The sequence below is a fragment of the Contarinia nasturtii genome, unplaced genomic scaffold (assembly GCF_009176525.2).
Source record: "Contarinia nasturtii isolate CC-2019 unplaced genomic scaffold, AAFC_CNas_1.1 Cnas_scaffold_1371, whole genome shotgun sequence".
NCBI lineage: Eukaryota > Metazoa > Arthropoda > Insecta > Diptera > Cecidomyiidae > Contarinia > Contarinia nasturtii.
In genome coordinates, this window is record NW_022198708.1 from 1835771 (window position 1) to 1907695 (window position 71925).

Consider the following 71925-nt stretch of genomic DNA (forward strand, 5'->3'; position numbering starts at 1 on the left):
TTTAGAACACGATCCGCATACGATAGATCGAAAAAAGCGACGGACAACAAACCTGCCAAAGAATCGAATCGTTCATCAGACGATAGTCGAAAGATACAAATGGATCGTTTATCAAATCAATTGTCAAACGATGAAGTGCATACAGCAAACGATGACTTGAGCATTGGATCATTTTTAAGCATGGCATCAATTCGAAGTTTTCCCAAATGCAATGTACCTGAACCATTAAGTCGTGTCCTTGAACCGGCTAAAGATACACAATTAGATCAATACGATGAAATCGAAGCTACGGCAGCAGCCACAATAGCATCCAAACTACCACGAATCGTTGACGCCAAAGCAAAAAATCCACCACCGAAATTGCAACAGAAACAGCAACAACAACAGCACGAACCAACAACAACAATGCCAATGGATAAGAAAAATGATGAAATTGTATATTTGACACGAACTCGTAGCGATGGTGCTGATCCAGGAGTGATTGGGCCCATAGCATGGCAATATCATAAAAAGCGGCTTGAGGAGCAAGGTAAGTGCTTGCTTTTCATTTAAATTTCATTGTATTTGACAGCGATGTCATTCGCAAAAGTTTTTGATTGCGTTTTACTTTGAATGACTTGAATATTGTTTTTTTTCTTTAAATAGAGAGAGCAAAGCTTCACCGCGATCCATTGTATACACAACATCGATATGAGGATTTATTGGAGGGAGCCATCAGTTTGTATTCGATTGAAACCACCGAATATCATACCATTGAAACCATAACGAAAGAAGAATTTCCCGAAATTTTAATTGGAAAAGATGTGAGAGGCAAGTCAGCAGACATGTATAATCCCAAGTAATGCGTTCAATTCGATAAAAAATTTGAGGGAAAATATGACTTAGACCTTGTTTCTTTTAGCTCAACATCGGTAACGAAATCGTCACCAAAACCATATCGTCCTTTTACAGCAATGATGGCCCCAAAAACGGCTCCTGAAGAACCTCTTATCACTTCAAAAGGTGCCTGGACCGGATCAACAGTGGTATTTTTTAAAAAAATATTTCAATCAAAATAATTGTGATATTCAAAAACATTTTTTTTTTAAATAAATTTCAGATTCGTCCAACGAGTGGTGATAAGTCAGTCGAAAATCCTTCTCCCAATCAATTAAATCCACCACAAAATAAACCGGAATAGAAGAGATAACATAGATGACCTATCCACTCAAATCGAACAACTATCACGTATCTTATGAATGTATGAAGTCACTTTTGAATGAATTTTCGTTAAATTTAAATCCTATTTTTCATCCAATATCAAATGTATCGAAATTTAAGAAAAGTTTTGTAGGGCTTGTTTGTAAAAAAAAATAAACTAAAATAAACGTTGACATAAAAGTGGAAACTGTGGTGCTTTTTGTGAATTTTTCACGATAAAATTGGAAGCTTTACATGCATCCCCATGTGTAAGTGGAGCGCTCGATGTGAATATAAATGGGTTGAATGTTCTCCACTTAAAGGAATATATTGCTTTTCGTCAAAAAAAAAACATGATGCAAATTTTATATCATATTTTATCGAATATAGACAATTTTATTTATTTTGTTTTAGTGTGTTTAAAAGATACATCATTAATACACATCACAAATAACAATGTTTGTTCAAGATTATTTCATTACCAATATTCGTTAAAAACAACAAATTTTTATTTGAATTTATTGGCAATTAAATACCATTGGTCATTAATTTATATTTCTTCACCAATAAATTCAAAACCAGCCAAAAATTTGTAAATAATCAAACATTTTTTCATTGGCATAAATCAATGCATATGCAATGGGTTGCTTAATTTTCACAATGTTGTAACATTGGTTTGAAACAATCTTATTTTCGTCTTCTTTTTTTTTTAATTTATCTTATTTATTTGTAATTTGCATTGACATTTTGTATTAATAAATTTTTATTTGTGTAATATTTTTTTTTTGTGTTTGCAAACATTATAATGCACATCGCAAAAGAGGACCGAAATTGTGTTTCATTCACATTTATATGGAATAATCAATTTTCAATGGATTAATCTAGATGCATTTGATAGACATGTGAATGTTATGTAAATTCTTCTGTGTATGGTCATTATGTTTAACGAAAATTACGAAATGCCAATAATATTATGGGAATGTTGAAATTTTGGCATTTGGTGAATATATAAATGGATCTAATGTGACGCGTGTTGGAATGTGAATTTAAATATGTTCTTTGGTTGGACTTCGTTTTTGCATACGACCTAAGCGAGGGCCAAACCACATACCGGCAGCGCCCCCGGGTCCACCTCGTTTAATAGTTTCCTGTGAGCCTTCGCCTAGTTTCGAATAGAATCTTCCGCCCGATCGTGAAATCCGTGGAAATCCAAAATATGGCCGAACATATTCATTACCAGCGTACTCAGTACCTGCATTGCATTTTCAACAATAAAAAGAGAAATAATACACAAAAACTTGAATAAAATATTAAAATAGTTGAAAACAAATTGAAAAACCGCACACCTATGTAGAAAAAGCGGCCATCAATATTAAAAATAGATTTCAATCAATCGATAAATAAAGAGTTTTCCCATTTTCATTGCGATTGATGTGAATATTTTATGAACCACTTCCATTGCAGCCAATATATTGGCTAATGGAGTTAGTCTTCTTTATGACGCAAAAATGGGAAATAATCAATACATGTTTTTTTTTTCAATTACCTTCATAATCATCATCTAACATGGCGTTCACCTCGCTATCCCATTTCAAAAATTCTGGATCACTTCGTCGTCGTGGTGTTGGCGTAAGTGTGTGAATAGCAGGTCCACGTTTCGCATCAATTTCTATTTAGAAAAAAAAAAAAACAATTCAAACAGACAGTTTTACATTTATTGTCCTTTTTTCGTATAACTTTGAAAATTTCTTTGAATAACTGTTTAATACACATTTCTTTCGAAGTTGATGTTTCGTCGTAATTTTCTAGAAACAAACATCAAACATAATTTTATCTAGAGTGAACCAATTTTTGCTACATAAAGTTTCTCTCGTGCTATATTTGAATGAACTTAATTTTGACATTTTCACTTGCAAAAATTCACTTTTTTTTTTCAATAATTGAAACATTTGCAATTACCTTCCGCTTTGGTTGCTTGGATCGTAACTAATACTATGAACAAAGTTGAGATTACAAAAATATTTTCTAAACAGGTCATTTTGTTGATTATTTTTAGTTTATTTTCTTTACTGTGTTGAACAACGTTTAGATCATGAGTTGTGAACGATAAGCAATGATATAAACACGATTTTTATATAAGTAAAATGTATTATTCAAAATTTGATTCCAATGGTATTGGATGCTTTCAATTCGATTTCACTTTATTCACTGACTTCAAATCAACCAATTTCGCATCCTTTTATAGTTTGATGACATTCGGAAAACCCCTTGAGGGAACTTTTCACAGAGAATGGAAAAGATAAGAGAAAAAAAAATGAAAATAAATTTGCTACCACACACAGTCATGACAATCATTAATCAGGTATCAAGATAAGTACATGTTGAGCCAAGTACCAACCGCCAACTTTATGTGTGCGTTTTTTTTTTGTTTCTCTTCAATTTTATTCAATCCACACCAGTGGTGTTCATATTTAAAATCACACTGTTAAATTGATGTGTTTTTTACGTTTGCTTCCAGCTAAATCAGGATAAAGAACATGATGCCATCGAAAACATATCAGATTGGCAATGATGCCATTCACAGCATCAATCTTGCTTCTCCGACATTCCTTTTTTTCGACTTCGATATAAATACTTTTTTTCCCAAAAAGAGCGAACGGAGCAGGATTTTGCATCTTGTTCGTCATATATTGGCGTACCGAGTGTGGTGGCATTGACGTCAATTGTCCTTGTTTGACTTACTATTTTTGTTGTTGTACTTATTCCGATATCTCATAGGCAAGGCCAATTATATGCAAAATCCTGCTCACTTAGGAAATAAACAGTCTCCTTCGCGTGCATTTGGAATGTGTGCGTAGAATTTGGAATGTGTGTCTCCTTGGCAGTAGGTGGTTCACCCACATTGTACCATTTTCAAATGATTCCTTTTTTAATCGTAAGTTTTTTTTTATTTAATGAAAAATAATATTCACAGTGTTAACTGGTCTCAGTTCAATTTTATTTTAATATCAATTGCTAAATTTGAACGCTAAAGAAAATATCCGGCCGGGGTGTAGTGCGCAACAGGTTATAAAACTGAGAACCAAGTTATTCCATGAATAGCCTGAAGACATTGAAAAATAAAACTAAATAAAGAATATCATTTGTTCAACATGATGCTGCGCTCGATAAATGATATCATGAAAGCACACAACATGAGGTAACACTCACATCGTAGGTAACTGATTTCAAAGACCTCATTGCCAGCTTTGCTAAAAATAGAATCGACATCATTTCTGTGTGCACCAGAAATTACAATTCAAATGAACTCAATTATGTCCTCAGCTGGATGATGTTTACATCCTTTCAAAGTCAATCTGATCACAACGTTGAATATATTTTCAGATGTTCAATATTGCAATAATTAAAACAGAAACAGACAAAATTCGTTTGGTGGAATATTTTTAATTTCAACATTTCAAACAACTAAATTCGATGTATTTTTTTTTTCTTTCTTTACAATAAAAAACAAAAACACTTGACGATATCTAAATAATTAAATAGTAATAATTTATTCATTGTTACTGATGAAATAACACCATTCAAACATTACTTCCAAGTAAATTTGCAGTTTATTTTCACTATTGTTATCGAAAATGATATTGAAACTAGCGATTATTAATATTTACTGTTAATTTTAAATCGTGGAATTAACTACGGGCTTTAGTATTGCTAATTTTTCTTAGTTTTTTTTTAGTAAATTGCATATAACGTGTACATTGGCAGGACCTGATAAGTCTTAATTTTTCTTAGTTTTTTTTAGTTTTCTTTTTTGTGTCTACCCCCTAGGGAATTAAAAAAAATCCAACTTCAATTATATTAAATTTAAATTTCGCTGTAATTTAAAATAATCGTTTATTTTTCATATTGTCAAATGAAAAATAGTTCTCTACACACGGTGAGAACTTAATTTGTTCATTTGTAAAGAGAAAGAATTCGGCATAAATTACTTTAAATCCAACCGCCAATACTTTTTCCAGTTGTTTTCGATTTACCCTTTTCCGTTGTAAGGGGTTTGAAAATTGGTTGCGGTGTATTTGCTTCAACTGTGGATTTCGTATCGTCAACTTTTTCATCGACTTTTGTCCGTTCTACCGGAGTGGGCGAAGTCGGTTTGGATGATATTGCTTTATCTGGCATAGAAGCATCTGGTGTTCGTGATCGTGAAGAACCCGATATTGGTGACATAGTTCGAGATTGGTCTGGAACTGGTGATGCTGATGTCATTGGCAAAGATGCTCGCGAACCACCACTTTCAACTAAATCAGTCGATGGTGGACGGCTATCTCTTTCATTTGGATCTTCAATAATTGGTGAATATGCTCGGCTGGTCATGGCAGACGCCACATTATCTGATTGTGTACTATTATCTGACTCGACAGACAATGTCGATGTTTCGACTTTCTCTTTATTGTTTTCTGGTTTCTTATCTATGTCTACTTTTTGTTCAACGGAGGGTTCCTGTATTTGTTTTCCATCATCTGTCGATTCTAAAGTAATTCATAATAAAATAATAAAAAAAAGTTTAACGAAACGGAAAATCCAATCACAAAAATACATTCAAACCTTCTTTTTGTTCACTTTGTGGTTTTGAATCCTAAGAAAAGTATCGAAAAATTGAGATTAAAAAATTAATAATACGACTAACTTTTGTTGAGCTGAATTTTCCGAACCGGAATAGCTAATTCTTTGCAATTCCACTGGAAAAAACAGTTCTTTGCCGTAGCTACTTTGTAATGATTACATAATTTTATCTAATTAAATACCATGCTAGTTTTTGAAACCGTTCGAAGTATTGATTTACGCAATTGTTGCTTTGCACCTGATTCCACTTCTGCCGTATTATTTTCGGCATTACTTTCTCTTCGCATGGTGGGCGCCATAAATTTAACATATGCAACTCGAGTGCTTGGTTTAGCTTCCGACAATTTTGGATTGTATTCTTTTTATATTTATAAGAAAAGAAAAGAACGACATCGATGTGGAATTAGATTCATTTCATTGTGACAATGTGATGTCTGGTAACTTACCAACAATTTTTTGAGTGTTCATTTTAAGTCCTTGATTGACCTCTTCCAAAATACGACGTCGCAGACTGCGCCTATCGCGACGTGTTAGTGAATTTCGTGTTGATCCGATCGGATCTCTGACAACCGAATTTTGTCGTACAATGGCATTCCAATCCTCCTTTTTGCTTTTGCTGAATCAATAAAATAGACAAGATGAAAGAGATAAAGAAAAAAACTCAACCATTCAGCAAAACTTGAATACGCGACAAAAGCCACAAACATTCAACAAATAAATCACGTACTTTCTATGTAAGGAACGTTTATTAATTGCTTGAGCAATCGATGAAAAAACGTCGCCAGATGCGTTTTTCACTGCTTCGCTGATCGATTCAACAATACCAATTTGGAAATCTTTTAATATGCGACGTTCCATCATTTTGCCCTTTTTGCCAGCAACTACAGAAATTCAACCAGCAGCAAACCGCATTCACCGCAACAGAATTATGAAATAGAGAATGAAGAAACACAAAAAAAGAAGAAATTTTTTGAAATAAAATCCATGAGCCAGCAGTGTTATATGAGATATTTTGGCAAATGTATCATTTACATTGTGCATCGCTTGGATTAACATTGGGTGTTTTCATGCCGTTCGTATTGAAAATATCAATTAATTCAAATCGTAGTGTGCTAATATCTTGACGAATCTCCATAACGTCGTCCTCGGTAATACCGAAGTCGTCACGCTTTCGTTGTTCGGCTGTTATATAGCGACGTACCAATAAGCGCATTACATTGTCATGACGCTTTTTAGCTTTATCTTGAGACCTTTTCTGTAAACAAATTATGGCGAAAAGAAACAAACAAACATAATGTTGTTAAAAACCGTATATAAAATAGAGACAAAGAGACACAAAGCTACACGAAGTAAAAAAAAAATGTATAAAACCAACACGAATATATCGAATGCTGCCAATAAATTGCTTATCCGATGGATTTGAAGAATCATTTGTATTTATTTTGATAGAAGCCATGTCAATTTGTCAATGTAAGTGCAAGCTCTCTTCAAATCGAATAAGCAATGAATATCGGTGCTGGCGATACGTGTGTGGTCGACGGATTTATTCGTTCATCGTAAATGTATGCATTGTGAGCCACTGTACAAAATACTTCGACTATGTGTAATTACTTACGATAAGACTTTTGGTTGTTCTTCTAGCATCGCCAAAACGAAATAGTTTTGTGGTTGGAAATAAATTGAACGGAGGCGGTAATGTGCCTCCATCTTCAAAATAACTCATCCACAATTGTGAACGGGCAAATTTCCATTCGCTATCTGATCGTTCCTATATTTACCATAAATGCCAATGTAATCTCGATGATTGTTGTTAAGTCAAGCACAATGAGGATATTCTTTGTTACTTACCGAGATTATCTGATATGAATTGCTCATCATAGCAATCAACATGTTTAGAAGCACAATTATGTTGATTACACTGTACGACCCAAACCTGTAAATTTGTTGTTTTTAAAAATTTAAAACAAATTAAAAAACAAATTAAAAAAACAAATTACATTAACATCGCCCAAAACCGTGTGAAACTTTTAATGCCCTGTAATTCAAAGGCCATCAAATCAACAAGACCGAACGATGCCCAAAACAATGATTGAGATGTCTCGAATAGGCTATGTTTTATAACATAGAAAAGAAAGATAAAATAATATCATTTTTCATCAAACGTTCAATTCAAATCTCGTTTACTTGGCAAAACGTCTCCAAATTCCGCACGCTTTTTCATTATTATCGAAATCAGCAATATCCGAATTTGAGAAATGATAGCATTTCTTCTTCTCCAAATCTGCATAGTACCAGAGCAATTGATTTAAACCACACCCGAATGCAAACAAAACCAATGTATAGATGAAGAAAAATTTGATAATATCGATTATCATTCGACCGAGTGACACTTGCAATCTTCAGAATTTGGCAATTTTAATTTAAAGAGAAAATTAATGAAAATTTTTAAAATTTAATTCAACATAAATAAATAATTTAATTAATAAATTGCTTACGGTCCCAAATGAGGATTGATGGAGAATATATGCACCAATTTGAGAAATGAAAATATCATGCCAGCCGCAAAAACACCTTCAGATAATAACATTGGATCGAATGGATCCCATTCTTCGCGCGGATACCATGGATCTTCACCGAGTGACAAATCTCTCTGCACCATGTGAAAGAAAAAAGAACAGTGCTGGTTATCTTAACATTTTTCCACGATAATTGAACCATTTTATAGGCAGGTGCATTTATGTGGATCTTTTGATTGTTCAGGTTTCAATTGAACTTACTTGCACAACATACCACGAAGTGATGCGAAGCCCAATCCATGTAACATAAAATGTATTCGATATAAAATCGATTATATTCCATAGATCACCTATATAATCAGCTATGCCGCTTGAATACAGCGAATTAATTTCACCCCAAATCAAACCTGAATACATCGAAACATATTTTTCAAATAATAATATCATAAACCATTACACTGATATATACTTATGATAAATATTATGATGCAAGAATCCGTTGGACCAGGAATGGCGCCACGTTCATGTTCTCTCCAATCTTCTAAAATGTCAAGCGACCAATTTGTACCAATAAATTCAAGTGCCAAATATTCAATGCGCTGTGAGGCCGCTCCAAGTAAAACTGTTTTTTTTTTTTTAATTGTTATAGTTATTAGATGAAACATCCAGTTGTTAGACAGGCAGCAAAAGGCGAATATATAAACATAATGCATAAATTTACTGTTTGACTTACGTAAAAATGTTGCATAGCTTGATGAATGGCAAATAAATTTGACAAACGGTTTTTTCAAGAATTTTCCTATTTGAGAAGATGGCGCAATCATATAAATCGTGCTGTAGATTGGAAACATGCAACTCAATTTTGCTACTTGAATTAGTTGCCCGGAAATGCTTTTTCTTCGAAACCCTGGTAAACCTGTGGTACAATGCAACATAATTCATATGTTTAGTTTTGCATGAATGTCAAGATAATTTTACTTTTGTCTATATTGTTATTCTATCGATCTAACGTTCAGGTTGGAAAATGGCAAATATATTATTTTATTTCTTACAGCAAATGTAGTCCATGGTTTGGTGCACTTACCTTCGTACCAAATGCTCGCAAGCAATTGCTGCACCGATGGATGTGCTACAAATTGTTTTTGTTTGTAATTGATAGCTAATTTTAATCGATCTAGCGATTGATGGTCGCCTGGTTCCCAGACATCTGCGCCTGGTATTGAATTGAAGTTTAGCATGATTTCCAATTCTTGTGATGTACGCGAATGGTCAAGCAAAGATTTTGCAAAATCTTGAACCGCTTGACGCATTTCCTGTAATTAAATCGTCACGATAGCATAGTTCATTACTGAAATTATTCAAAAATACACAGTAAAAAAATCATATCTGTCATTACATTGTATTCGGTGCGAAATTCGGTTTCCATTCGACTTAAACGTCGAAGCTCCCATGATAATTCAAAGGCAGTAAGTATTGGATCGGAAGAGCTAAATAAAATAAGGAACAAATTCAGATGCGAAGTGAATGCAAAATGATTTTTTTTTTATATTTTTTGAAATAAAACAAAAAATGAAGTTGAACGCACCTTAAAGCTATTAGTGAACTGGATGACAATGCCCGATAAGCGTTAATACGCGATTGTGAATGACGCAATGAATCCGATGAACTTGATGTAACACATTCATCGCAACCACATCGTGCGTCGTGTGGTACTGGCAGTGTGGCACCTCTGTCTAACAGTAACTTTAGAATTTCATAATTGTTTCGGTGGGCAGCCAATATTAATGGTGTTATATCCGGTGTAAAAGTTGATGCTGAACTATCAACCGATTCCCATGACTTTCAAATACACACAAGAATAAAACGAATTCGTTATAAATTTGTTATTTGAAATGAAAAAAAAAAACTCAAAATTTTCTTTAATACATAGGGTTCTCCGTCTTTATGGTGAGTCTCTTCGTGTAGCAAGAGCAATTCCACTGCTTCGACATATTGCTCGCTGATTGCATGTAATAGAGCATCGTTAACTTTGATATTTTCTTGAAGTAAGATTTTAATAAGTTCGATATTCTCATTTTCGATTGCCGAAATCAATGCCGAACGATTTAGCGGATCCACACAATTAACATTTAGCTCAGTCGGGTTATCTTTGTGCTGAGCTATTAATCTACATTTAGATGGAAAAGAAATATGAAATTAAAATTGTTAAATTTTTGTGTATAAATTGACTCATGATCGATACTTTATATCCCCTGAACATATATACAATTTTCAGTACAACAAGTGAGTTGTCTGCTTTCGTTGACTTTTTCTTGTGTTACATCCATAATGTTGTTTTACATGTAAGTGTTAAGTGTGATGCGACAACAAAAGGATACAAATGACACAGCAGTCTGCTGCTTTTTTACATCTCTCTTTTATTTTTTTAATCAAATTTAATTGGCAACAAAATAACGTAATTAAACAATAGCATTTACCGACGCACTCCAGCGCAATCACCCCGTTCGGCACTTAATAAAAATTTCTTTTCGGTGGCAGTCAGCACATAATCCTTCTCATCTGGAAGCGAATCATATGAATTAGCATGTGCATCACTGTTGGTTGCCGCTTCTGGATCTGATTGAATTAAATTCTCTTGTGATTGGGAACTCATTTGTGAATTGAAAGTATAAGAAATACAGATTTTTTTTATTTTCACTTTTAATTAACAGTAAAAGCAATCATTGAATTTATATTTTCACCATGACTATTTTTTGGATAATTGGCATGTAATTCACAATCATTATTCGACGAAATTTACGATTGATTTTTTTTTTTTTTTTAATTTTACAATAGCATTCCGAGGAAGACAAACGGTTTGTACAACAACACTAGAAAATCTACATCATTTGTCGAAACTTAGTTGGTCACTGTGATGAAACACAAGTAATTCTATGCTCTTTTAAACAAACACAAAATAAAACCATAGATAAAATACGCTTACCGATCGACAATCGAGGCTAATCTAATTATCAGTTTGAAAGTAGGTACTTTATTCTAATGGAATGACCAGAGTGATACAACGACCAAGAATTGAAGTTGTCTAATATTGTGCATTATTGATTTTTTTTTTGGCCGCCACACATTCGATTTGTTTGGTGACTACGTCTATTCATATTAATTTTACTATGCGGTTTTTCGCTTTAGACCGAAATAAAGATTTCAGCAAAAAATAGAAACAAAACATTAAGTAACATAATTGCATACACGCAGCAGTACAAACTCGAAACGCCACACATTTGAATAGCATAATAAAGGAGACTGAGGCAGTAGCGAAACATTAACAAACGATAGCGATAATATGCCAACTGTTTTGTCAAACGAAGAGTAATAAAACAAAATGGAATAAATGTAAATGTTAATTTACACGTCAATCGTATTCGCACTCTCTATTTAAAAGAAATTTCCCCCCAACACCGCCCATCTGATTAACGCTTTTGCTTTCCCCAATTTTCATTTAGTACAAAGCTTTATAGACATAATTAACTCAGTTGAAAATAATCCAGAATCGACACTTCATTTCATATATCAATGGGATTTAAACCCACAACAGTTCGATTTGAATGGTGTTTCGTTGATTTCAACCGATTTCCATCTATCTGCATACATCCTTCCCTCTTTTCCTTTCTCTCTTCTTTCCTCTCTCCTGCTCTATAATAAATATGATTAATTTCATTTCATTTCACTCACTTCAATATGATATTGATGGTTATATATGTGTGTGTGTGTGGCTAAAAATATTGAAGAATTCAGGCGAAATGCCATTTTAATTGATTTTCTAGAAATATTTTGTTTCGTATCATTTTTGATTTTTCTGTTTTTTCCATTTTCGTGTGTACTGTCAAACATTTCCACATTTTACCTTAATATTTGATTTATACGTAAACAGAAGAATCGTTGTTGTTGTTGAAACGAAATGCAAAGTTCAAATAAATCGCATGTTCAGAGAAAGTGTTATTTTTGTATATTATCATATATCTACCATGGAATGGAATATGAAATGTTTCTTTTTTGTCCCCCGTTCATTTTGTATGCATGTACCCACGTCCACATATGAAATTCCCTCAAAAATTCCTTTTATATAACCATAACTACAACGGATTCGAAGAACGATGTTATTTCCGTGTTCTTTTTTTGTTCGAAGTAAACACCTATTCGCCTATCGTTTCATCCATAAATATGTTGACATATTTACAAAGAAATGGAATGGACTGGCATTACATGAATTCGTCGAATGGGTTCAGGGTGTAAAAAGTGCTGCCACAATAAATTGAAATTATGGCTATTAATTGATCTACAATTATTGAAAATGACTAACATTATTTTTGGATGATCCGATTAAACACCACAATAAATAAATCAAATAGATGAGGGTAACACAAAATTGAATGCATTTTATCGATTTACTCACCATCAGGTGAGAAGTCATTTCAACACAGCTTATAATTCATTGGCAGAACGAGAGAGAGAGAGAGATCGCAAGAAAGAGAGATTATGATTGCAACTAGGAGTAAGAAGGAGAGGAAGAGAGTCAAGAGAGAGTACATGTGTTGCATGCATTATAAAATGTAATAGCTTTGACATATTGTAATACATTGTGTATTTAATTATAAACCAAACCTACAACTTTGTATAAGCATTTCGTTGTTGGTTTGCTTTTTTGTATGCATAAAGAGGGTGACCGTTTGTTTCACTTTTCATGAATCACACGGTAACCGTACACGAAAAAAAGCCATTCAAATGTCTTCCTTTACACAATGTTTTTAATTTTGTTGAATAATTTTTGCATGTATATGAAGAACCACAGAATGGAGCTACACCTGCTGGTAGAAAATATATTCGATGAAATGAACACGTTATGCACTTATTCTCAATCTGTGTATCAATTTCGCATTGAACAAAAGTGGAACGACTATACAACTTTTTCTTAAGTCCATTTGTTGTGTACTAGCCTTACTCCAGTATCAAATATTTTACCAATTTCCAAAAAAACCGACAGTTTTCCCTAATTATTTTCGTCGATTTAATTTCGTCTCGACCATTGAAATTATTCCGGCCACATTTGAAAAATTGCTTTTGAGTTGGAATTTTGTGATTAATTTATGGAAATGTAAACGCAACAATTTCGATCAATTACAATTACATACATTGTTCACCACTTAAACGATGTATTTTCGAAATTTTGACTATTGTGAACCATTTTCCACAGGAGATGACTGGAATTAGAATTGCTTTTGGAATATGTGAAATTCAATGATGTGCGGCTTTTCCGCCAAATTGATTTCTTAAGGAAAGTTCAAATTAAAGTTCAAAATTATATTTTTCACTAGTATCACCATAAGTTTGGTCGTTTGATTTTAACTTTGGAAAATCCAGAAGAAGAAAAATGGTAACGCATTTAATAATCTCTATAAGATTTCATTGATTGGACGGGGCTCGTTGTTCTAATAGGCAAATCCTTGAACTTCAATTTTTCGTTTGTCTCCGTTTTCTGTGAGACTGTTAGAAACTATTTAGCTATTCAAATATTCATCGCACGCAAACGGCCACATGTAGATTGATCAATGGGGGCTTCTTGACATTCATAAAGCTTTGGACTCATGCGGTGGCCACCAAGTTTATTAAATGCAACATTTTGTGAGACAGATGATCAATTAATTCGTCGGTTGAAAGTACCATGATTGCATAGCACATTCCATCTCAATTAAATTGCAAAGTTCATTCATCATACGCACTCTCATACATTCGCCATTGTCATACTCAATCAACAGTTTTTCTAACTCTCCATTCGCACTTGGTATAAAGTGTATGCGCGATGTTAAATTACAAATCACAATCAAATACTCTTTCCGAGATATGGAGATTTCCCACCTCTCTCCTCCACTCTCCTGTCCTCTTTCTCTCTCTTTCTCTCCTTTTTCCAATTTCCCTTTATTCGTGTGTTTCATTTAGTTGAAACTAATGTTACCTCATTTTCATTCTTCATTTTAGTGGCAGGCAAAGAGCGTATTTTCAGTTAAAAGAGTCATGAACAGGTTTGTATTTAAATTTATCGTTTCTTTCTCGCCGACACAAGTAAATTGCATATACTATAATATGTAGTAATCACAGTTGAAAGGGAAAAAATAGCTTGCATGTAATTTATAAATATAGAAATATGGTCTCGTAAGTTATAGAGCGGGAGCAAATTTAAAACAAACTCACAAGGAGCTGAGAAATTGAAAATGTAGAAAGAAATTTATATATGTATGTGAAAGTAGCTAAATGGAAATATAATAAGGCAGGCGTTGAACATACTTGCTCGTTCGTTTGCCATTTTTATTTTCATTCGTTCGGTCGTTTTGCTCACTCGTTCGTTCTTTCGTTGGTTTGGTGATGAAGCGTTGTTTGTATGGCATCAACAGCTAATGCTTTTTGATGTTCTATGGAAATTTTTCACTTTACAGTCGCTGTTGTATTGCGCGCGCGGGGGAAAATTGCATGGAGAACAATTCTATGCGAGCAGTAACAATTTTCTATTCGTGTTGATAAAACGTAAGTATCACATCGATATACAAACAGCATTTTATTTCAACTTGGAGTTTGTTTTTTGCACAAAAATTTAAAAAAAGTGGCGATATTTCCTCAAAATTCTCATTTCATTCTTTTCTCGACGTTTTTTTTTATATTTTTTTGTCAAATTGGTTAAACACGTTTTCTTTGTTGGCTTCTATCACTGGAATTTTATTTGTTCAGTAAATGATATTTAGTTCATCATCAGTTTGTTGTTATTACTCTGAAAGATTCAATATTCAATTTGATTTGTATCATTCGTTTGTGTATTTGGTAGTATTTGTTTCATTAAAAATAATATTTATTTGTAGTTTTTTTCGTGTGTCATTCACATACACACATCCATAATTAAAGTGCAATTGCACTTCTCGTCTCTTTTTTTCGCTTTGGTTATGAAGTCACTTTTTAAACCATTCAACGTTGTTCACTCAAATTGTAATTTGGTGAAGATTTGTATGTGCCAATAAAAGTTATTTGAACTTGTTTTAAAGTTTTACACTTAGCAGACGCTACAAATATCTCAGTTGATCGAGAATGTGACAGGAAAATAACGATCATATGGTTTGCAAGACTTTAGTCATAACATCTGTTCGATTTGTGTCAATCGATTTGAGTGTTGACCATACATTTTAGTTCGCTTGCAATTCGATAAATATAAAATGAAAATATTTTTAGAGACTAACGGAAAAAATATTCAAAGTCTTGGTTGGCCCTCAATGTTGTTTGTCGACATTCTCATTAACCATTGATTTGTTGCGAATATGTGCAATATTTCGCATTGTTTGAGTCATAAATATGTGCTTATATAGTTTTTTTTAAGTAGTGTTCGTTATTTAATTAGTTGAACGAAATCGTTTGTTGGACTCCCTGGGGAAAATAAATAAAAATGTAATACATTTTGTTTGTTTGATGAAATTTTTATTGATACCACTTTGTTGTTTATCCTAAACATAGTAAAATGTTGTTTAACGACGGTTTTTCTTTTTGTTTCATTTCAATCGACAAATTCCTTTGTCACAATCGCATCGCACAACCAAATTAGATATTACAATATATTTTGTAAATAATGTTTAGAACTTTTAGTTTTTCTCTATGCTGATTACAACTTTGTATTAAATACATGATTTTTTTATGTTCAAATGTCACGCAATATTTTGTTTTTTGCTTGTATATATATATGTGTGTGTGTGTCTCGTTAACGATAAATTACACATACTATCATCGTGGCAGTGTAAACATACGCTTATTTTGCGTTTGATTTTATTGTCTGAAAATGTGAATTAACAGCAAAAATACAAAGCACAACGATCCGAAAGAAATTTCAAAATAATAATAACAACGACAACAGCATAAAGAGAAATTATCAATATTATTTCGACAAGTTTCCATAGCAAAATATCAATTGTTGATAGACATTTTTGCAGAATGCCATATGCTCATATGCCGTGTGAGATTAGGATACGTTGTTGGTGCCACTGACTCAGTGTCGTGCATGACAAGAAAAAACCAAATAAAATGTTAAAAAACCAACTAACTTTCCGCATACAAACATTCAAAAAAATCGACATGGAAAGGGAGAGATAAAAATAAAGAAAAAATTCGAATAATTTGCACGCAATTCATAGACTAAAATTCAAGTCATATGCGAGCGTTAGTAAATCATTTTAATATGACTAAACGAAATGCGTGGAAGAAGGAAGGAAATAGCCAAACAGAGACAGAATCATCTTCATATCTATAATGAACATCAAAAACATTGTGTATTGGTTCATCCATGAATTTAATGGCAAACATTTTGATTTGTTTTTTTTTTCTGTTTATCAACCGATTATCTTGCGGAGGGGAGCTTAGAACATAAAACACTTTTCTGAATCGTTGCGATTCAATAAATTTCAACGTAATTTTCATTTATCACAGGCATTTTAATAACTGTCTTGCCACATTTATCGGTTTATCAAATTGGAATGGCAGTTAAGTTGAGTCATAAAATGTAGACGATGCCAACAATTTGACCGACTTTCGAAGCAAGAAGCACGTGACGCCAAGCACGCACATACCATACTGCACGCATATTGCACAAATTTATAATATATTTTTCTTCATACCAACACAACATCGATCACAGTAAGCCAATTTATATACTATTCGCACATATTGGACTATTTTATGGAATTTCTCTTAATTTTAATGCACTTGGCACCTCTTTCATTTCAAAAAAAAAAAAAAAACTAATCGACACACAAAAAAATAAACCTACATCACACAAATCTAATGAATCAGAAATGCATCATGTTTTAAGTTACCAAACAGCCATGCAAATCAACGACGACCGCGATATTCGGACCTATATAAGCAAAAGAACGTGCGTCAGCTTGATCTTTAGTGCATCATTTTTTACACTTATACTTGGTAAGCTATGGTTTGAATATCGTGCCAAAAATTTTTACAACCATATTGAATCGTAATTAATTCATTTATTGTTTTCAGGTTTTCTTTTGGGCAAATTCGTATCGGATCGACAGTATAAAATACGACAATTGACACAACCGAAATATATAGCCGTTATTGAACAGATTCAAACATTACGACGATCAATAGAGACATCTTCACAAAACATATCGGACAACAACCCAGTACAAACTCATCCGAGCTACAATCGATTGTTGTGGGAGGAGGCAGATGAATGCACAGATAATAAAATCGATCAAAATTTTAACATCAGCTTTGATGATTTTATTGAAAAATTGGTTGACAATGAACTTAAAATTGCCGTTCAATGTCTTATTCGTTTGAACAGCATATTAAATACGATCGGAAAGGACTAGCGGTGGCGTGTGTTACGACGTCTTGGACGGCTTTAGTTAATCCATAAATAAATGATTCTAACGCCATTTTTATCACGACCAGATTGTCGAACACACACAAAAATTTAAAAGTTCAAAATAATTATTTCAAACAAACAAAAAATCTTTTCACTTTCAATGAGTCACCAGCTGTGTACTTTTTATTTTCCGGATTTTTCTTCAACAACGAAAAAAAATGTATCAAAACATGCTCCATTGGAAAGTTTTTTTTCACCTAAAAATAGTGAATCCGTTGGAACACGATTTCTCTAATTCTATAGCACAATCGCTAAGCGAAATTTACTCAAATTTATATTGTATATTGTGTTTAGCTGAATCCATTAACTTTCATGTAAATAGGCTTCAGGCTATCAATATTTGCATTTAAGTCAAAACTATTAATTTAATATTTGGCATCAATCGTTTAGGTTAGTTTGTGTGGCAAAAAAAAAATAATAATACCAAAATGGAAAATCACAAAAATCGAATCAAAAATTTTATATCTAATTTCACATGAGAATGCACGTGTTCAAAGAGTTTTTAAAGGTACACATACACACAAACACAAACATACAAAATCAAACCTTACCATGATCTAACTGTCTAGCTGGATGAGAACAAATGGAGGGTGGAATACAAATGTCATGCCTAAAATCCTAAGCGTTCATTACAAAAGCAATGAGCCAAAGGTCATATTCACCAGCTGCTATTGAATGGCAATCAACAATAGCAGCAGCTGGACAGTTAGCCCGTGCTAATGTTTGCACAAAACCGAGCAAAATGTGCAGATTTATAATCTTCTCCGAATAATTTAATAAAATACTAAATGAATGTAGATCTCGAATAAAAATCAAGAATAACTTACTTACACCGACACAATTTCATGCGTCTTTTGTTTCCCTTCATTTGATTATCTACAGTGCAATGCCAGCAGAACCGGCAAAATAAATGAGAATAACACTAAAACACCATACTACAAAACGATGTGTGAAAGTTTTTAAAATGTGTTGTGGCGTCTCCATTTGGAATGTGCTTAAATCGGTTGTACGATTTCAGATGTAGCGCTGTGCGTCATTGTAAAGCATTCGACGTTGCGAACCAAACCGAATCCAACGAACCGACATGTGTGCGTTTACAAACATTCATTGAATGTTGTTTGTTCTCTCAGTCAAACGCGAACTGTCAGCAGAAAAATACCTATGTTTCGTGACGTTTTGGCAGTCGTAAGTCTTGTGATGTAAAATAAAGTGTTTGTGTGCGCTGTGCAACAAAAAAAAAATAAGAAGAAGATTATAAGCGAATTTAAACGAAAATAAAAGCAACATGCACACAAAGTGCATTTAGTGTGTGTGTTTTGTTTTTGCGATGTCTGTCTCTTGATTTTTAGTCATTACACGTTTGTTTTTTATTTTCTCAAACTAAAATACGTATTTATTTAAGGAAGAACATAAAAAGGCAAATAAATTAATTCAACACACATCGATGCAACTAAATAAGGTAGACATTCAAAGTGTTCGATGAGATTGTACAAGTTTTTGTATGGCCGTGACGCCCCAACAAATCTCGAGTCACTGAATTCGGTGACTAGCAAAATCCAAGAAAAAAATATATTTTAAAATATCATTCGGTGTGTTTGGCATTGAGTAAAATATTGGCCAGACAAAAGAGAAAAAAAAAAAATTTGTAAAAAGTATTTGTGTAGTGTTTTTCGGAAAGAACAACGACAGCGACAACGACAACGAATGCGTTACAATATTCGATCAGTTGTTTTGTGTTAATTTGTTTTGTATGTTAATGTTTTTCGTCAAAACTTGTAACGTGAAACCGCAATTCGATTGGTAATTCTCAACCTAATTTTATTTTTTTTTGTCTATTAATCGTAGTGTCTTGTTACGTGTTCTTTTTTAATTTGGTTGTTATTTGTTGTTGGTGCTCCAAAAGAGGAGAAAAACAAACCAGAAACAGTTTTTTTTTTATCTAATGAACGCGCAAATCACCAAAACCAATGGTACGACAAGCAACGGCAACGACTTTAATGATAACAAAAATCCGCGGTGTATAAAGCATATAATTTTACCAAAGAATGTTTCAACATTATATTAGGAATACTTGAAAAATAAGAACGGAATCAACAAGATCAATTGAGTGAAAATAGAGAAAAGAAAACAGAAAATGCAAAAGCCAAGAACATTTTCTTCTTACAAATCCAATATAATGTACCCACATACAAAAGCGAAGCTAGAGATAGATAGAGAATGAGAGAGAGTAAAGCAAATAAAATAATATATAACCCACAAATGAGAAAACGCGCAAACACACTATTTTCTTTATGAATAAAAAGAAGAAGAAGAAAATGAAGAAGAAAAAAAAAAGAATTGTTTTGAAATAGCTCAATGCGAAACATTTCATTTCCATACTGGCGAATATTTATGTGTGCTTATGTTTTGCCATTATTATATTATGAGATCCCATTTAGTGTGTTCCATTGCTGTAATTTATTGTTGTGTGTATTGTTTCGGTATTTTTGCGCGTTTGATTATAAAATTTACATACACACATTGAACGCATACTCGCGGTATGCAGAGTGAAGAAAAATAAACCAATGTTCTTCATCTTTTTCTTCCTCCTCTTCTTGGTCAGAGGATAAATAAGCGAAGAAACTTAGCATTTTCTATGCATCGCCGAGCGAAAATCGCTTAAAATTAATAAACACTGTGTGGCTGGTGAAAGAGAGCCACTTGTAAATGACGTTCAGTTGGTCGTTTTTTGTTTTTATTTTTTCTTAAATATCCGCAACGAGTAACCAAAACGATGGCCATCGACAACACACCAATACCATTCAATATCGCGTTGTCCATCCATATCCGTTGTAGTATTGTGCAATCAATTCTGAGTGAAACCGAGACAGAATGAGTAAACAGAGAATGGACATTGTAGTGAAAAGAGAGAGAGAAAGAGAGAGAGAGAGAGAGAGAGAGAAAGAGACTGTGTATAAAGTTATGGAAGTTGAAATTGGCATCGACCAAAGTATTCAACCGATCGATATTGTTTATCCGATTGCAGCGTGTGGCATGCGACATTTCTCATAAATACATAATGCCATTTAAAAAAATGTTGATTAATAACACCATTTTAGTTTATTTTCTGTAAACATTTAATCGCCTGGTTAAAATCAATTTTTTTATGACCAAATTGTTAGGTGACCAACAACTACCTTGTGCAATAAAAATCAGCTTATAGCTGTTATTGTTGCTGCTATTTCTGTTGGCGCTCACACACAGTGAGAGAGGAAACATGATTGAATGTTTGTAGTGGAATTGATGCATGAGTTCCACACGATACGAATGTGAAGGATAAAGCATTCGATTGTGTTGCATGCAGTGTGTTGACTGTTTTGTTTTTATAGTTTCGATTTACTATATTGTGCGCCCAATTCAATATAATATGCATAAAAATCCAGTTTTTTAATTTCGCATGTTTTTTTTTCGATCTGAATATTCAGAATTCGAAGCGAATTTCGATGTGTTTTTATTTTGCGTTGATGCATGCATTCCATGCATTTTCACACATATTTATACAAACATAAGCGACTTCATTCCTATCAAATCTGAACAACGTCAAGAAAATCTTAATCTGTTAATGTGAATTGAAGAAAGAAAAGATTAAGAAATGTTTTTTGATCGATAGGCGCCATTATCATAATCTTTTGAAAATGTCTAATATTGAGTCGATTGCTCCGAATATATGTTAAAATATCTGCATCCGTATGAAGAGATAAAGAAATGATCATCATCGTAAAATTGCATTGAGTTTTATTAAAGATACTGTAAACACGAGAATAATGTTTACCAGAAGCAAACACGATCGATTATCACATTCATTTTTTTCACTTATCCGAAATATAAAAAAAAAACGGAAAAGAAAGAGCAAGCGATGGAAATTAAGAGACAGAGAGAAACCATCAACAAGCAGCACCAACAAGACATAAAAGATCGATATGCTTGTACTTGCTGTGCACAGCATCTTGTTAAGTTCAGCCACAGAAAATCATGACAAAACAACTAAAACGCGACAGCGTGTGTACTTTCTCCTTATTGTAAATGAAAGAAGGTAAATAAAAAACTACATAAACACGCACACAGTAAATAAGAAGAAAACCCACGATCGAAAATGCCATATACTTTAAGTGATCGTTTTTCTTATGTATGTATATTCATTTCATTCAAAACCCGATGAATAATCACGAGATAAGCACCGTACAATCTATTTCAATAGAAAACTCGACATTCCAAGAGATGTCAGTGGTCTTTCTTTTTCTTTCATTTTGTTAAATCAAAGCTTAAGAACATACACAAAAGGTTAAGTGAAGAAGAAGAAGAGAATTCATTTCATTTGCGTGCTAAAGTATTATCGCTATGATTTTATTTCAATAATTCATCTATTCAGCTATTCAATTCATACAAATCACAACAATTGATTGTAAGATCAAAGTGAGTAACGAAATGTAATTGGCTGCAATTACGTGAAGTGGTGATGTGATTGGCATTGAGGTACAATATGTTTCTTTTTCCCTCTTACATCTTATGTGTTCGTCTCAAATTAACCATTCACATAGTCGAATGCAAAAATGTGAATGTTTCTCAGCGCTAAGACAACGACACTGACAGAGAAACTCTGGATTATCCAATTTGGTCATTAAAATGAGAGAAGAAAGCCCATTCAAACAGTCATAATGACTTAAAAAAACATTGAACAAAAATTTATGCCGAAACGAAAGAATCGCATTCTCGAACAGAGCATGGAAGAGAAAAGATAACAACCACAAAATGCGACAGAACGATCAATTCCCATGGAAAACGTTGAACCATAATTAATTTTGAAAATAATCATCCGTGTGAATGTACACACAATCTCCTTATCAGCCAAAAGAATCACACGAACCGATTTTATTTCATATTTCCGTCACTGTCATTCCATTTTCACTTGGTGGAAATTGGTGAAGATTTCAATATTTTATGGAACTACGAATGATAGACACTTTTTCAAAGAACATGAGAAATTATATATTATGAATTATACTAGGATGATCAATAAGATGATTTTCTTTGGTTTTCAGCCTATCTCGTTTTCATTTATTTGAACATTTCTAAATGAGTCAGACAAATAAAATAAATTCAATGACAACACACGTCACAAAAGCATCGTCAACAGTTGCCAACAAAATGGTCAACGGAAATAATTCAAATATACCTAGTCATAATAATGTAACCAATGGCGCTAGCATGAACGCCTCAAATGCAGTTAACCTAAGCGGAACATCTGCTACGGCTGCACCAAAAAGTAATACGGATTTCGGCGATAATTTAAACTGTAAAAGTGAGTCTTTCTTTATTAGTGTAGCCTGTATATTTTTCGGTTTTGTTTCTTTCTCACTCAACTCACAGTTACTTTATTTTAATTCGATTGCTGGTGCTGTTATTATTTTCGTTATTTTCTCTCTCTTTCCTTTTAATTTAGTTTATTTTCATTTTATTTTTATTTTTTGGTTTGGGTTCGGTTCGGTTCACGTAGTCGTTTAGTAATAAGGCAATAAAACTAATGAACACACCGGGTATATACTATATAGTATCTTGTTTAACTGATATTTCATTATGTTTTTGCTATTGTTATTACAGTTTTTTTTTTGCTATACTTGGCATTTATAATTTAAGCGATAATTAACACGTTTGGTGAGAAATTGCAAACAATTAAATTTCTAATTTATACAATTAAATTCACATTGGTCTCCTTCGTCGATCTGATGGTTGACCGCATATCGTCGCTATATTTATAATATTTTTTTCCCTCGCGGATGATCTCGATGGCTCTCAATATTATGATGAACGATGCACGTGAACAAACATCACGCACAACATGCTCTATTTGCACCAATGCTAATGCTTTGACGGCCATCCGTAGATTGGTACACCCATTCTTCGAATACCATCCGCAATCATTTGTTTTCCGGCACATCTTGGGAAACATAACATTGAACATAACGCGAACAATGAAAGAGGCAAAGAAAAAAAAAACAGAAAAATAAAATCAAAGAAAAAAACATTCGAATGATATAATATCGTTGGCAGTTTTTACTTTTGCTTTTTGCAGCTTTTTTTTTTCGTTTTGTTTGTTTCATTCGCGTTGAATTTTTACGGTTGCGTTTTTCGTGCCTCGTAATTTCTCAGAGATTTTGAATGAGTCTTTTGTTTGAACATGCAAGTTTTTTTTTTCTTTTTTCGTGTTCGTTCATTTTGTTATCATTATTTACACAAATGCTATGCTGGATACTGTTGATGTTGACTTCGTAACAATATTCGGTGGAAGGCCTATGCATGGCAACCAATTTGCAAACAAAACCATGCTATTGCATGCCATGCTATTCAGATAAATATGAGAGGTATGTGAAAAAGAAGCGCGAATACCGCAAACTAATGTTTTAGTTCACAATTTCAGCGATACAAGGCCCCCATTTTTGTTCACTTTGATTTGCAAACATTATTCACTGTTCATTCTTGTTGAATATTCGCACAAAAAATGCCAACAATAGTAATACCATGACTCATACACACAAACAGAAAGAGAGAGTCATGGAAGTATCAATCTGTCGATTGTTGAATAATTCTATTTATGGGTAAAAAGCGATTGAATCGATTCCCAAATGAAATAGACGCCAATTCGATTGTTGATGGACGCATTAGGCGTTTTACTGAATTAAATTGGTCGCAATGAAAGAAAAAATTCAATCGAATCCTACTCGAATTCTAGATTTAGCCCACTTGACAGCGAAAATTGAACACAAAAACATACCACTTCTTTTCCGTTGAATCGCTTTCAATTTGATCGTTTTTTTTTCAACTCTCGTCAATCCCAATTACAAGGTTGTTTTCTAATTTGTAAACAATCCAAATTGCCCAATCAAATTTACACGGCTAACAATATATAATTGAAATGGAATTATTAATCAATTGCTTAATGGAAAAAACGGTAAGACAGTTGAATCAATTATTTCGAGTGAAAAAAAGGGCGCTCGCAATAAGGGAAATTAAAAATTCATACCGACAAGAACATTCCGAAAATGTAGCTGGCAAAGTTCAAATAAAATATAATAAAAGGTATATTTCTAATTTTAGGCCATTTACGACAATTGCACAGACGAAAATTAACGAACCATATCAAAAGTATGAACAAATTAAACAATAAACAAACGAAAAAAAACCTGAGCAACGGCAAACTACAGCAGCAGCTACGATCGTTTAATTCAATTCGTGTATGCATTTGATTGTTTGTAGCCATGTGCATTTGAGCTTGTGCAATGGTTTTAAATTGCCATTGAAATCGATGGTGTCCAAATTCTTACTCACAGTGTGTAGATCCGCTTGTTTGTTTATTTATTTATTAGCTTGGCTTATTTGTTGTTGTTCGTTTTTCTTCTTCTTCATTTAATTCAATTGAGGCGCGTGCATACGTTTGGTCACCGTATTGTTATGCCCCGGTGTAAATGATGATGAGTGTTGTACACCTAGATATGAGTTCACGAATTCTATAATATGTTCGAGCGCTAATGTCAGAATGTGTCTCTTTTGCCATTCATGAGTACCGTTCTGTTGTTGTTTGTGTCCCTTTTGCATCGTTGTTGCTGTTTGTTTGTTCGTTTTTTGTTTCAAGCACGAAAATTTTAGTACGCGGTGCTTTGCTGGTTGCATTTTATGTTGTACTCATCCAACCATATCCATGTATAACAAATGTTTCCAACTCTTTTCGGTTCGTTTTCGAATGCAACGACAGAATCGCGGCATACCATGGCTCACCTTATAGCTGCACACATATAGCAACAACTTCCCAACCAACGATATACGTAATCTATACACAATTTACTTCATAGCATTCTATTCACTTTTTTTTCGTTTTAAATTTACCGAGAGCGAAAAAAATATGTTGTGAGCATTGATTCGAATAACGAGCGCAAAAGAAAAACAACGAAAAAAAAAAACACACACCTAATCGCAATTTTCTCCATGGCATGAAACCTTTTTTTTCCTACTCAGCCAAGAGAATGTATTCATATGCATATTTTGGAAGCTGGTTTTCTATGCGCTACTTTAAATTGATCGAATATTGTATCCGATCTGAACTACATTCCATCGCGATATCTCTCACTGTGTGTGTGTGTATGCATTAAAGTATGTACGAAATTTAAAAAGAGTCAGACGCCCAAATACAGACGACACACTTCGCATAAAAATAACAAACTGATCGTGATCTTTGCATCATGTTAAATGTACATTATATTTTGTTGCGGCGTTGAACTTCTACCTCTCTTGGTCACTGTGTGAGACATTCACTATGACACATTGTTAACATCTTGTGCACATGATAATTTTTTGTTATGTGCTTCGTGTTGCTTTGCTTTTACACACATTATTATTTTTTTGTCTTCATCGTGGATTTTGATGTGCAAACCATATTATTCCGATGTAGCCTATGAATCTCGTCTTGTTGCTCCAATCATGTGTATATATTTTTATACATATAAATGTGTTTTTTCTCTATACACACATGTTCGCAAGATTACATAAATAAAAAAAAACACAATAAAACATGAAACATCTCAAACGTCACAAAAAAAACTGTCTTAGAACTGGAGATCGCTATTTTTGTCGTCGTAATTGAGTCATACACGTTTCATTGCGTCGTCGTCGCTTGTGTGATCGTGATGATCGCAAAACAAACAAATAATAATAATAAAAAACATGGTCATTTCATATTTCTATTTCGCAAGCAACCATTTAACACATTTGAAACACACAAAAAAAAGAACTTTCTGGAGTATGCGGTAGATACCCATCGACGGCGCACATAAAATACACAAAAATTGCTCGTGCGTGTGCTGGAGTGCAATTTTAAATAAAATATTGTAGCTAAATCTCTCTTTAACCTTTGGTGGTATTTTTATTACTCACTCTTGCACCCATTTTTTCTACTTGATATATTAATTTGTGTGTGTGTTTTTTTTATTTAATACACTATGATTAGATAATTAAAAAAAATTTATATCATTCAATATTAGATCAAAAGCGAACACGTCAAAAGCCGAAATTATCAACATCAAACATGAATACACCGCAACAGTATTGTAAACCCAATCCGGCCAACAGTGCAAACGGTAGCACACACAATTTAAATAATAATAATAATAATAATCAATTTATAAAGTCAATGGACGATTGGCTAAACAGTAATAATAACAATTGCAACAATGGCAACACAAATAACGATGCAAATCGTACAAGTCATCTGGATGAATGGCTGAATGCCACCATGAAAGATTCACCAAAAACATTTTCAGTATCATCAACGGAATTTTTAGACGGTCCCACACGAAATGTCATCAACAATACAAATGGATTGGGTTCAATGGGAATTGTAATGCCGCCCGTCAATCTGCTTCGCATGATGCCATCTGAATTTCAAGTAAGTTCTTTTTAAACTATTACTTTTACATTAAACATAATCAAATACTAATTAATTCATTTGTTTCGTTTTTGTATGTATGTGTGTTTATTCATCAACGTTCAGAACCAAAGTAATTTCGCATATGTCAATAATTTTGAAACGTCGCCATATTTTCGAGCCGCCAATTTTGCATCACCTTCAGCTTCAATGAAAATACCCAGTCACCATTCCGAATTCACTAGTCTTCCGCCTGCCGTTAATCTAAACACCGACACGAATCGAAGCTCTTCACAAAATGATTTGCTCGATGGTTTAGACAATCGCCGGTAATTTTCTTCTTTTTTTGTTGGTTCTTCCTCATGTTTGTGAAGAAGAAAATAAAAAGAATCATCAAAATTATTGCCCACTAAATCATTTGGTCTATTTCAATATTTTTTTTTTTTTATAGATTTAGCGATCCATGTTTGGCCGCCAATTTAGAGGATGAAACGCAAAATGATGGTGATAAAAGCAATTTGAAAAATCAATCCGATCAAAATAAGCTGATCGCCACGCTCATCAAACAAATTAATATTCTACACGAAACAAATTCCAAAATATGCCGAAATTTAAATGATACAAAAAGTGAGTAGACATTTAGCTGTTACAACACACATTGTGTGTTTATGTGTGCGGCAAATAAGTGTATAAAACAACAAAAATGTGTAGTTAGAAGTTCTAACTTAGAACTGATCAAAACGTCAGAATCGCTATACACACAGCAGTCAGAACATTCGAAAAGAGGTGAACAACATCGATTTCGCCTACTTTCAAAGACGCATTCTGATCTCAAGCACATGATTAGAGCGTAGAAACGTAGTTAGATTTTCTATCTGTCCAGTCAAAATAAAATTGACCGTTTGAAAAATATACACTTATTTTGTAGAATACACATCACAACAACAATATGTATAAAGTTTTTCAATTAGATTTGATGTTTTTTTTGGGAATAATTTCGCATTATTCGTAATTGTTTGTGTCGTTGTTATTTATCAAGTTGAAATTGAAACGTTGAAACATGCACCAAATTGGGATTTAAGAAATCGTAGAGATAGCATAAGTGGCTTTAGCACACACAGCCAGCCCTTGGGATATACATTTGGAGCACATAGTCCAGCACCAACATATCACTCAGGTAAATCGAATATCAATTGATAGAGAATAACATCAATGCGCTACGAGCAAGCACACAGTTATATATATAGCATACACTCCGATTTGAATCGATTCGTTTTAATGTATCGATCTTGACCTCTTTATTTTTACCAAAAAAAAAAGCATCGAAGAAACAAATGTATCGTGAATAAGTTCAAGCAAAGCTGCAATTTAAAATGAATTAGCGCGAATCGAGTCCATGCGATACATCACAATTTTCAAATGAAACCGTAGTTATTTGCATTTTTTCGTTGTAATTATTCAATAAATTTAAAATGTATATCGAGTGTATAATTGAGAAAAACTACCACTAATCTTCAAGCATTTGCACTTAATAAACGACAATGTTCTGTTGTTCTTATCATTGAATCTATTATCTCTTTCGTTATTATTGTTATTTATTCGTTCAAATTCATATTTATTTTTATATTTTTAAATTGCTTGCAAATGCATTCATACGCTCGAGAGGTTGAGTAAATGTTGGCATGCGATGCGCAAAATGAGTTTTCATATGAATTGATTAATTAATGTTTATGATGTATTTTGGTGTGCGTGTGTGCATTTACAGGTGTGTATACGCCGGGTTGTATGACTGATGTTGTGCGAGAAGTTAAAGAAGCGGCTCGCATACGGGAAGAGGCGTTATTGAGTCGTGTACGTGCATTGGTCGAGGAGCGTTCATGGTCGATGAGCGAATCAAACCTAAAAATGATGCGTGACTTGGAAGAAATGAAAGTAAGCGTGAGAGAGAACCAATTCGGTGTTTCCTATTCAATATTAATTTATCAAATGAAGAATAAGAACATATTATTAATGCTTTTCGATTCATTTATTTCAGATTCAAGTCAATCAATTGAAATCGGAAAAATTCGAAATGAAGAATCAAGTGTCAAAACTGGAAGATGAAGTAAAAACATTAAAAAGTATTGTGTCCCATTTGCTCAACTATAATGGAAATTCAAATTCGAGCACGCCATACAATCAATCAAATCAATCGACACCATTCAATGTGGTCGATCGAAATTTTTTGCGACAAAATTCATCGACGCGACCATCACTATCACCAAGTGATGCACAAAAACGACGTAGTTTTCCACAAAAATTCAATCAAGACGACGATACGGAGCTGTTGCGTCCAATTCAACAACAATTTAATGAATTGCTCAAAGAAGATAATCTGAACTTTGGTCGCAATAATATTGCTCAACAACAACAACATCCGAATGATGGCATTTATGCAAATGCGACCAACAATGAAAGTCATGAAAGTAATTTTGTTCAAATAGAAAAAGATAATCTAGAATTAAGACGAGAGCTCGAAGATGCGCGTGCGTCTAATAAACAAGCCGATAAAAAGATTCAAGAGTAAATATGAGTATTTTTATCACTGAAAAATCAATTCAATCTAATCACAATCTTAATATTTTTCAGTTTGGAATATCGTTTGATGAAGTCTTTGCAAACGAAATCATCACAAGCAAACGATAACAATAATGTAGTTACGATAAGCACCGGTTCATCGGCGATGCGATTAAACAACAATAAAAGTGGCAACGGCGGTGGCGTTGGCAGCAATATCAATGCCGACGATTTGGCCGTGGGAAAGCAAAGAATAACATCGACTATCACATCGGTCGCGCCAAAAGTTATGACAAACAGCAATGGAACCAGTACGATTAATCTATCTGGACCCGTCACTGACTTATAATCAATGCCCAATCGTAGCGTTGACCATTGCATAAATAAATACAATGGCATATCAACCGACATCAATGCTACAAATAATCTAACTTCACTGATTCAATTGGGTCTTTTAATGGTTCTGATTTATTTTCTAATTATGCATAGTGCCATTTCACTAGATAGAATTTTTTATTTATGTCAGATGAATTAGATTCCATTTGAAAAGAAAAAAAAACACATACACAAAATTAATTGAAATTTTGTGTTACACATTTTTCATCAATTACATTACATCACGTATGAATTGTTTGGGAATAATAATAATAATATATAACTCTACTCTAATTTTGTTTTTGTCTATGTGATTTTTGCGTTGTGAGGGAAAAATAAACAGTAAAGATATTTTTTTCTTAAATCGGTACAACTAATTTACAAATTAAATGGTGAAGAAAAAAAACGAAATTAATTTTGATTGTGGTTCTTATAATATTTTTAATATAAATTAATTCAGTTAAATGAAAAAAAAAAGAATATGTGCCTTTCTATAAACTAAATATAAATTTAAACATTTTAATAAAATAAACAAATATAATTTTATACAAACAAACCACAAGCATTTTATATTTTTACATAATTCAAATAAGAAAAGTCTTATCCATGAACATACAAACCTATCATACATACTCGGCCATGTGAACGCACCCCCTGAAAATAGACAACACATGAACACATCTTGTATTATTGGTAAAATGTCAAAAAAGTGTGCTCAGAGGCACAGTAAAACATAGGTAACTTATGATTGGTCTGTGCGTGTTTTTGTTTTCAGTAAAAGGACATTTTTGTTGCCATTCACACAGAACGAATCGAGCGTGTGAAAAACAAAAACGAAAACAAAAGAAATTTAATTACATAAAAATTAAAAAAAAAAAAAATTAAACAAATATTTACGCGCTAAATACGATAAACCGTATTGATTATGGCTAAAAATACGTCTTTAGTTTTACTTGGCTATGATGATGAGCAAATAACTGATAAACAAATTTCGTTTGTTGATTTTACCACAAATAAAATTGGTGGAAAGCCCGTAAGTAAATGCCATTGTTATGTATAAGAAAAAGTTTCTTTGAAAGACTTATTGATATCTCACCCAGTGTGTGTGCTATAAAAAATTAAGAGAAAGAGATACTCTTACACATATACACAGCATGGGTTTAATTTATTAATATATGTGTTATTTTTTTAAAATGTGTTTTGTCTCGTTTTTATATGAAATGGATTTTTTTTTTCTCAAATTCATAGAATTGGCCAAGTAGTGAACTTTCGATACCGCCTTGTCCGTTGTGTGGCTTGATACGACCATTAATACTGCAAATCTATGCACCATTAGAAAATTCGCAATTTCATCGCACATTTTATATATTTGCATGCATGAATTCGATATGCTCAAATCAATCGAAAGGTTGGCTCTGCTTACGAATCGAACATTTAGAAAAGATTTACGAACGAAATGGCACATCGAATAAAAAGAAAACTCAAGTGAACTCAATAAATATAACATCGTGGTGTAGTGGTGCCGATGATTGGGGCACCGATGAATTTGGTGACGATGGTGATGGATTCGATAAAAGTAATATCAATTGTAGTAATCAAATGCAATTGGTGGCCCAGCAACAGCCGCTCGATGATAATTTAAATGAACAAAATGGCAACATGGTGTGCAATAATATTGTTATGGCAAAAAATGAAAATCGAAATATGTCCGACGATGAAGACGAAAGTAATTCCACGGACGATCCAATTCCAATGTTCAATAACTTACAAGTGATTGATGATAAAAATGCAAACTGTGGTGAACAACAAGGTTTTTTTCTCTCTCTCTCTCTCTCTCATTTTTTTTTGTTTTGTTTTTATTATACCAATGAAATTCAATTCATTAATTAGGTGGCGCAGTGGGATTGCTGAATTCGCCAAGTGCATCGGCTGAAATCGAAGGTGAAGAATCAGAAATGGTGTGCGTTGATGCGCCCGTTGCACCCGAGCGTGATTTAATTGCTATGCTCAAACAAACAAGGGCAATTCCACAAGATATCAACAATCTGGTGCTCAAAAGCTATTTTATTCTCGTTGATGAAGAGAAAAATGTGTCAATTGAATCAAATAGTGCATTATCGAATGATCATATTCGAGAATTATTGCACAAATATCAAGGCGAAGAAGAAAGTAAGCCATCTGAAACATCTGAATATATGTGAATTATAATTTAATGTGATTTTGAATTATTATTTTTTTCTTACAAAACAATTAGAGCAAAAAGCCAATCCGAGTAGTCCGTGCAATTTGGTAACGGGCGGAATTGTATCCATGAAAAGTGATAATGACGAAAAATATGAGAAAGCAATTCCCGTGCATGGTGATCTCATGTTTCACAACTATTTGGAACGAATCCAAGAAAATCCTGGACAAATACTTCGGTAAGAGAGACAGACTAAAAAAAAAAAAACAAATGATACCATCGACAATGGGCAAAGCCAAAATCATTGGTGACATGAAAAAAAAACAACAACAAACAATGTTAAACTATTTCATTTAAATAAATTTGCTAACATTTCATTTTGCATTTATTGCAGATATTCGCGTGATACGTTGCCATTATTAATTGCACCGTTAATAGAACCCATACCAAAATGTCAGTATTGTGGCAACGAATTGCTGTGCGAAGTGCAAATTTTACCAACTCTCATCTCAAAATTGCAGTTTGTTAATGGCGAACCATCGCCCATCGAATTTGGTAACGTACTTGTATTTACATGTACAAAGAGTTGCTGGGACACGCCCGACAAAATGCGATTTGAGCATATTATTATTCAAAAAGAAATTTAAACTTTATAAATATACATATTACATCTATCAGTCAATAGTGAAAATCGAATATTATATTCTAATCGTCAATTCACTTGAAAAGTTTTAAAATTTTCAAATCATAGATCAATCTATAGATTATCCATTGATACAAAAAAAAACACACACACAAGACACAGAAGAAAAACTGAAAAAAAAAACTTTTTTTTTCATATTGTATATGAATCCTTTTAGCGTGTGGCTTGCGACTGTCCAAAGTTAATCGTAGAACGTGATATAGTAGATGTATAGTTCATATTTGATATCAGAAAAGGGAATATTTATTTTATAAGAAAATATAAGAGAAACCATTGAAATACGAAACATCTGCATATTTGAAAGAAAATTATGAGCAAAAATTATGCATTTATTTTGTAATGTTGAAAAAAAAAATGATGATAAAAACAATGAAAAGAAACAATTTTACACAAATGGTAAAATAAAATGAAAAATAGAGAAACGTTAATTAATCTGTTATTCTAACTTCATACAATTTTTTATAACAAACGACATACACACACTTACATGCACAGACACACAAAATATGAACTTCCATTAAGTGATACATTTCAGTAAAAATAATATTAATTCGATGTTAAATGCCATAAACGAGTTTATGCTTTAAAATGAATGAAACGAATTAATTCAAGATCTAATTCCCAAACACCACATAGAACATTATTAGCTCCAAAAACATACAAATAAAAATCAAATGTGCACCGTCAAACCCCCCAGAAATATAATAATGCTCCTAAAAAAAGAGAAATAGAGAAAGGATCCAGTATTTAAGATGAACACGATTCGTAAATTATATATTATATTTACCATAATTTTAGTAGCCTTAAAAAATGCCATTGATAATTGTAGATTAAATTTGTAACGTGCATTTAATAATGTTAAAGAAACAGTGAAATAATCGTTTGAATTTAACTTTAAAACAACGTCTGGATCGTGAGTTGAAAATAATATTTAATAAACAGAAGAAAACATTGAAAAACGATTTGATTACGATTTGCATCACGGTCTGGTTCCCGTTTTGACAGATCGTTGTGATTGAACCATTTTAAACCAGAATTCGATTGCATTTTAAATTGCAAATTTTGCTTTGCGCTGGCCCTCATTTCAGACAAAGCATATTTGCACGCAGCACGTATTCTTTTTAAGGAAAACATATTTAAAAAAAAACAATATTTTAAAATTTGTAGTTGAAACATACACACAAAAAATCATAACAGTAAAAATAGAAATAAAGTCGAACAAACATTCATAATGAAAATGTTCGTATTTTTCTTCTTTTTTTTGCGCAATTAATTTTTCAGCTTTCAATTTTTGTCATTGCATGTCCATTAAATTCTAATTAATAATTCAGTTTTAAATGGATGTCAGCAGTTTTCATGCACATATGCGTAGTGCAGACAGACTTTTTTCTTCCTCTCTTTCACTGTCTCCCTGTATTTGTGTATACACAATATTTTGACAGTGTGTATGCATGTGTACGTGGAATATATGTCAAAAATGGTCGATACACATTGACGTTCAATGTCAACATACCATCAAAACAAATTGTTTATCCGCAGATAGTGTGTGTATTATTATTGTGAAGTCATTATTTTCATATTATTTGAATCGCCATAAAATATGGATCATTCATCATATTGAATCAAATAAAGATCACAGGCAATCCTTGTAAATAAATAATCGTTTGAATATCCAGAAGAAATTGAATAAATGAAAAGTATCTGTTGATTGAAAGATTCCAAAACAATCATTGAGCGTTTGATGTTTGTTTTCAAGCAACCCAATCGAATAATGACCAAAAGCGTGTTCGTATTGAACAATAATTTATTGGCTGTGAAAGTAATTCAGTTTTCTTATCGTGATTTTATTGTCCCCATTTTGAGTTTATTCTGAAAATTTGTTTGGCTAGCAATCACCTCGGTATGTGAAATCTAACCTTAAAATTTGCCTTACATAATTTTATATTATTATTGTTCTCACGTTTTTTGCTTTTTAAATTAGAGAAAGTATTTCGGAAATGGATGATGAGTCCGATGAATCATCTTCTTCCTCTTCTCCACCCGACACATTGGAACAGTTTCGTGAAAAATGGCAAAAAGAATTGAACACAACAAAACGAAACAAGGAAAATGACAATATTAAGAAGACAATCGATTGCAAAGAACAGAAAAATGAATCCAACGACCAGGTAATTATTTAATGGAATCGATACGAAAATTCGATATTGTTTGTTGATAAATTTGAATATTTTTTAGGCCGAAGCGTTGTTCATGCAAGGTGTGGAATTGGAGAAAAAAGGCAAAGTATTTGAAGCAATGCGAATGTATCGAAAGGCAGTCCACATAGATCCGGACATTGAATTTAAAATGTACGACAAATTGAAAACAACCATTCATTTGGCAAATAATATTGTCGAAACGAATCCAACAACTAATCAATCAAGTGATGACAATAAGAATGTTGAAGATTTAAGTGATGTTGATTTGGTGCATCGGTTTCAAACGTCCATCGTCAATGAGAATGGAAATTTACTGAACAGGGGTAATGCTGATACTGGTGTCATTGTGACTGAAGGTGGACACATCTCAGATTTGCCCACAGAAATTATACTGTTTATTTTGCGATGGGTGTGTATTAAGATACTGAAGCATTACAGAAACATTGCAATCGATTCTTTTGGTTATTTTATTTTTGTTCAATTATTTACATTTTTGGTTTCTGACTCATCCCCAGGTGGTTTCTAGTAATCTTGATGTTCGATCGTTAGAACAATGTTCTATGGTTTGTAAAGGATTCTATTTATTGGCTCGTGATATGGAAATTTGGAGACTGGCCTGTTTCAAGTAAATGTTCAATATTTTTTTGGGGCCTCCAGATAATACCGTCTGATGGATCTATGCGTCTCAATGAAATCATGCGATGGATTTATTGAATTAGATGTTAAAATTTGATGATTCACGTGTGACACCAGTCGCCAAATCCAAAATGTACCAACATTTATCTGATAAATTAATCGCATGAATTGACGGTATTCTCTGGATTGCTTTTTTCATTGTGTTTGCTCGATTTCAATATTTGCATAATAAAATCCAATACAGAGTTTGGGGTCATAGTATTGGCGCTTTAAAAGATTCAAAATACACATCATGGCGGCAAATGTATATTGAACGACCCAGAGTATGCTTTAATGGATGCTACATCAGTAAAACCAGTTACCTACGATATGGAGAAAGGAGTTTTCAGGTTTGAATCAATAAAAATACAATTTTACTGAAAATGAAAAAAATAAAATAAAATAAAATGTGAATATAGCGTGTCATTGTGCCAAAATGAATGGGATTTAAATTTTATTTTTAGGATCAATTTTATCGGCCCGTACATTTAGTTGAATATTATCGTTACATAAGATTTTTCCCAGACGGCGGAGTGCTTGTGATGACATCAACCGACGAACCATCGCAGATTGTTGGAAAATTACAACAAAATGGCAAGCATCGAAACGATGTGCTAAAAGGAAATTACAAGTAAAATTACAACACAGATAAAAAATAATAATAATAGTTTTCTCACATTAAGTAAACTTTTAAACGATGTGTAATCTTAATTTAAGATTTTCTAATGACATGGTAACGATAATGGTGCGAAAGAATAAGTCCAAAGACCACAACCACCAAGAGCGAATTCGAGGATTTACGGATTATGAAAAAGATGCACCAACATTTTGTCTCCAGTTCTTGATGTCATATACGAAAAAACGTCGAATACCACAATTAGAGTGGAAGAAATATTCGGTAAAATTACTAAATTGTTCATATTATGTGCCAACTAATAAAAATGAACAATCGTCTTTCAACAGATTATGCAGAGAAAAAATAAATATGAAGAGCTTTGGTCGGATTTCGATTTAACACCAGCCATATATCCAGCATTAATTTATTCGAGAGTGAAAAGTTTTGATGCGATTTCATATCAACATTTATAAATTTTGATTCTATTTGAAAATTCGTTTGCTTCAGTTAATATTAATCAAATTATCGCTAATGAAGACGGTTTCTTTTTGTACCAAATTGAATTAGCTAAATATATATTTAATAAAAAAAGTTATGGTTATCAAAATAATGGTCGTTTAATTGTTATCAGTTGAATATGAAGCACAAAATGAGATTTTTTTTTAATTTTTCTCAATTCACCGTCGACATGGAAAACGATGCCATGAATAGGAGAAATGTAATTTTCAAACAATGTATTTTCATTCTCGACTGTAATAAAACAATTGCATTCTCGATTGCATGTCTATATGCATTATATGTATGAGATAGCACTTTGATGGACGCAATGAAAATCGATTTAAATCTGAGAAATTTATTTTATATAAATTTAAGTTGTGGTGTTGTTGTCACAAAAACCGAAAGTAGTTTCAATTTTCCGAAACTCGAAAGCTCAATTGTACTTTTTGCATGAGCAGCAATAATGAAAGAAAAAAAGTTATGCACACACAATTCATGTAGAGGCTTAAATATTTGTCGCCGATTACGAATTTACAAATGCATTTTGTAAAGTTGATCTCACAGCATCAAGAACGAATGACTGAATTCAATTTTAAAAAAAATGTACAACTGAAATTGACACGATCGAATTAATTTTGGCATCCAATACATTAAATTTTTCATTAAACGAAAGAAAAGGGAGTGAAACAAAAACATTAAACCACATTTGATAATTAATGGGCATGAGCTGAGCAAAAAAAAGAACACAAATTGCTTATTTTTATTGAATGCGTGTAGTGGTCCAATTCAAATGATTTCGTATTATTTTCCCGGCCCAAAATTGTTTGTTTATTTTTATTTTATATTTAAAGCAACTCCTGAGCTCAGCCACAACACAATCACCACTGCCATTTACCCTGTATTTTTTAACATAAATTCAATTTAATTTGAACATTTTTATGGTGTTGCAATATAGCAAGAATGCAGCTTACTTTTGTTGCAATTGAACATATATAAGACTGGCGGTGTTTGTACATTTATTGTATATATATTTGTATGAGTTTCCAACAAGCTCAATTACAAAGTTCCCGAAACCATGATGTACACATTTTCAAAACTGTGTGTTGCAATGGTAACGGAAAAATTGGCCACGGCTCATGGACTAATGGAAATAGTTTGGCATAAAGATTCAATACGAAAAGTTTTTTTTAGCCATTTGTTTGGTTTGCATTGGTGTTTTCATATTTGCGCCAAGTCATAATTCACAATGGGTTCATTTGTAATGCTTTTTCGGTATGTTCAATATTGAACAGGATTCTCGAAAGTTACTTGAAACGAGGAAGTACGAACAAAAAAACAAACACCAGAGAGTTAGAGTTAGAGACATACGGAACACACACACACACAGAGAGATAGAGAGGTGGGGTGGGCTGGAGAAGAAAGAGAATAGAACAGTACACTCATTATCGCTATCGAGTGGCCGGAATGTATTGATCGGTGTGCTAATTAAAATGAAATCAAATCAAAGCGAAAGACATTCACTTCCATGTGTTGAAAGTTTTTATGTGATGTCCAAATTGAAATTCGCACTTGATTTTGCAACCAAACAACTACGCCACAGGAGAGTGTAATTATATTAACGTATGTCAAAAGTTTTAAATAAAAAACTTCTACATTTGCTATCTCTATCTGCTTTCGATCGTACATCGCTTTGTTGTGTGTTATTTATGTGTATATATTTTCGATCGAAGATAGAAAGATGGAGATAAAAAAGGCAGCACGAAGAAAATGTCCAACAAACACATACATACATTGACAAATGAAAATATAATACTCTCATTTGGCATCATTTTCATTGCTTTGTTGCCCAGAGAATATATGACGTAATTTTTCAACGTTAACAACAATTTATTCAATTTCTCGCAACTTTATTGGATATTTTTCTTTCACTTGCCACATGTTTTTCATTTATTGAGTTTTCGAATTGTTTTCACATTGCGACTTTTTATTCTTAACACAAAAATAAACTTTCTAGCATTTTTTCATGGTAACAGACAACTGTAAAAGACTTATGCGACTCATTGCGCAAAGGAATTCGGTCGAACATTATGTGTGCGTGTGCTGGATTGGTTTTCTCTCACTCTACCGATTAAATAACCATTCACATAGGTGTGGGGGGTGGGGGGTAACGAAATGTTTGCCGAACGACTTTAGTGTGTTGCTGTTGCGTGCATGTGTGCTCCACATTTCATGCGGAAGAAGAAAAAGACGTTAAACCAACAAAAAGCAACACAACGAATTGTCTATTTGTTTCCATTTCCAAGCTCTTCTTTCAACTATTTCCATGTTCATTTTATTGAAACTTGCTAGAAAAAAAAACGCAAATAGTTTTACACATGTAAAAGCACACAGTATTTTTATCAGTTTTGAATAAATTCAAATATTGATTACAGTCATGTGTGAAAGCCCACAGTAAATGCGAACGCATCCACACATGTAATGGAAAGTTATTTTATACAAAATCTTTGATAAGAATTTTTTGAGTATAGAAAACTTTTTGAGCGATGTTTTTAAATGCAGAAAACAGTCGGAAGTTAGCATCACAAAATTGCAACAGAAAGAGCAAACCAGTGGAGAGAAAAGAAATATTTAAACACATGCATCAAATGAAAAATGAGTGAACTAAGAATTTGCATTTTGGTGTGAGACATACAATGGCAACTTATTTTACACAATGCACTGAAGCGAGTGTGCGAATAAAATTTATGACTTTGACGGAAAGACTAAGTCTTCTTCTTTTCTGACTACTTTGTATTTGAAATAGCTGAATGGCGAGTGATGGAAAAGAATGTGTGCTGAATTTGGTGACGAACATATTTTATTACTGTTAAAATGTTATTACAAAGCGCATTTCCCACCATATCAGCAGTTGACCAGACATTTAGGTATATGATAGTCTGCTTTGAATATGCGAGAGGTACGCGATTCGCGAGCAGATTTTATTCTTTAAAATATTTGAAATACATAAAGATCTGAAGCACCCTACTGCTCGTAGATTGCTACGCTTCTAAATGAAGAAAAAAAGAGAAAAAATGATAACGGAACACTTATGATAGTCAGTGATAAATTTGAAAGAGAGAGGAAGATTGACAACGAACGAGAGAGGAGAGAAAAAGCTAGAAGTGGTGACAATAAGTAAATTTCGCTTATCAAATGTGGCACTGGTCATCAATTTATGCAGCATTAAAAAACACAACTGCAAATGTGTATAGAGTACTCTTGTGTACTTCAAGTTTGTTGAATTATTACAAAAATACACGCCGTGAACCGGTACCAAAATGAAGTCATGAATATTCACAAGTCTGCCCAAATGACGAAGAATTTGCATAATATCATCAAACAAAAATGCTTTAGTTTGTCGATTTTTGTATGAGCGTTACAGTGTTTTTTTTTTCTTTATCTATGCTCAACTTACGACTCTTTTCCATTCCGCTGTCGTCGATCTGGGCCGGTATTCTAGAACAATCCACAAAAATCGTTCGGAATCATTTGTTTATATAAACAACTCAGCTCAGTGAAAACAATAAAAATTATTGTTATAATTATATTAACACTCACATTACTACAATCACTATAACAACCACTTCTATTGTTTTCAATCCGATTCAGCGCCTGACCGTAGCTAATATTTTGAGTGTGTAACAATTTTTTTTATATTTTCAATGTTTGGCGACAAATGTAGAGCTCTATTAAAGTTATATTTTGGTACTTTTGGTGTACATATTTGACGCCAAACGTTGAAAAGACAAAAAAATATAAGTTTCAAATGAATAGTCCGCTCAATATATTGTCGGAATAATTCCACTGTTGAAAGAGGTGTCGGAATAATTCCGAACAAAATAAGTGGAATATTGTTTATTTTTTTTTGTCTTATGAATAACGACTATTATTCTCGTTATGTGCTACAATATTATTCAAAACAATATTCATTCATAGAAATATGTTTTTCGGAATAATTCCGAGCAAATTGATCGGAAAGTGGCATTAGAATACCGGCCCTGTTTTTCTTTTCTGCCTCGATCGTTATAAAACACATCACACATGGTTTTCGTCTAAATGCACAATCCAAATGTATATCATTTGATTCGATTCCCAAAAGTATTGCAAATGAATGAATGCGTCTTGGTTTTGAAAAGAAAATGCGTTTAAGGGCTCTTGAATAAAGTAAAAGCACCAAAACCGCAACATCAATGCAAACAACAAAGATGCAAGAAAAAAAAACCAACAGTGTGAGAGCGAGTCGGAAAGATATTGCAACAAAACGACTATTATGTGATGATTATAGACGACCAAAATAGAGAAAAAGAGAATAAAATGAAATGGAAAGAGGTAAATACTGATTGAACATAAAGTTCAACCTATCATTTTATGGGTACAAATATGAGTGTAAGTGTGTGTGTGTGTGCGTCTGAGTATATAGGAATGTACTCAGCATAATATACATTGAACAAGAGGTCATGTGTAAACATTTCACGTTCAAAATGTTGTGTATGCTGTAATTTGCAATGTGTGCTTTTGTGTGCCATGTGCGATGTACATGTAAAAATGCTCAACTTTATTGACAGTTACCCCGCGTCAACTGTGATTGATTTTACATGTAAATGAATTCGTTTATCGGTTGTCCCAAGATAAAAGTATTTTTTTAACATTCAAAAAAAAAAAAACCAAACGAACGTAGACAAGGAAAATTCATATATAAGCGTAAATCTTGGTGTAATATTCAGTCACCTTTGGGTTTATATCAACGGGTAATACTAACCGACAAAGGCATGAATAGAAATGTGTCAAAGCTTTAAAGAGCAACACACTGAACCACTTTTGAATATTACATGCTCCATATGGATGTCTATCGTTTACACATTTGCAAGATATGCACAATCTACAAGTATATCCGATTGCTTTTCAAAAATCAACATCAATCCATACCAATTCATTTTCACATCTCATCTCTTTTGAATAGATCCAGTTTGAGTGCGTTGCAATTTGTCAGTGTTTGTCTACCATCTTCGACAAATTATATAAATGAAGTGAACTAGCGATTTAATATGTTGGCCACAACATTTTTGCATGTCTTTCGCCGCTTTGCTTTATATATCGTATATAATATCTTTCGTGCAAAGTCCAAAGCAATATCGGTTGTGCTTGACATATTGTAAAGTCACCACTTTTCGAAAATGCTGCTATTTGAATTTTTGGCTTGGATTACAAATATTTTGATGATTATACGTGAAACGTATGTGCTGTACTGCAGAAAAGAATGCTTCGAAAATGTTCAAGATTACTTTGAAAATCTTCCATGGAACGAAAAAAGAAATGAAAAACAAAACGATTTTAATCTTCTATTGGCCTCTTGTATCCAACGTAAGACAGTATTTGTAGCGACTGAATACGAATCGGACAATCGTTTTCGTGCACATTTTAGAAAACAAAACTGGGCAACATTTCAAAATGTTTACATCAGTCTATTGGTATTTGTACGTGTGTCGGTCATTTGTTTTCATGTCGAGACTATTTCCCTTTTTTTGCAAGCGATTTAGTTTCATCGGTTGGCATGTGAGCTTTTGCAATTTGAAAAGTCTTTTTAAATAGGCTACTTTGAGGGAGATAGCAAGAGAGCACCAATGTAATATTGGTATTTCGTACACATTTTGCATGTGAACTACTTCACAAAGCTTTATATCGCCGTGCATATGTAAAACGTGTACGGAACGTGTTTTTTTCCACAACTTTTTGTGCGGTTTTCACCTGGATGTTGGTTTTAGGTGTTGGCAATCTTCTTTTTTTCTCACTGGCTCTCTCTCTCTCTTCTATCTTTCAGAACAAATTTTGCATACATAGAAAAACGTGAGCTGAGCTATTTTAAATGGTTTTGTGAGTATTTGGAAATGACAAACGGACGTCGACGATTCATAGTTTTTGCATTCGTGAAACATGATAGAGTTTCAATGTGATTGATTTTGACTACCGTCTATATGAATATATCTAGTTAACCATCAAAGAAATATATATATATAGATTTATATCAGTAAGCGAGCCATAGCTTCTGAGCAGGGGTCCGAGGGGTTGGATTACCCCCCTGGAGAAGAGATTTGGGAATTACCCCTTTACAAATTGAGAGAAATATTCTTTCGATTTGCTAGGGATTTTGGCGAAAAAAGTGAAGACCATTTTTTTGTGGGAGAAAATATTAAATTTTGTTAGAGTTTTTGTTGGCGAAAAGAAGAATCTTTCAATTTGCTAGCTAGGGTTTTTTGAGCCAAATGCTCTGAGACACCCCCCCTAGGAAGGAAGAAATCAAAAAATGCATTTTTGAATTTGTGAAAGACTAAATAGAAAAAGTAAAAAGTTACCCCTTTAGATTTTGGGAAAATTTTGAAATTATCCTCCCTTGGATCGTCAACTTCAGAAGCTATGAAGCGAGCAGGTGTGAGCAAAATTTCTCACGGGGGGATTCATTTTTCGAAAACAAAAAACTCTCTAGTCAATCGGAAGACTTTTCGTTTTTCAGAAAAACCCTAGCAAATTGAAGAAATTCCTTCCGAGTTCCAAAAACTAGCAAATCAGAAGATTTTTCCTAACTTTCCACAAACAGCCCCCCGCACATTACTGATATAGTCATTGATACGATAGTTGAGGATATACTCGAGTCGTTAATTAGTCATGCTTCTGTGTACTTCTGTGTACTGTTTCGCATTTGGCAACTTGAGCTTGCATTCGATTGCACGAATGTTTTGTAAACAACCACTCAATTCCATGTATAAATCCATTGATGAGTTATATATCCATTGCAAGCGCACTCCAGACCGCTGTGGCCCACCTTTCGCCGTACACTACACCTTTTCTTTCTCTATCCGTCTGTGTCATCAATAATTGTGTCTAGTGGAATAGAGAAACGTAACAAAAGTGTTGACAGACGTATGCCAATGGAAATTTACATGGCATTCTCGATCGATGTCAATAAAAGTATCCTTCTCTGGCTAATTTCCCGCACTCCTTCACAGTTTAAGTACCGATTAATGAGCCAATATTGAGCATACTAAATATTTCCATGCTCCCTTCCAGTTAAGCCACATGATATCTGCTTTGAGAAAATCAAACAACATATCACATGTCACAAACGATGACTGAATTGAGCTCAATTTATTCAATGAGCATAATAAACATGTTCTCCGATATTTTTGTTCTCTAATGACCATTTTTTGTTCGTCTAATGAAACATTCACTTCATTTCACTTATCCCTTTTTTGGTCTTTCACTTTGACCGCATTCGAAAATCCGATCAAAAAAACTGGGCCACAGTCGAACGAAGCGATAGAATGACAAAAGATGTGCAACATTGATATCAATCGGATATCCGGAAAATTGATTCGCTTTTCTTCTATTTTTGGTGATTTCATCGCATGACCCTTTTTTCTATCATCAGTGGCTGGCACAGATGAAGGAGCCAAAGGAGTATTAGATAGTAATAAAAAATTATTTCTGGTTTTCTTTCGTTAGTTTTATTTCTATTGAATTAATTATCATGTTGAAAATGTATCAGGAGCAAAAATGGCAACAACCATGCATAGATTTCAATTTCATTTTCCCACTCGTCTCTTCATTTGTTTTTCAAAACACGCCTTTTGCATTTATTTATTCGAAACAGTTTGAATGGATCCATCAGTTGTGTTGAAATGTATCAAATGAGAATCTCTAGATTGCTATGGACCGTTTTTTTATGTGATGCAATGCGAAATTGAATTTCTTGATTTGTGATCCATACCACTGAAATACCATCGTTAAGTGTATCCATTTAAACATAATTCAAATAAAAGCAATCTTCAGTATTATACGTTTCGATGTTGTTGCTTCGTTCAATCGTTCGTTCGTTCGTTCATTATCATCGCTACTATCATGTAAACCGTTACAAGCATACACCGATATAAATTGGTGATATTTTCATTGAAAAGTTTTACGATGAATACGCCGACGTGTTAGAAGGTAAATGTGAGAAACACATTACGTATGTATGTGTGTGTATGGGAGTGAAGAAGAAAAAGTTTTCTTTCAAACGAATTGTGTGATTGAGATCAATCAGCCTATTATTGACAATGAATCTGTGCGACTGTGATTTGTTATAGAACGCTGAGCGCACAATTTATTTTTCGTCCTGCTTCTTCTTCTTCTTCTTCTATATCGGTTTGTGCCTCTTCCAAAACCACAACGCTATCGACATTGTCGTCGGTTTCATTAATATCAAACACACACATATATATATAATGTGAAACTCATTAGTAATTCGATGAATGCAACCGGCGTAATGGTGTGATGCATACACAAAATACTTTTTTGCTTGTTTATCTGCCGTCTCAATCATTTCGTTCCATTCCGTTTTTTTGGATGCCATCATTTGGATGTTTGTTACCACAGCGTGTGCTTATCCACTTTCAAGATTCGAGCTAACAACAGATAGCACAATGATAGATGCAAACCCGGAGCAGCATCCAACAAATATGCACGGGGGAAGAAAAAATGAAGAGAATAGATGGGAAAAAGTAATAAAATATTGAATAGCGTGTTTTGGATAAAAAATATTCAAACATCGACCAATGTTCCCATCATTGATTATTTCCATCTTTAAACCTATCAATTGGATTTTTTTCCCCACCCATATCCATTGATATTGAATCGTGCCTATGCGACGGAAACCGATTCACTCCGATAACTTGCCAACCAGTTGATAGATTCGCACCAAATTTTATCTCATTTAATGTACTTTTTTACTGTACTCACGCGTTAATATAAATGATAAATCAATGATAACTTTAAATACGGTAAGGCTTCAAATTCCCAAAAGCAATGACTCAACTTCAAGGAAAGAATTCGCAATGTTGACACTAAAAACGTACAAAACAACATGCAATAATTACAATATTTTTTATCAATCCAAAGTTTTGGACGGGTTTTTGAAGTTTTTCCATTGGTTTCTTTGAAATCCCATAAAAATTCGATGGTCACGTAGGTCCATAGTACAATCAACGAGTATTCCAACAGATTATCACACAAAAAACGTTCTTTGTGATCGATATGTGATTCTGCCACGATGTGTTTGTTAAAATTAATAAACTTTACAGTGTAAGTGTCGTAGCTGCTGATCAATGAGTCCAATATCGCCCCACATCTTTTAAATTTAATAAATTCGATTGAAAGAGAAGCATCTACTCAAAGCTCCTGACGGTCGTGTTCCGAGGGGTAGGTTTATTTCAAAATGTTCAAGGGTAATTTTCAGCTTCAACATTTTATCCAAATTCCAGGCTTTTTCTGTTTTTTTGCTCTTTTTTACGAAAATTTGTAATGGGGTCAGAAGCTAAGCATCTACTGATTTTTCTATTTTATAAAATGATATAAATTTTGATGTTTGACGATAAATTACAAAAAATACAAAAACTACTCACGTTTACATGAAATATTCATTTTGAAGAAAACCGTTTGTTAAAAGTTTCAAACATTGATAAAATAATCAATAGCAAACATTATTCTGCAACGAATCAAGTTTTCAGCATAGTAATAATTTTTGAGTTCAAGTGTTGGCATTTGCTTCCATTTGACACATTTTATACATTGTTTGGAATAATTACGTTCAACAACTGCAACGCATTGATTGCGGTTGAAACCAGTGACCGGTTCGCGCATATTTCTATGCTTGCCTAAATACGCTAGGTAGCATAGATATGCCAAGCATAGCCGCAAACGCAACCGACGCATCGCCGTTCACTCTATATGAACAATACACATGTTCGTTTATGCAGACGACCGTGCGCATACAATATAGCTCGAATCGAATGGCGACGGGTGCGTTGCGGCTTACGTCTCCGCTATGCTTAGCATAGCTATCAGGCATAGAAATATGCGCGAACCGGTCACTGGTTGAAACATGATTTACAAATCAATTTCGGATGTAATGACGCATAATTTGATTGAAATTGTAAGTTTGAGTGATAAAGTGGAGAAGTTTTGAAAAATTGATAACTAACTTCACAGTATTCGATGGATGTAACGGGGAAAAAAAGAAGTATACTCTGCAATATCCGATAAGCTACGGACAAATTTATTGGATTTGCATTGGTTTAAGCTGAGACGACTAATTTTTGCATATTAAAATCAGGTGAAGCGCTTTTTTGAGTAGTTTTTCTCCTTCAACATATTTTATTTCTAATAGCTGAACGGCACAAGGTGCTTTTCTTTTATCATGCACTTTTTCGTTCATTGTCTAATGCTATTGTTTTTATAAAATTCAAAGTATTCCTGAATTGGTAATGTGAAAGTTTTAAAATCCGGCAAAGTTTTAAATTACATATTTCAAATGAAAAAAAAATATCTATAAAAAAGAACGTTCCTCCAAATCTGGCATTTTGACGTGGTGAAAACCAAAAAAAAATCAAAGTACTAAAAATACTGGATGGTCCGCACCCATTCGATGTGACATCGTTATTAAGAATGTAACGTAGACGTATATTTTCATTGCAAATCGATAATCTATCCATTTTTATCCCAAAAAATTGGTTGCACACGAAATGTGAATAACATCACTCGGAAAACATTCAAATAATATGGCATTGTAATGGAAGGAAAAGGAATGGGAAGAAAGCATCGTACATTTCTCCAATTTGATTTGAGGCTTTTCTTTCGCAATATGGAAAAGAAAAAGTTTAAATGATAAAAATCATAAATCTTATTTATACGATTGTTTGTGTCTGTGTACGATTGTATGTATGTGAATGTTAAAAATAATAATCGGAACCAAAAAAAAAAAACTCAAAAGGGTCATATCGTAAAGTGCACAGGTAGCGAAAAATACAGAACATAGAAGCACGACTGATCCGAAATCGGAAAAGAATAGAAGAGAGAGAAAAAAATCAAAACCGAGAAAAAATGGTTTCAATCACGTAGAAAGTATATGTTTCTTTATTCTTCTTAATGTCGACGGAACATAAGTTGAAGGAACAAAAACACTGTCATGCCTTCATCGACATATTTTGTGGTTTGTGAACATTTTTACGTCATCATTCATTTATTCGGTTTGATGTTTTTTCCCCATCATTCTTTGGTTTTATTCTCTATTTCGATTTTACATTGTATCCATATATGGTGCTCCATTGTACCCATTTTTATATGATATAAGGCTTAAAATTTGTTCAATTTATAATGCATCGGATACACATAATACAGACAAATAATAAATATTCCAATTGTGATGGCATCGCTGATAAAATCACAATGAACATGCGTTCGGTAGATTCGATCAATTGTTCATTTCTTCGAATCAATTCATTTTGAATTTGACCCTTTGGACAGTTGCAATAGATATGAGAGTTGGAAAATGAACGTTTGATTTTCTTTACATTGTTACACCTTTAAAGAGATTGTCACTGCAACATTTCTATATTCAAAAAAAAGTGTATAAAAAAACATGCTGAAAATTGTGAATTAAGTGTGAAATCAAAATAAAATTAAGCAAATAAATTTATCGCAATCACAAAATGCACTCTCCGTTTAAAGGCTAACGTTACACAGTGATGAAAAAGTCGTAATGTATTTTTCCCTTTTTTGCTGTCGTTTCGTTTTTTTGCTCATCATTTCCATCAAGCGTAAAGAAGCCCGAACACGTTTCAGAATTGGCGCGAGCACTTGCTGTGAAAATAAAAACAAAATCATCACGTGAACATTTTTTTGGCAGTTATCTCTGTGATTTTCGTTGCGCTATTAACTGAACTTTTCAGCGATCGTCTTTTTTTCTCACGACGTAGCTCAACCTATTTCTAATTTATTGACATAACTGAATTTAGCTTTCTCTGTTCATTCGTTTATATTTCCATATATTTTTTGTTCGTCTCACCCTTCAATATGAATAACGTATTTTTTTGTTGTTGCATGCCAACGAAACGTTACAATTTTTAGCCCCGGAGAAGCGTACACAGAGCATAAGTTTATACAGACAAAATAGCCATAATATTCTTTAAGTCTATGTGTGTAGTACTAGGGTTTTTTTTTCTATATTTTTGCTGTATCTCTTTTGTATTTAACGAACAGGCATAGTGGATGATAAGGGAAAAAAATTGCTTCAATCAAAATGAAAAGATGAAAAATGCTCTGAAATTAACGGAGGGTAGTTCGCATACGTTTATATTCTGCAGTTACTTTCCTGAACGCGTAAATATAGTACTTATTACACATCATCAAATTACACGAAAGCGAATCGTTTGAGCTGAAAGGGTCAGAGTTATGATTAGCAGGACATTAAGTGGTCGGAAGCTGACCGTATGAATTGTTTACTAAACATATATTGCTGGTCTTGCGAGCCCTTTAACACGGCAGCAAAGAGTAGAAAGTACGAATGATAGGAGATATGGGATGAGAAGAGGAAGAGAAAGGAAAAGCGATATACATATATAGTATATACATAGGAGAGAGCAATAGAAGAACCATAAAGTCCGTACGATTGTCAGTCAGATGATTTTTATCCATCAATGACGCAAATCAAAATAACAAAGAAAACGAAATCAACAACTTGAGAGAGAAAAATGATTAATTGCAAAATGCTTTTGATAACTGTTTTTCTGATAAAATTGACGTTCCCAAGAATAGAAGAGTATGAGTAATGGAAAAAATATCGTATTTACGATTACCATTATATATATTCTCGTTCACCGCCCTTCTCTTTCTATTTTAATTTTTGTTTTCTTTCTCTATCACTCATTCCATTCGATTGTAGACATAAAGCGTCGAAGTTTTGTCATGACAATGTAATGGCTTGCATATCGATTGAAAGTTCCGTAAGCAACTTTAAATTGGATTCATTTTGTATGTAATGAAGTGAATGGATGTTTTTATTTCTGAGCATTTGATCACATACGCTATCCCTAATGTGCTCGAGAAATGGCCTGAATTTATATGTGATGCTATACTGTAATGTTGATGCAATCGAAGAATTGATGATACATGTGTATGTTTGTTTCATTCCAATTTAATGATAATAGCAGCAGTAATTTCAGCTCAAAATGAAACAGATTAGAACAACAAGTCACGTGAAAATGTGTTACAATGCTTAATTTTGCATAAGAAACAGGGAAATCAGATTGTTTGTGAAGAGCGGTGTGCTAGACGGTATGGCATTTTTTTACGTCTGTTAAGCAGTCATCCTTCTGATGTTTAGAACGCGCCATAATATAGTATTGAATGTATTATAGCGAAATAAAAATATACATCCATACGCAGATTTTGAATGATGTTGCCCGAATTTTGGGGCACGAATGTAAACAAATACGTTTCGAAATGTAATAAATTCAATTCAATTTTCTTCAATGAGTTATTTTGGTGAACAAATTTGTTTTATATTCAAATAAATGTTGGGATTATTCGGACGGCTAATATTTTTTGGAGGAGGGTCAATGGGTTTTCAACGATGCTTTGACTTTTGAACTTCGAAACCAAACAAAGATTTTATCAAGTCTGCAAAGGTACGGCTCAGTATTGGTTTGAACGGACAGACGTACAAATTCGAACGGATGCAAATATAAACGAGCAAACTTAGGCTCAGTGACTTGACGAAAATAAAATTCCTCCCAGAGTGTTCAGAATTGCTATTCACTATTCAAATGAAAACACATTGATTTAACAAATAAAACCAAAAATAACAATTTATAAAAAAAATTAATACTAAAAGAAATAAATGAACAATTCCTACTATTTGCGAATTTCTTTCGTTTTATTCGTAATAAAGAATACTTTCGAACTCGCTTTCTACAAAAAATTACTTTTGTTTTAATCACTTTTTACAGCTTTCAAACTAATCGCTGTGTCGCTTTCTCAATGCTAATTATTCAATAAAAAAATACGACGTGCTAACTGCTCGCAAATGCAAGTAAGTCATTGACGCAAGCAGACCTTCATTCATAGCCGCGCTGAGCATCGATTGAATGCGTTTTGGCGGCAAGTTTTGGAGCTGCGAATAGTTGATTTTTTTTTGCTTTTTATTTAAAACATTTGGAACTGGCGATATAATTAATATTCATATATGCAATGTAAATAAAATACTCCCGGGGAGTAAAAATTGGGTATTGGGGTTGAAACACAGGATCGGATAGATAGTACATAATTATGGGGATTAGTACAAAACTTTTCGACTCAGTCCAAAATTATCGTTGAATCTTTTGTTGTTGAGTGCAATGGTAAGCGTACATACGAACATACAATAGTTCACAATGGTACGCATAAAAATGATTTTTCGTAGAAAATTCTCTAGAAATAACTAGTGAAAACGGATAACCACAATAAATTATCCAAATTAGCTGGTTAAACTTTTGCTGTTCTAAAGTCAACTTATTACTATAACATATATACACACACGCACATTGCGAATTTCGTTTTTCATTATAATTATTGTTAATGATGGCTACGACGACAAAAATGACTATCCGATTATATGTGTGTATGCTATACAATCTTAACAACCGAATGGGTGCCGTGTGTTCTCTGACATTTTGTGCATTTTGTCGCTTTTCTCCGTGCCATGTTGTCCGTCATTTCGTGGTTGCGTTCGTGGTATGTTTGTGGATTTATTCGTTTTCTTGTTGGTTTCCTGTGTATGAATGTGATTGGAGTTCTAAGGCAAAAAATCACATACATTATCCTCCGTTCATACTATATGGCGTGCGTAAAGCCTTTCCCAAATGCAAGTTTACGTTGTGGGATTCGGGGATGATCTCGTTTGAGCTGAAATAACGATCCGCATACATATCATTACAAAAGGCATTCCAAAAATGACTCACTTCCGAATGGTTGTGATTTCATTTGTTTTTGGTCATGTTTAACGACACGTTGCGTTAAATGCTTGAATTCAGCCGTTGAATTCTAATGATGAAACGATTCTTAGCCGCAAAAAGATTGTAACAACATTGAAAATTTACGGTCATTTGTAACCCGGTTTTTTTGTGTGAGTATAATCAAAGAAATTGTCAGAAAGAATTCTACACCATAATATCCACTTGAAATCATTTGGGGGGGATCGTTCAAATAATAAACTCTATGAAAGCGCCATTATTTCTATCTTTTTTTCGTTCATACAAAAGTCGGATTCAAATATTCAACATATTTTCGACTCTTTACAGAAGATTAATTTTAATTGAAAATAAAAATTATGATCTAGCATAACAGAAAACATTTTATGTACTTTTCACTCTCATTCTCGCTTTCTTCGTCTTCGTAATTCAAGTGTCGTCAGTGACGCAGAGAGAAATAGAGATAGCAACAGAGACAAAATGAGAGGGATAGGAGAATGCAGCGATAAATTTCTCTATCAAAATGACTTTAAATATCTAGGATTTGCGAGCAAAGATTCGATAATGTAGAAAGTGCTTATAACTTTTTTTCCCTCATGCAAATTGCTTGGGCGATAATTTTATCAAATGTGCTCAACTGTACAGTATTCGATTACGAGCAAATTCAAAATAGCACAGAGACTAATGTTGTTTATCTTCGTTTCAATTATTTTTGCTTCCACTGCATATAAATAATCAGTTTTTTTCCTTCTTCAAGTTCAAAACATAGCGCATATTTGAACTGTGAGTAAATTTTTCGAATTTTATTCTGTTTTAAATTCTTTTTGTGTCTGTCCAGAGTAGCAGGGACGACCCGATGGCCAATTTCCTTGTTGACTTTATGATATAATTCATCACTGGTATGTAAACGACTAACTAAGGTTTCTAAATAAATGCACGCCACAGTATGGCATTGAAATGTGTCCTTTTTATGCAATACAAATGCTGACTTTACAAATGTTGAGTTTAAGCATACGAAAATGTGTGAAATGGTAATTCAAATATTCATACAATTGTTCCATGTGTTTCGGTACATTTTTTTTACTGTGCATCGTGGATGATTTCAAGTGGACAAAAAAGCTAGCGCAACAAATTCACACGTATACATACACACATACATTCATGACTGCATGATAAATGTGCCGATGTGGTTAAAATACAATGTTTGGATATGGAATCATGGATAAAATGTTACATACGATCTTCGGAAGCGTTTAATGAACAAGGCTTACACGAGCAATACAGTCGTGATATTTACTGAATTTACTTTACACTTTCAGCCGATTCCAACGCTTTTCGGCTTATTCCGACATAGTTAACGCATAGTATCCTTTCAGTCTTGCTGTTCGCTCACACAAAATATACACAAAATTTATTGGCAACATTTGTGTGTTTTGTGTGTGTCTGGTAAATAGGCAAATTTCTTAGTCATTTTCATTGGTTGCATTGAATGACTGCCTCCATTTCATGGTCCATTGTCAGCAAAACCGTTAATTTACAAGCTCATTGGAAATAACTTTTCATTCAGTACAATCGTACGTAAAATCGACTTTATTCACTTGGGAGAAAATGATAGACATGACATCTACAGATTCTACTGTTCTAACTGTCTTTTCTTCTCTATACCATACTGGAGCGATTTTTTTTATCTTATTTCAGTTCCACTTTTTCTTCGATTGTTTGAAGCTTTGCATAGTGAAAGCCGATTTATTTTGCACCAAGAATGAAATACAAAAAAAGAGAAACGAATAATCATTGAATCAGTTATTGTGTCATTTGAAGTATTTTAAAGAATTCATTTGAATTGTATTGTCCGAGTCTTGTTACATTTATTGCTTTAACGATAGTATAGTGGAACGGCGACGCGTGGGCCAAGCAATAATGTATATTTATGTGCATTTCCTTACCATTTCCTTCTCATTCGATCACCTCATTTTCAAGACATTGGCTGTGTAGCCAACAAAATTTCGCCTCGTGGAATCACCTCGTTTCTCGCTCTCTCCCTCTCTCTCTCTCTATGTCTTTTTCTATTTTTCTCTCTCTTCTACTATTTTATTTTTGTCGTGTTCAAACGAATCCCACAAAAATGTACATATTTTACCATTTTCGATGTGAACGTAGTATTTCGAGCATCCACTTACTTTTTTGCAGTGCTTTGCAAGAACTTCTTACATACAATTCTTGAATTGTGTGTGAGTGCATGTGTGAATTTTTATTTTCATTTTCTTTACATTTACGAATTAAATTCAGCGAATAGTTGTAATGCAGCGGCTATATTATTCGATTCACACGAGAATTATATGACAAGTGTTCCAGAAGATTTCATAAAAGCATTCCCTGGGTATTTTGTGAATCGTCTGATTTTCATGTTGAAAATTTATTGTTTTCAGTTGCATATTTACGTTTTAGTTTGAAGCTTAGCGAGAAAAATAAAGCAAGAATATGATAAATATAATAAAGCATATGGTTTGTGTAATTTTTCGTTAAGATGACAAAGAAATGATTTCACCATATAAATAAAGACTTCAGATGATATATTTAATCTAAAGGGTGTTTCATTAGGGATGAATTGAAATAAAGCGAACAACTATTTGAATTGAACCAAGTTCTTTATTGCCCTATTTCTATTATTGATGAAAAAAAAAAAAAAACAAATAAAAAAATTACACCCTAGTTGGGTTCGTGGCACTAATGACATAAATATTGTTATAGCTCGCAATAGTTCAATTCGAATTGGTTTTAGTTTTATTTCAATGCATCCCTAATGGAACACCCTTTAGTTTATAATCGTCACATCAAGTGCTGTAATGTTGAAGGAGAAAAATGTAAATGTTCAGGAAATTTTGCTGTTATTGATATGTTTGGTACATTATGGCTGACAATGATATGTGCTAGGGGCTTGGAAGTATTTTTCATTTGCTCTTATCCACGGTTATTCGCACATGTAATGTTGTACCAAATTTTTCGCAAATAATTAAGTTTCACGACTGCCGGATGTTTCGTAATGCTGGATAAAAGTGTGGAAATCATGTGTTATCTGCGGTTATCTATTCATTTAAACTGCTTTTTCAAGTTCTGAGCCCCGAAGGTTTGTTTTTGCAGTTGTACACAGTGTATGGCGGAAATTCTTTTTATTTCCATTTGGAAACATCATTTTCTTTCGTTCTTTGCATATCGCAAGTGATTCGTTTTTGTTTTGAAAATGTTTATGCTCTCGCGACAGTGGCTCATAAGCAAATGCAGAGTTGTTTTGTGTTTTAGCCCATTTCAAAATTCAAATGAGGATGCACTATATATTCATTTGTTGCGTGTACAATTTTTCAGTCAAAACAACATTCTTAATTCATCCAGTGATCCAGTATTGCATGGTCCTTGAGAGAATCGCACTACATTTGTGCTGCTCTCTGAATTTTTGAATATTTAGAACGTCATTTGGAATGTGCGTTAATGAGCCGTAAATAGTAAATATCAGATGGCAGCACATATACGGTGCTATTATTACATTTTCTTTTATGAAATGATGTGCATTGTGCATCCTGCGCGAAAATTCATAACATGTGAATGAGAAAATTTATTGTGCTTAAAAAGCATATAACAGCTGAAACTATAAATAACTCATCTGTTCCAAGTTTAATCTTAGTGCCAACTGCCAAGCGCATTCACAACTTTGCAACTTCACAACTTGAACATAATACGATGCGATGAGCAGCTTTCGTGATCCATTTTTATTATGTTTTTTTTGTTTATTTTATTTTCGCTTCGATGTTGTCGTAGAGCAGTCCCAATTGCATACAAAGTAACGATTTTTCAATAAAACAAATATCAATATCGAGCGTGTCTATTTTATTGTGCTTAAATATTCGAATGACATTCGATTTGATTGTTTAGAAAACATAAAATTATTTATTTGACACATGCAAAACATCAAAATGCACTCACACCTGCACATTGAATTATGAGATGTTATTTTTTATTAATATATATTGTCAATATTAATTTGAGATAGTGTGTAATGCACATAAATGCGATTACTATGTTTCATTATTTTTTCAAAATTTCTATTATTCTGGCATATTCTGCATTTCCATTTGAAAATTGCAACAGCATCACATTTCGTCTTTGTGGTGCGCATTCGTTGATTTAATGACTGTTGAAATTCTACATTAGAAAAGAGAAAAATAAGAAGAAGAAGAAGAAGAAGAAGAAAGCATTAAAGTTACGCTTTCAAAAGTAAATTCTTGCATTAGTGCATATAGAAGGTCTATGAAGATGCTTTGGGAAAAGACGGTGCGTTCCATTGAATAAAGGTTATTGGCAATACATTATTTACATGATGATGGAACTAGATCTTTGGTTCGTTGCACATACGATGCAAGATAGAGAAAAAAATTCTTCGCATAAAATATTGTTCTTTTTTTTCGTTAGTTTCGCTGTTGCTGCTGCAGCTTGTGCTCCATAAATCTAATGTTCGACTTTCGATTCTTTGCAAAGAAATGATGAATCATGGGCTCGTGGTTGCGACACAACAGATGAGGAAAAAAAACTTAAACCAAGATCTGATCACGGCCACGGATATTATGCTCGGAAATCACCGATAAATTGGAGCGCCAATGTTATAGATTGCACGAGAAGAAAAAAAAATTGTATATTCCAAAACCGTGAATTACGATGCAGCTCACCAACCGTCTAAATAAAATATGATTGCATGCTGAATACACGACGATGGCATCGTTTCAAAAGCCAAAATAACTTCGCATTCAAAAAAAAATTTCAATGTTAATTTTGGCTGTGTACGTAGAGATGTCAACGAACGTTCATATTCGTGTTCGTTCGTTTTAACACTTTGAGAATGAAGATGTTCGTTCATAGTGGCTATCTTTACGAACGCAAACCAATTTTTTTTTTATACGAACGAACATTTCTTTTTACGAACGCGTTAGTTGACATATATAAGTATATATATGTACATTTGTATGTCCATGTGGACGCAGTTTAACCCAAATGTTCCAAAAGCACGAAGCACTTTGATCAGTTCCGTTCAGCCAATATCCGAAGATTGGAATTTCGCATTGTTAAATTTTCCAGAAGTTGTAATGAACAGATACAAGACTAACATAAAATTAAACATCATATTTTGAATCATATGAACTGGCATTGATATTCTCTTACATTTTTATAGCGCCACCTACATTTAGTGATTTGATATGGCAAATTAAACATCGACCGACATCGAAATGTTAAATAGCAAACGGTAAGACAACGATCGATCGTTGTGTAAAATGCTAAAAGAATATTGTTATGTCGACGAAATATCCAATTTAAGAACATATTTGAACATGTTATTATAATTTGTTGTAAATTTTTGGACAATGGCAACAGCCGGGATTGCGTTAGACTAGCGAACTTATGCGATTTGTGGTGTAAACACATTTGGTACTTCATGGACATTTGTGTGCAAACCACAAATTGGTTGCGTGATGTAGCATATTCACCTAGCTTCGGATTTGCATTTGTCACAACTACCTATCTGCACAATAATTTTAGTTTAATTTTAATTGTGTTGCCGGCAAACGAAAACATACCGATTTTTGTCTATATAGTTGTAACGTCATTCAAAATTTGTTCGTTTGCTTGTTCAATTCCAAACACATACCATTCAATACATAAATACATAAAGAGAGTAACACTGATTTTTAGCAAAGTATCAAAGCCAGTAGCGAATGAAATCATTACGATTCTCATTTTAACGAACTCAATCAGACGCATAAAATATTGATACATCGTTTGATGACCCGATTCGAATGTTCAGCTTTCAGCTCAATGAACGAAACTTGAACATTTTCAACAAAGCCAATACAAAACTTCTATTGCCTAACACACTGCCATTTCCGCATTTTTTTGTTGCTTCTCTTCAATCGACGACTTTTACTTTCCATCAGTGGCCGTTCAAAAGTGCATAAAAAGAATATAAAAGAGTTCAGAGCATCAGATATCAAGATGAACTTGGTGAAAAAAAAAATACTGAAAATTCCAATTGAATGTGAAAAGAAAGTTTGTCAATATTTGAGCATTTTCGTACTTTATTTGCTTCTTGTCGATATTTTTTGTTTGATTTGATAGGGTAGTGGTGTGCATGTGTGGTAGTGTTGTTTCGGTTGAGCTTGCTATTGCATTTCAAAAAGTTCATCTCACATTGTATGGAATAGCCCATGCATTCATGGTTTTATTCTGATCGACCTTACAAAACATAAACCATACTATAATACCATCAACAACCGACAATAACCAACAATAACGATGACGAGAGCGGGTAAGAGTTAGAGATGAGAGAGCGAGAGAGAAATGGAAAGAGCAAAACAAACGATCCTTTTAAGGAATTTCCTGATTTCCTCCTTCATCTCGTAACATACCGAAAAAAAAAATGTTGTATGGCCAAAACGGAGTTAACAAACGCGCCCTGCAGAGGTGGCGCAGAGTGTAAAATGATATGATGTGAGTACACATTTTACCTTTTTTTTCATTGTAAGTTCGTTTTATATTTATTCGAATCGTTCCGCTTTCAATGAGTGCATTAAGCTGAACATAATAGGAAATAAACACTCGATTCATATGCTTTATTTAACATCAATATTTTGTTCATTCTTTGTACCTTTTTTTCTCAATTTCTTCGATTCTTTTTTTATATCGAATAGATATCCAAAGATAGACAAAGAGAATCAGTGTGAGAAAATGAAGAAAAAAAAACTTAAAATCTTCTTATCTTCCTAAGCAAATAAAAAAAAACAATAAGCCGAAGCGAAATTCAATATTTAAATCGTTGTTTTTCGTTCAAAACTTTTTCTTCTTCTGAGTTTGTTTATTTAAAATTTTTGGACTTGTATATTAGTTCTGTGAGTCTTTTTTCGATTTCAGTCCAGTTTTGAAAAAGATTCATAGGTATATTGTATCGCTGAAAAAATGCATAAGTAAGCATTTCAACTTTATGGAAATGGCATACTTGATCAAAGTCTGATTTTGACTAGTTGTTTGCATTAGTTGTTGATTTATCGTTATGAAACTCGAAATCACACGCTTCTGTTAGATTCATGATTGAATAAGTGGACTCCTTTCGATGCAATTTCTTTTGATATTCACATAGATCGTCAATTGGTGTACACTTTGCACACACACACACCCATACACCATCTACAACTATGCAATAGATGAGCTAAACAGCTCGACTATTTTGAATGCCAATATTAAATTGATTTCAAAGCTGAAGAGCGAATAAAAATGTTGAAAAGTGATCGAAATGTGTTGACATATATTTATTCAATCAACAACACAACGAATATTTCGTGACTGATACGATGATACTATAGTCATATCGTTACCTTTTTATCCTCACTATGTCGTCTCTCTCTCTCTCTCTTTCTCTCTTCCACTCACCCAATTTTCCATTTACAAGTGTGGATTACAAACTTTGATATTATTGAAAACTGTGTTGTGCCAGAGTTAGCGTGCTCGTATTATTGAAAATGCAGGAAATGAAAGCATTCAAAAAGATTGAAATTGAACCCAAATGCAATTGTCAAGCGCAATGCATCTGATCTTGAGCGGGAGGAAGCGTGTGCGATAGAGTGAGAGTTAGAGAACCAAAACAAGAGAACTTTATGGCATATACATGAATATATGTATATATATATTGGTGTGTATACATATGAGAAAGTGAAACGTTGTAAAAGGTGTTCGTGTCAACATCTACTAACGATCGATTCGGGTATCGTTTTTCCAAAAGTTTTATTAGTTCATGCTGAATGACATCCACATTAATTTTTGCGTGTTTTGCTAGCCAAAAGAGCCACATTTATACACATCAGTATTCTTACACAACACTCTCTACCCAAGCAAAATGTAATACGGTTACGAATTGCTTACAAAGTTACTTGAATTCATTACGATTATTTTTGTGAAATTCGTGTGCAAGTGTATGACAGAGACAATAGTTGGAATTTCGAATGGAAACCGGCAAATCATAAATATTTGAAGCTTCACAAAGCACAAATGGTTGGCCATAAGGAGAATGGATTAACATCGAAATCAGGCGGTTATATAACCGTTTTCTACACAACGACCACAACATTATTAGGAAATACACTCAATTCGTCAGTTGGCGAACAGTGAAAAAGCCAACCGAAAATACGGAAGAAAATCGACAACAACAAAGGCGACTTGCAAACGGGAAAAAAAAGAACCCGATCTAAGGAAAACTGAAGCAATAACAATTCATTGCAGTAGCTTATATTTAAAATCACATTTACTATTTATTTCCCCTTAAATGTTTTCGAAAGAACTTTGCTGTTTATCATTGTTTTGGCAACGGTGTGTTTTTTTTTTCTTCTTCTTCTCTCGTTCAACATCATCTTTGTTCCTTATTCTTCGTTCGCTCTCACTTTGCAAAGCATATAAATAAATGCTTGCGTTTGCGCATCAAATTGAAAAGCACGTGACGAAGAATTGTCTATAACCGTGCTGTGTGGTATGGAATGTGAAAGACGGTTTAAAAAGAAGCGACCAAATGTAGTTCACGTTGATGATAATGGTGTGTAAGATTTATGCAATTCACACTATGTGCTCAGTGATGTGCATGGGCCATCCAGTTTCAAGCACAAACACAATTAAATACACACGCACACACACAGAGAGAGAGATACATATGTACACATCAGAGCGCTTTTGACAAAAAAGCTGTTTAAATCGTTCCATATTTGCCTCCCTTTCAATGCAATATACGTGACAAGCTTTTTCGAGAATAGCGTGCACACGGCATCACCCCTCTATCCATCTAATTGGAAGAGTAACAACAGCAACAACAAATGAATAAAAAAGCTTTCAACTATAGCCGCAGTAGCACTGAAAGTAACTGTATAGCTCTATCCACACAAATATTGTACACAGCATGTTATAACTTTTGCACAACGAAACCAAGTGGAACACAGAAAAGTGCAGAACAAAAGTTATATGCTGTGTGCGAACGTGTGGTCTTTTACGATAGATTCATTTAGTTTGAATGTGCATGCCATTGAATTGGCATCGTTTGTATCGGAAGCAGAGCGCGTCACATATATATACATCGTCGAACAAAATACAAAAATTTCTTTCCGTTGATATCATCGGTACGACGCTACGTAACATTGCATCACATCACATCATACAACAATACAAATACCAAAATTATATGGTAACCGTTGATCCTATAGCATTTTTTGTATAAATCCCGACAATTGAAGCTTGCCAAGTGTTTTGGAATTTTTTTTTGACCCAACAGTGATGGATTCTCACACACAATTTCTTCAAATAATGCACGAACCGAATGCAATTCGATAACGGACAGAATAAATTAGTTTAGTGATTTTGCTGATTGAAAGATCTAAGCATCGCAACGGATTGATCGAATTGCTTTGTTCATTTGGTGATGTTTCGTTTGTGGATAATAACAGTGCGTAAATTATATTTACTTTATGTTCTATACTATACATATTTGATGTTTTTTTTTTAAATCGAAATTTAATTGATTTCATTTTTTTTGCATTTGGTTTTTATAAATAAAAACAAAAATTTGTAGTTTTAGATGTCATTAATTCGATGAAATGGAAGTCATGAACGAAAACCGATGGCTTTTCACACATTTCAACGGAAATTAATTAATTTCACTTAGTTCGGCTCATTAAAAAAAAATATTACACAAAGAATTCAATCCATAAGTTCTATTGTAAATATTGAACACCCGAATGCAAACAGAATTGTTTTAGAGATATGTCAAATGTAATGGGTTGTATGTGGCAGTGCAAAAGAAGTAAATTGTGTTATGTAATGATATTATCCCAAGTTTGTTTTTCGGATTTACAGGACTTGTCATTTCTGTATATAATTATACAAACAAAATCTATGCACTTGTATGTATGTATCTGTATATATTTTGGGCGAAACCATGAGCACCGATTAGCAAGTGGTAATAATATTTATTTTAATGGTTCGCGCGTATCGATAAGAAATTGATCAATATGTGCAATAAATATGAGTTCATTCGAATCGCAACCAAAAATGGCCATACCCTTGGCCAAAAAAAAAGATAAGAAAAAAACACTGCATCATAAAAGATAATTGAATGGTGGAAAAAAAATGAACAACAACAAATCACACTGAATACCAACTTTTCATTCGAAATGTTTTTATGTGAATTGTTTAGTGAAAATAATTAAACAGCCGCAAATAAATCACATTTCTTTATCAATGGAAGTGCGTGTTATTTGTATCAAAGTTTATTTTATATTTTTAGAAAGAAAATGTTTAAATTAATTTTTGTATCGTTGTTATTGTGGAATTTCAAGTAGTTTTTTTTTCACCCCGAAAAAAGAGAAAAAAACCATCAAATGTCATCATTTTCAATTATTCTGGTTTGGATGCAATTTTCACTTCCGTCCGCAACATTCCGTTCTCCCATTTACACACCCTCTTTTATATCTCTTTCCTGGTTTGTAATGAGCATTATATTTATATTCCACATACTTGGCCGCAACATTTTCATATGAATTATTCCATTTGAATTTCACATTCAACATTTTTACGTGGCACCGTTTGAACACGTTTTAATTTAGTAATTGTTGTTGTTTTTTATTCGGTTGAGAAAAAGAAAACAAAATAATAAGACGAGAAAAAACCATGGAATATATATAAATAGTGAAACATGATGTTTTACAACTGTGTGTCATCTGTCGTTATTCTTCTGATTGAGCCAAGCTTTCACATGCACATTGCAGCACGTTTCCGTTCTGTTTCATTCAGTTCTGTTCTGTGCCTTTTTGTTCGGTTATATTTTATTCCATGAACTTTTTATACTCAAAATAGTTCCAAAAGCTTGAAATTTCACAAAAGCGCAATTAAAGAGAACATGCCGTATGGAAATCGTGGTTGAAATTAATTTGAGCAAAGAGTTTTAAACGAGCATAGATGCAACCCGAATTATATTCTATGGCCGTTTTTTTTATTCAACTTACAAAAGCGTTCAGTTAACACTTTTTTTAGTGCAGAAGAGGGCGGAAGATGAGAAGGATAATCGTGTGATTTAGTGTTTTTATTATTATGTAAGATGTGTGTCCTGTTTGTGATTATGAATATGATTGTTATTGCGACTGTTATTAATAATCATAGGCAATACAATTCAATGACATATTATATATTTGACTGCATGGCTCAAAGTAAAAAGCACACATTTCTCTGGTTGTATTCGTCTTTTCTTGTTTTCCTATCTGAATTTCCGCATATTGTTCTCTTTGTTCTTTTTGGTACAAATGAACGGCACTTTATTCTCTGATTTGTTGTCAATTAACTGTGTTCGCATTAAGAATGTAAAATTCATTATGCCGATAGCTTTTCTGTTGTGTCGTTATAATATAAATGAAAATATTCGCATCGGTTCGTTTTCTTTATCTCTCGTTCGCAGTAAAATAAATTCTTTCTCAACTTTGACTCGATTCGATGTGTATTAACAATATCAACTTTTTCTCTTAATACATTATACAGAAGAATTGGAAAATAGTTTTAATAATTCATCGCATTAATTATGTGCTAACCTGCTAAATGTTTTTGAGTGTTTCGCACGCATAGCGTGCATCGTACATAAAAGACGATATTTGGATGGATATTCTTATCGTATCGGCATTAGCAAGCTGTAAATCGTACAACAACATACCGCTTCGATAATGGTATTTCAAAATCATCTACATATTATGTAGATCGTTGTTATTGTTATAGCCTTTCGCTCTATCGTTCTCTTGTTCTTGCGTTCACTCCATTCGGTGTTGATTTCTCTTTTCAATCTTTATTCGTTGCCACCCCTTCTCCAATATGCTCATCGCTTTTTGCGACAACATTCACGTCTCTCGATATGTATTCGATCGCTTTTTCAACAATGTTCAACAGTTTATTGTTGACTTTTCACACAAAATGAGGTATACTGATAATTCAGTAGACTTAATCGCATACTAAAATACTACACATACATGCACATTGTATAGGCTCTATTCAATTTTCAGTGATATCAAAAACCTTTTATTATCAAACTCGTCATCAGATTATTCCAACATTTGATAAAATGCAAAAGTTAGTAGATCGACATTTTCAATTGCCTATTGTTTTTGTGGGTTGGAAAATCGAAAATTGACATTCACACAAATTTACATTACAATGATTTGGCAACGAATTTTATACAACATAAGCCGGATAAAATGTAATGATATACACACACACACACACGCAAAATAGAACCGAGCACATTACACTAGATAAATGTGTGGGTGGACAACGTATATTTGTTGCATGGACAACAAATAAGATATCATTTAATCAAATGTAAAATGTGTTTTTTCCGTTTTTCGACGGAGAAAAGGGGAGTCTAGTACTATCAAAGTAAGGCCCGCATGGGCACAGGGGGTGTAAGGGATAATCCCCTCCCTTAAATCGTTAACCTCCCGACGATCTTTCAAATCTTTCGATTTGCTAAGGATTTTTCACACGAAAGTGAAGTCCTTTTCTTTTGCTCTTCAATTTGAAATGAAATCTTTAAATTTGCTAGAGTTTTTCGCTAAAAAAAAGTGATCTCCAAAAAAAAAAACGAAAAAATTCCGTTTTGATACGGTTTTTCGAGAGAAAACTTCTCTAGATTTGCCAGGTTTTTGATTGGCTGATGGACCTCCTCTTAAATTTTTTCCTTGCCCATGTATGGTATAAATGGTCTTACATACGAAAGACTTAGTTTTTCCTACAACTGCTTCCGTCTTCATCGAACCAAACATTTATTTTATCTTAATGAAAGACAAGATGTTGACGATGGGTTATGCTTGTCTAATTTAAATTGATGTTTATAGAGGATAGATGTACAGGTAAACATTTATCACCGGAAATATTCAAACACTGAATTATCTTGTTTATTGAAATCAATGTGATATTGATGAAAATAGATTAAACATTTACCCAACAAAATTCACACACATATTTTTCATTTGTGACCATTAAATGATTGACATTTCATATGATTGATGATCAAATAAACGCACTAATTTGTGTACTTAGTAGATAACATAAAATTGACAATTTGAATTTACATCTCTGGCATTTATCATCATGCATATGAACAACGAACGTTTTCAATAATACACGCGATCCCAGTACTTTTCTCACAATAATTTAAATATACTGTAAAAAGCAGGCTTGAGAAAAAGAAAAAGGGAACAAATCAAAAATAATGATGGCACAGTATCTTGTCAAAGTAAGGTATATCCGCCATCCGGTGGCGTGTTGTGGGTTTCAAGAGATTGACAACAAAGTCTTTATTATTATTCTTTTTCCACTCGGATGAATATCCTTTCTAAACCGAATAAATTTTAATAAATTAACCGTACAAAGTAAGCGTATTGGTATTCACAATTGTCATTCAGTGTCACGTCATGCACGGTTTTCAATACGATATAGTTTATATATAGCAAACTCAATGATTCTTTGTGATCCAATCCATTTGACTTGAGCATCCTGAACTCTTTCATTCGTGCCGCCAATGGATGTTGTAGACAATTCATTTTTTTTTTGCACTTCGTCTCGTTTATGTATACCAGTGTACACACACACACTCGTTCTCTCGAGGGAATTTAAATGAGAAATCTTTTGAACGTAACCGAGAGCAAAGAATGAAAGCGACAGTGAAAACGGAAACGAAGGAATGTTCCGTTCTTTGTATTTGATTTCAACACTTTTATGAATAATAAATTCATCACACTCTTTGTAATCAGATTCCCAATGTACCATGTAACAACAGTGGATTTTCTAATCAAAGTGTATACAAAACTGACTCTGCTACTTAGTTCAAAGCTTGATTGTATCGAAACATGGGTATAATAGTGAATTTAAACAAATCCATATGTTTGGTACCACATTTTCGTTGTGGTTGATGAATGTATGTGGGCGTGGATCTCGATTTTCCCATCATCCCTCTCTTTCTTTCTCTGTGAATAAATTATTTTTTGTTTTTTTTTTGTTACGTACCTTTTTTCCCTATTGTTTTGCTGCATTAGAGATGCACAATAAAAGTTTTTTAACTCCATGAATGGTAGCTGAAATTGAGAGCATGAAAAATATTGCAGAAAATCAAACATAAACTTTAAAATTCATCAACTTTATCGAGTACGAACAAAAAGTCATTCAAACTATATTGAGTGCAGAAATAGCATAGCATTTTGCGTTTGTTCGAAATCGAACAAAATTGTGAAATGTAAAAACAACGAATGTTAATGTTCAAATGATCGACAATGCATAATGTCCTTTTGCACATGCTGCAAATATATAGTATACAAAGCCAGTCAATAGCATTGGCATATAGATTTGCTTTCTATTTGTCTTCTTTCTTGTTTCTTTTTTATTTATTTTTTTCGAAAAGTAAAACAGAGTTTTTCAATAAAAACTAACACAAGTCAAACCATATAACATGAAAACTACAGAAATAGTGACACAAACTTTCGTTTGCCACATTATATTTGAAGTGTTTATATGGCAATTCGGAAGATGACATAAAACATGTTAAAGTGCACCTCAATCAGTAGATATATTGTTGGCCATTCGGTCGTTCATTTTGATCGTGATGTTTAACGCAATTTCCAATCGTTTAAACTGAATCTATTTTGTATAACAAAGGTGTAAGTTCAAAATTGTTAAACAAGTTTTGTGTGTTCTATTTTTCTATGGACAAAAAAGTTTGCAACAACCATTCTCACCAACAGAATGCCCTCCGAAAAAAATTGAACTGTGATGGAAAACTTCGTCTCAACTAATCATTTTGTGAAATTGCATCCAAAGAAGCAGAGCAAAAACTTGGACACTCTCTCACTCTCTCATACACACACGCACACACACGCCGATTATTAGAAAATGCATCAAATGGTATAGACATCAGTACTTGAAACGCCTGCAAATAAATCTTGATGTTTTGTTTTGTGGTGGTTTGGACGGCTTGAGTTATTAGCAAAAGTTTTTGATACGCCGTTGAATGGAGGGAAAAAGTGAACATATAGAAATAATGAAAAATTATCGTCTGCTCTATAGACATGGATACAGATAGAAAAAAAAACAAGAAGAAAATGACCGAAATTGTGTATTTATGGCATTGGAATCATAGGGGAAAGCGCTTAAATTGGAAAGAAAGCAGCAGGGAGAAAGAAGAGAGAGAGAGAGAGAGAAGTGGAGGGATAAAAAGGGAAAACTAAATGAAGACAGAGAAAGAGATGGCAAACGAAAGCATTGAATAAAAATGAACGCAATTATATAGGTCAGTTACCAACTGCTCGCAAAATCAAGTGCATAAATTGTATACGTATGCCGTTTGGTATACATGTGTGCGTGTTGGTGTTGTTCATTCTCACTATTTGAGCTGAGTTTTTGCAACAACTCATGACTACTAAACGCTCTCTATATTTATAACATTTATTGTTGTGACTACACATTAAATAGCACGGGCATAGCATTGCATAAGGCACGCAGACATCGTACACAAAGAGAGACAGAGAACAATATAAAAAAAATAAAAGAAAAGAAAACACATGCAAAGCATAAACTCAACGTTTTCGATTCCACGTCTCTTATACTTTTTTCTCAGTTTTTCTCCGCGCTATTTGGACTGCTATCTCAATTCTTTCTTCTTTTTCTGTAAGCTTCGCGCTATTTTTTCATCTCTCTCTCTCTTCTATACAATGTCTTGAAAGAAAAAAGTCAACGGAAAATTTAACATGCACTACACCATGCAAACAACTACTACTGTCTACTTCTGAATAAAGTATTTTGCCCATTCAAAAAAGCCACATTCACACACACAGAGAGAGAGAGAGTGAGAGAGAGAGAGAGAGAGAGAGAGAGTGAGAGAGAGAGAGAGAAAGAGAAAGAGAAGAAAAGAGCGTAAAACATTACAGCAAGCGTGAAGAATTCAAGAACGCCGCGATTTTATCTTCTTATGAAAACATGAATGCATTTTAAAATAGTCATGATGATCACAGTCGCACACAACAAACATGAACAGAACACGTTCACAATGTATATTACCATTCAAGCATACATAGATTGAGAGCTACGTTGAGCACAAATACATTCCATTTTCACGTGCATCTAAAATGGTTTTTGACGCAGTGTATACTGCGTAGTGAATGTCACCCATATGTGTGTGTAAAAGCGAACGTGAAAGCATTTGCATCCAAAAAAAAAACGTAATAAATACTAACGGATGACAAAAGCATCATGAGCACGACGCTCAATCTAAACTTAAAACACGCATACACGAATGCAACCAAAAGAACGAACGATAAAAAGGGAAGACATAGTCACAGAGCAAAATTCACACCCAAAGCTAAAAACTCAATTTCATTTTCGTTCTCATTCTCTTTAGAGATGAACTCAAAAAGGTCGAATGAAAATTACCAATACAAAAGCTGGCACAAACAGTTTTTGGCAAACGTATCGCACATATATTTATTGAGATCGGCAGCCAAGCGAACTGCAATATAGCGCATAATGTGATCTCTCACACACGAGACACAAAACAAACGGTCATCTCTGATTTCACCTTAAAAACCAGGCCACATTTCGTCCCATCCATATAACCTTATTTCGAACGGAGACAAAAAAGAACGTGCGTGTACACACACAAAGGGACAAAGAAACTTTTCATGAATGGTTCGTATTTTGATTCCCTCGTGACTTTTTTGTAGTTTTGGACAACAAAAAATTTATGTTTTTTTTCTTGGCATCGATTGAAGCCGAGCTGATTTTCGCAGTGCCCTGGAAACATTGAAATTAAAACTTGAATATTCAAAAAAGCACACCGATTCTAGCATCGATTCTGATTATTGTGTTCGTCTACATTCATCAATGCAAAAGTACAAATTTACCAAACAAAAATGTTTACTCCCATCTAATTTACACACAGAATAATTATTAAAAATGGAGAAAAAAGAGATAAATTGAAAAAAGCTCTTGTTATTTGAAGGTTTGTTCGTAGCTGTGGTTTTCAATTATCAACTCCAAAACCACAATAAATATCATCTCTATTTTTAGATAGATTTTTATTTCTTGTCCTATGCTTACACACAATTTGATAACAAAAAAGCACATCGACTCCAACACATTTACGATGAATTAAATATCATTGTGTTTCAATATATGTGTCCATGAGAATAAAAGTGGCAATACAAATCGCTCACCCTTGCATGTAATTTCTCTGCTCTGAAAATCTGACAGTGGTTTTTTGATCACATTTCATCATGATTTGTAGCTGTCACTGAACATAACCACACAAAATATTTCAAAATGCACCACTTTTATCTTTTATGGTCGGTGACAGCTACAATTCCATGGTGAAATTTAGTCAAAAAAATGTTAGGTTTTCCAGATCATGTATGGCACTGTGCTTATAAACCCGTGTGGAAAAAAAGTGAGTGGCTGACTGGTTAGCTGAAATCGACTTTTGTTAACTGAAGTCGTCTACCCAGTCGACTTTAGTCGTCTAACTATGTCATTTTAAGCAGATGACTAATTTTAGACGTTTTGAAGTTGAATTAAGTTGTATTTTTCTCTACTGGGATTGACTGAAAAATCAGCCAAATCAACTTAAAACAGCTTAAATCTCAGTTGACCTTAGTCAAAAACTTCTCAAATTAGTTACCTGACTAGTCAGTCAGTAATTATCCACAAGGGAACATTCTATTGCCAAAGCGATATGATATAATGACGCGTAATAATACGATTGAGATCAAAATTTTAGATAATATTAATTAGGCGGAAAACATCTATGTTGTGTTTTTCAGAATTCAATTTTTCAGCGAACGAGTTTCAAAGTACACAACTGTACTGCCACTTTTATTCTCATCGAATCATATATATCCGGTATGGATTGATTTTGTTATATGCTCTTCTTACTTCTTCTTTTTATCGAATTCTCGACCGTTTTGTTTGAATTTATATATGAGTGAAATGCAACCCGTGCAACAATTTATATAACGGTATGACATTTATGCATTTTTCCACCGAGATGCAGAGCAGCTCATTTCAATTTATATCAACATAAAGAGAGATTTAGAGTTTTCAAAATATGTTTAGTAAAAATTGCTTCGCCAGAGTTTTCTCAGCGCTACTTTTTTGTTTACTCGTACAAAAAGCTCTAAAGAGTCATTTGAATGGTAATTCATGATGGCATCCTTAACATTTTCCCCCGTTTGCACCAATTGAGCGTTATTTCATTTTTAAATATCTTCATAATAAAACGTGTTCAACTTACAATGCTCGATACATATACCTATACAACCATTTCCTGGCATCCAAATCCTGTTTGCTTTGCGGCTGTCTCCGTTTATATATACATAAATGCATTCAAATATTTTTTACACACAAAAAACACACCAAGCGAACTTTGCACAGTCATATTGGCATGTGTGCACTGCACATTGAATTTTATTAACTTAAGCTACATCATAACATGTATACAAACTAACCGTTATTTCGATTCTATTATATTGAAAACTATAGATTCAGCCTACTAATAAAACTATTTGGTGCAATATGCGATAGTTTTTCATTCATGTGCATAAAATCGATGGGAATGGTAAAAAAAGAGCAATGTATACATGTGAGCGGTAAAGAGGAAACGAGAAATATAAAGGGACAAATAAACAAAAAAACGACAAATTATCTAATATATTGTAATATATATAAATTGAATTGTATTTTCCATTTAATAAAATGAACTAAATGTTCAAAATGCTCATTTCGAATGCATTACAATAGCAAAATATTAAAATATGTCGTCGCCAGCATAAAAAAAAAACAATTAAATGAAATTGTGTTCGCCCAAAACTAATTGCGATCCAAATAAGAATGTACCAATGTAATATCTGCCAGGGGAAAATTCCAATTCCGCATTGTGCTTCATTCAAATAACTACAATTCCCCCATTTCGAAACACTAATCACCACAAAAATTAGTTGGAACATAGAGTGAGTAAGTGCGAACCATGGTAGGAATGAGAGAAAAACCGGCAAAGAACATGCCAAAATAAAATTCGGTACACAGACAAATCAATTGAATTCTCTGGAGAAATGTTACAAAATACATTCTGAGCAGCATGGTCTCGTTTATCGATGCAATACTGGACGGCACTCGGTAGTGGCTGTAATGACGAAAAAATTCATTAAACAGTAAATAGTTGAAAATTACCTGTACGCTTAAAATGAAGCGAAAAAAGAAGCACAGTGAAATCGAAGCGAAAATTTCTACATCACGCTAGACTATTAACCGAAACTCATACGAAAACTGTACGAATTATTTCCATGGAAATGTTTATGTGCGAGAATTGTGTGTAAGAATAAAAGCCAAACATCCGTTTTCCCACCAGATAAATTAGAAGCTAAATGAAATTGCCTGTCAAATGTGACAAGGTGAGAAATAAAGCTCTTGAGTACGATTATGACTCATGAATTTCATAAATAAATGCATTCAACTCTGCTCGAACATGTGTACTACGGTGGACCGATCGATGTCGCTTTGAACAAAAAAGAACAATATCTTTCATATTTTTTTTAGACATGTATGTATATAATGAGAAAATGTGGAAATCGACTTCACACGTTTCATACACTCAAACACAATAACGAAAGTAATCGAAAAAAATTAACTTACCTTTTTCCCATTTGACGGCACAAATTAAACTCTTGAATGAATTGCAATGAATTTCCTTTCAAATAGAATAGCAGTCGACATCGTTCACGTGGATATGGGTCTAGGATTGTCGGTTTTTTTTCTTCATAATTATGGTATTGGACAAAAAAAGTCTCAGAGAGGAATAAAATTCGAAAAGCCGATATGAGTGTGTGAGAATAAATCTGGAATTACAAGAAATTGATGCTCAAAAACATTAGGAATT

General features: G+C 33.3%; 8 protein-coding genes across 18 annotated transcripts in view; 6 read left to right on the forward strand and 2 right to left on the reverse strand.

Annotated features, from left to right (window-relative positions):
* LOC116345954 overlaps window positions 1-1332 on the forward strand; it is a 7439-nt gene extending 6107 nt beyond the window's left edge. The window contains exons 7-10 of one of the 3 annotated variants that reach the window (XM_031775774.1): window positions 1-529; window positions 646-838; window positions 902-1002; window positions 1100-1332. The exon at window positions 1-529 is cut by the window's left edge and continues 1018 nt beyond it. In XM_031775774.1, the coding sequence (XP_031631634.1) occupies window positions 1-529; window positions 646-838; window positions 902-1002; window positions 1100-1119 (843 nt within the window). In that variant the 3' untranslated portion in view covers window positions 1120-1332. Of the gene's footprint in view, window positions 530-645; window positions 839-901; window positions 1026-1099 lie in introns of all 3 variants that reach the window. The other 2 variants (XM_031775773.1, XM_031775771.1) reach the window with 2 other exon arrangements.
* A 345-nt stretch (window positions 1333-1677) lies between these two features.
* Window positions 1678-3378, reverse strand: LOC116345978 (cardio acceleratory peptide 2b-like). Its single transcript, XM_031775828.1, has 3 exons — window positions 3139-3378; window positions 2726-2848; window positions 1678-2431 (listed from the first exon to the last, which is right to left on the reverse strand). Exons 1-3 carry the CDS (start codon window positions 3215-3217, stop codon window positions 2226-2228), a joined length of 408 nt encoding a protein of 135 aa, XP_031631688.1. The 5' UTR covers window positions 3218-3378; the 3' UTR covers window positions 1678-2225.
* A 1454-nt stretch (window positions 3379-4832) lies between these two features.
* Window positions 4833-11117, reverse strand: LOC116345955 (transient receptor potential protein). Its single transcript, XM_031775775.1, has 20 exons — window positions 10796-11117; window positions 10245-10485; window positions 9904-10157; window positions 9715-9805; window positions 9403-9631; window positions 9052-9234; window positions 8788-8940; window positions 8580-8725; window positions 8298-8452; window positions 7987-8199; window positions 7800-7910; window positions 7651-7735; window positions 7418-7570; window positions 6835-7057; window positions 6530-6683; window positions 6249-6418; window positions 5985-6160; window positions 5785-5815; window positions 5169-5708; window positions 4833-5003 (listed from the first exon to the last, which is right to left on the reverse strand). Exons 1-19 carry the CDS (start codon window positions 10969-10971, stop codon window positions 5170-5172), a joined length of 3483 nt encoding a protein of 1160 aa, XP_031631635.1. The 5' UTR covers window positions 10972-11117; the 3' UTR covers window positions 4833-5003; window position 5169.
* A 3746-nt stretch (window positions 11118-14863) lies between these two features.
* Window positions 14864-18631, forward strand: LOC116345976. The gene is made up of 3 exons (XM_031775823.1): window positions 14864-14891; window positions 17220-17318; window positions 17397-18631. Exons 2-3 carry the CDS (start codon window positions 17222-17224, stop codon window positions 17732-17734), a joined length of 435 nt encoding a protein of 144 aa, XP_031631683.1. The 5' UTR covers window positions 14864-14891; window positions 17220-17221; the 3' UTR covers window positions 17735-18631.
* A 292-nt stretch (window positions 18632-18923) lies between these two features.
* Window positions 18924-30548, forward strand: LOC116345964 (myb-like protein D). 6 transcript variants are annotated; one of them, XM_031775795.1, is made up of 10 exons: window positions 18924-18975; window positions 19193-19590; window positions 22869-23128; window positions 26859-27262; window positions 27368-27570; window positions 27693-27868; window positions 28281-28418; window positions 29007-29173; window positions 29277-29803; window positions 29870-30548. In XM_031775795.1, the coding sequence occupies exons 3-10, from the start codon at window positions 22903-22905 to the stop codon at window positions 30144-30146; spliced, it is 2118 nt and encodes a 705-aa protein (XP_031631655.1). In that variant the 5' UTR covers window positions 18924-18975; window positions 19193-19590; window positions 22869-22902; the 3' UTR covers window positions 30147-30548. The 6 variants fall into 6 exon arrangements, with proteins under 6 accessions (XP_031631655.1, XP_031631653.1, XP_031631658.1 ...); XM_031775793.1 differs by lacking the exon at window positions 18924-18975 and having other exon boundaries at window positions 19010-19590; XM_031775798.1 differs by lacking the exons at window positions 18924-18975; window positions 22869-23128 and having other exon boundaries at window positions 19013-19590.
* Window positions 30549-30904: 356 nt separating this feature from the next.
* Window positions 30905-33141, forward strand: LOC116345969 (programmed cell death protein 2-like). The gene is made up of 5 exons (XM_031775812.1): window positions 30905-31205; window positions 31421-31982; window positions 32063-32341; window positions 32427-32592; window positions 32749-33141. Exons 1-5 carry the CDS (start codon window positions 31098-31100, stop codon window positions 32999-33001), a joined length of 1368 nt encoding a protein of 455 aa, XP_031631672.1. The 5' UTR covers window positions 30905-31097; the 3' UTR covers window positions 33002-33141.
* Window positions 33142-34563: 1422 nt separating this feature from the next.
* LOC116345970 (F-box only protein 9) lies at window positions 34564-37153 on the forward strand. 2 transcript variants are annotated; one of them, XM_031775814.1, is made up of 8 exons: window positions 34564-34957; window positions 35045-35225; window positions 35293-35664; window positions 35771-35880; window positions 36136-36280; window positions 36395-36561; window positions 36648-36828; window positions 36894-37153. In XM_031775814.1, exons 2-8 carry the CDS (start codon window positions 35055-35057, stop codon window positions 37017-37019), a joined length of 1272 nt encoding a protein of 423 aa, XP_031631674.1. In that variant the 5' UTR covers window positions 34564-34957; window positions 35045-35054; the 3' UTR covers window positions 37020-37153. The 2 variants fall into 2 exon arrangements, with proteins under 2 accessions (XP_031631674.1, XP_031631673.1); XM_031775813.1 differs by having other exon boundaries at window positions 34565-34957; window positions 35039-35225.
* Window positions 37154-60983: 23830 nt separating this feature from the next.
* LOC116345966 (acetylcholine receptor subunit alpha-like) overlaps window positions 60984-71925 on the forward strand; it is an 82189-nt gene continuing 71247 nt past the window's right edge. For 2 of the 3 annotated variants that reach the window (XM_031775805.1, XM_031775801.1), the window contains exon 1: window positions 60984-61416. The gene's annotated coding sequence lies outside the window, so the exon portion shown is untranslated. The remainder of the gene's footprint in view (window positions 61417-71925) is intronic. The other variant, XM_031775802.1, reaches the window with a different exon arrangement.

Bases quoted from the DNA above. Each gene is read 5' to 3' on its own strand.
- LOC116345969 (XM_031775812.1), top strand. From the start codon at position 31,098: ATGGCTAAAAATACGTCTTTAGTTTTACTTGGCTATGATGATGAGCAA. The intron at 32,342-32,426 runs GTAAGCCATCTG...CAAAACAATTAG, and splicing joins ATATCAAGGCGAAGAAGAAA to AGCAAAAAGCCAATCCGAGT. The intron at 32,593-32,748 runs GTAAGAGAGACA...CATTTATTGCAG, and splicing joins AATCCTGGACAAATACTTCG to ATATTCGCGTGATACGTTGC.
- LOC116345964 (XM_031775795.1), top strand. From the start codon at position 22,903: ATGAGTCAGACAAATAAAATAAATTCAATGACAACACACGTCACAAAA. The intron at 27,263-27,367 runs GTAAGTTCTTTT...ATCAACGTTCAG, and splicing joins TGATGCCATCTGAATTTCAA to AACCAAAGTAATTTCGCATA. The intron at 29,804-29,869 runs GTAAATATGAGT...AATATTTTTCAG, and splicing joins GCCGATAAAAAGATTCAAGA to TTTGGAATATCGTTTGATGA.
- LOC116345955 (XM_031775775.1), bottom strand. From the start codon at position 10,971: ATGAGTTCCCAATCACAAGAGAATTTAATTCAATCAGATCCAGAAGCG. The intron at 8,200-8,297 runs GTAAGCAATTTA...CAAATTCTGAAG, and splicing joins ATCAATCCTCATTTGGGACC to ATTGCAAGTGTCACTCGGTC. The intron at 6,684-6,834 runs GTAAATGATACA...GAATTTCTGTAG, and splicing joins TAATCCAAGCGATGCACAAT to TTGCTGGCAAAAAGGGCAAA.
- LOC116345970 (XM_031775814.1), top strand. From the start codon at position 35,055: ATGGATGATGAGTCCGATGAATCATCTTCTTCCTCTTCTCCACCCGAC. The intron at 35,881-36,135 runs GTAAATGTTCAA...AATCCAATACAG, and splicing joins TGGAGACTGGCCTGTTTCAA to AGTTTGGGGTCATAGTATTG. The intron at 36,281-36,394 runs GTTTGAATCAAT...TTTTATTTTTAG, and splicing joins ATGGAGAAAGGAGTTTTCAG to GATCAATTTTATCGGCCCGT.
- LOC116345976 (XM_031775823.1), top strand. From the start codon at position 17,222: ATGCAAATCAACGACGACCGCGATATTCGGACCTATATAAGCAAAAGA. The intron at 17,319-17,396 runs GTAAGCTATGGT...TATTGTTTTCAG, and splicing joins ATTTTTTACACTTATACTTG to GTTTTCTTTTGGGCAAATTC.
- LOC116345978 (XM_031775828.1), bottom strand. From the start codon at position 3,217: ATGACCTGTTTAGAAAATATTTTTGTAATCTCAACTTTGTTCATAGTA. The intron at 2,849-3,138 runs GTAATTGCAAAT...TTTTCTAAATAG, and splicing joins CCAAGCAACCAAAGCGGAAG to AAATTGATGCGAAACGTGGA. The intron at 2,432-2,725 runs GTAATTGAAAAA...AATGCAATGCAG, and splicing joins GTTAGATGATGATTATGAAG to GTACTGAGTACGCTGGTAAT.